The sequence below is a fragment of the Denticeps clupeoides genome, chromosome 17, assembly GCF_900700375.1.
Source record: "Denticeps clupeoides chromosome 17, fDenClu1.1, whole genome shotgun sequence".
Lineage (NCBI taxonomy): Eukaryota > Metazoa > Chordata > Actinopteri > Clupeiformes > Denticipitidae > Denticeps > Denticeps clupeoides.
The window spans coordinates 17,474,429-17,546,517 of record NC_041723.1 but is presented as its reverse complement, the minus strand read 5'-3'; positions in this window follow the sequence as shown (position 1 = coordinate 17,546,517).

The following is a 72,089-nucleotide window of genomic DNA, read 5'->3' as shown; positions in this document are numbered from 1 at the left end:
AAATTCTCTGCTACATGGAATGATTGAGAACCAAATTGTTCTTCCAGCACAGGCTTCCAGACTTGACCACTTTATGAAAAATGTCACCAGAAATGGTCCCTTCACTGTATTCAGCAGGGATACCAAGTGTTATTATTATGTAGTATATGATTCTTATTATTGTCTGCTGATCTAATATTGAGCATAATTATTATTAAACCTACACATATATATGATGGACCCTCATATATGCAATCATGCTTTTTTGGCCATGATCAGAGTCACAGCTGGTCTAAGGTATAATCAAACAAAGCATGCCCACAAGAGTGCCTGACATGTCAAGACATCTTAGAAAAAACAAAAAACTAAATAATACAAAATATTGAATAATATAAATAATAATGTAATATCCTCTCTCTCTCTCACAGACACACACACACAAAGGTTTTAAACTATTCTCTTGGTTGGCACACTAAAAGTAGTGGTTTAATCAATTCCTGCTACTGGCTGCTGCCTCTGTCAGGTACATGTGCAAATGTTTTTGTGCAGATACCGGATGTAAAGTCAAGGACATTTCATCATGTTCCAAAAGAGGATTCATCTCTCTGCTGCACAGAAAATAAAAAATTACTCCAGAGAAAGGGAAACGAATACATTTACAGTGCAGGGGTCATGGTTTGTTTGCAGAGTGAATGAGCAAACACTGATTAAGGATTCTGAAACCAAATATACATACATGAAGTTTCATATGCAAACCTTAAAAGTTGATTTTCCACACAAGAGTAAACAGCAAGAGTTGATCTTCCACATGGATGCTACTGTAACACCACAGTAATGGTGGTGGAATGACGCAACACATTTTTGAATTTCAAATTATGATTGATGTTTTGTGTTCGTTGCAGATGATTTGATATGAACCGCCTCAGAGCATTTCAATTATACAGTCATAATCAAGCCACATTCCTTCTTATATCCTGTTCAAAACGATTTACTTTGTGTGTGCAATGTGAAGCACAGGATGTTTGTTTATAATCACAGAGCATGTTGGCAAAGGGTCTAGCAATATGGCCTTTTGTGAGTTTGTGACACTTGTGTGTGCAGAACAAGTTGTACAAGTTTTCTTTTTTTTTTTCAAACTGAAGGAATACTGTAAAAATGCTACCTTCATAGTGAAGGCATGAGGCATTTTAAAAATTTTATTTATAAAACGTCAACTGAAAACAGGCATGGACGCCTAAAACGCAAACTAAAGGAAATGTTTAAGGCTTGTCTCATAGTTAACAAAACTGTACATGAAATTGTGTACATGTACAACAGATGCACAACAAGGGAGTGGAGGAGCATGGAAGCTTAAATGATGACAGTAATCAGGAAATTTGGAACACAAGGGCTAGTAATTAGAGCAGACACACATATTATATTACAACGTTACATTGGCAGTTTTAAACTCAATGTGTCACACGCAAGGTTTTTTATGTCTTTTATGTACTGAAATGGGAGCAATGTGATATTTAGTAAAACATTTGAGTTTATATTTCAAGACCACTGCAATTTGCCTCGGCATGCTGTCAATCAACTTCTGGACCAAATGACTGATTGCAACCCATTCCTTCATAATCAGTGCTTGGAGTTAATCAAAATATGCGGGTTTTTGTTTGTCCAGCCGTCTATTGGAAAAGGCATTGTTCTTCACCAAATTGTTCTTGGATGGTTGGGAGAATTTGCTGTCGGAGGATGTTCTGGTACCATTCTTTATTCATGGCTGTGTTCTTAGACAATGTTGTGAGTGAGGCCACTCCCTTGGATGAGAAGCAGCCCCACACATGAATGGTCTCAGGATGCTTTACTGTTTAAAAACGGCAGTCATAGAAACTAAAAAATGCCATGATGAGGTCATCAATTCATTATTGATGAGGTGACAAACAAAAGTATGAATAAAATTTTTAAAAAAAATTCACATCCGCCCTAAATCATGGTGTGTTCAAAGAAAGAAAATCTGGATAATTTGTTCTGGAAGTGTCTATTGCAGGATTTCCGACTTAGCATTTCTTCTAACATTCTGGCATTTCATTCATTAAATTCAGCTTCAGTTCCCCCCGAAACTAATCTGTTTAATCTGCCAAGATATGCTAAATAACGAGGCTATGAAACCATATAAATTATGCTTATTGTCACGTGACGCTAGTCGCATGACAGGTGAGAATGCAGATCTGGGTGATGCTCTCGGTATTTAATCAGCGTGGACCAGCTGCTCGGTGCTCAGTCATTGTTGCTCCTACGCAAACACCTCCCAAGTAAGATTTTTCCTTGCTCTCCTGCATCTCAGGCAACTTTTTTGTACTTCTTCATATTATGCAAGTGTCAACAACAGAAGGTGTCGCACCGTCAGATGTTTCACGCTTGTAGAAACTCAGCCACCTCTTAGCACCGTACTGCAATTGGGTTAATCGTTTTTCCCGAAACATGCTCTCTCTTTTTGCCTCATTCCTCTGGTGTGATTCAAATGAGGGTATGGATCTGGGCAAGGTGCCTGCAGTTTTCATGCAACACCTTACAGAAGCACTGCACCATTCCGATTCCTACTTCCCTCCAAACTCCCATCACATGGAAAAGCAATGGGTAAGAGACCTGTTCGTCAATCCATAGGTAAGTGAGCTGCCACCTCTGATCCGAGACAAACTTTATGAGCTCTGCTAGGTTACAGTCGAGATTTGGCCGACTGTCTCTGTCCAAGTTTTGGCTGTCATACTGTGAGGAACATCCCAAGCTGACATGGCAGTTAAAACAATCTTGCCTTTACACTCCGTGTATCTATGTGAGAACTCTTTTTTCACTTGACAGCCACAAAAGCAAAGTACAGAAACAGGCTCAACTCAGAAAACACGTTCCAAGGGGCTGGTCAGCTTGCTTATGTGTTTATGACCAGTTAGTGGCGAGAAAGCAAGCACCCTCATCATATTAGAATGTTGATTGAAAAGCTTTGGTTCTATTAGACCTGTAATTTAATTGATGTTAAAAATCTGTTTGCACATTCAGCACAATTTGACACTATTGAAAACTATATAAAAAAATGTCCCAGGAAGAGATCTGGTAGCCGTGACTCAGAGTAATCCCTGGTTAAGGATAGTCAGAGAGTGATAATTAATACCCACAACACACAAAACAAAGTAAAAATGACATAATGAGGACAGGACACATACATACTTTCTATGTAATCAAGAGAGCACAAGACAAAAAAACCCACTAAACTCTGGTCAGGAATCCATTGGACTGGAGCACCAGGAATTATCCAAGTATCCACTACTTGTGTATATTTGACGATTTGGACTTTATTTTCTTCAGAATACTTGTAAACAGTTCATTTGCAAGTATAGTTCAGCGCCTCTATTATGATATCCTTTTTGTTGGAATGTCAAGGACATTTTAAACTAATAAGCACATAATGAACAGAGTGAACATTTTTCAACAGATAATGTTACAGCAGCTAATGTAATAAACAAGCTATTATGCTGCATGTTAACAAAAATAAAAATAAATGTTTTGATTGATAATATGTTGTCATATTAACTGGTATTTAATACATAATGAAAGTGACAGCTACATAGTCAACCAGCCATATCATGTCACCCCAGCCTAGGTTTCAAGATTGCATCATTCTGGTGTCATCATTAAAAATGTGCTATCTCATAAAGCATAAAGCACATTAAATGCTTATTCACTTTTAATAATTAAAACATTAGTAAGGTGATATGTTTATGATGTAGGTCTGATGGCAGTGCATTCTGAGAAATGACTGGCGGAATCACAGTCATTTAACACTGAGATGGAAAAAATGACATATTGAGTGCTTTTCTTGTCTGGTGCTAGGCACAGTGCAAGGCACATTTTTCTCAGTTTAAACTATTTTAAATCACATCACATGGCTTATTTTTAATGCATTCTTCATCCAATGAACACAAAATGTGGGAGGAAGAGTGTAAAAGTTACACCTTTCCCCTCAGCTCAGGGACAATCTCTGCCAGAATCTAGGTATGGAAGTGAATAAAAGAAAAAATCATAAGAATCATTAACATGAAATGAACAGCTGCATTTTGGCAAAGATAAATACTTGTCTCAATGAAAAAAACAAAGAACTAAACTGTTCTTCCCAGCTATAAATCACTTTAAACTGCAAAAATGCAACGTGAAAAATCGAACATGTGAAAAAAGATGGTTTCATTTTGACTGCAATATTTACATTTACATTTACGGCATTTGGCAGATGCCCTTATCCAGAGCGACTTACAACGTGCTTAAGTCCATCGATGAAGAGATCAATTCCGGTTCACTAGGACCCCAACTATGAATAAATCTATTTGATTCTATATTTGTGCATTGTTGATTACTTCTCTACAAGTTTTTTTTGTTTCAACAACTTGAATTTTGGACTTTTTGGGGGAGGGTGGACCCTCAAAGAAATATTGTAAGTAATGTCTCCAATTACTCAAGGTAAAATAGTTTATTTATTTATTGCCTGTTTTTTATATTTGTTGTTCATTTTTGTTTTTTACTGACAATGTAAAGACATTCTGATAACAGATTATGTATTAGTATCATTTGCTTGAATATGATCATTTTTAGTAAAAGGTTTGAAAATGTGGTGGTAGGAGTTTTGATTTTCCACATTATCTTTTATGAGGTGAGTGAAGGTCACTGCTGCTGAACATGGCATGCCAAATGGGCAGAAAAGGGTTTTCATTGTTATTTATTTCAGCATATTTAATATCTTGTGATTGCAAGGTTAGTGGCTGACAGTAGAGCTCTTTTAGTGCATTTTATTTCACCTGTTATTTCACCTTGGTCCTGCACCAATACTAAAGTATTAAAACTTTCTGTCTTTTTTTTCTCTCTCTGGCAGCGTTGTCTCCCTCCAGTCTCAGCTGTGGAACCAAGCGAATGTCCCATTCCTCCTTCGGCCATTCAGATGTGGCTGCTAGTCTTTTTTAAAGTGGTGAAGTAATGTTCAATGTCGTCCATGGCTCGTTGCATCTCTATGAATGCCTGGAACATCTGAGCGGTTCACCTTGCGCCGTTTGACCGCAGGGACCTGCTGCATCCATTGCAGTTTCCTCTGCAGTGTTTTCACCTCACTTCTTTCTCGTCACCATTTCCTTGCCTCCTCCTCTTTGCCCGACTCCTTATCCCACTTCTGACACCAATCCTTTAATCACCCCCAGTGATGGTACTACCCATATTCCCAATCGACTCCAAACCAAAACACTTGGACGTGACACCCAAACAGTAACAAGCAGCCAAGATGTAATCATGGCGGCAGAAGGCCACTTGCAAACTCTGAATGTCACGCCGCGACATCAGCCTTGTTTAAACACACAGCTTTCTTTCACTGTATGTGATGTGACCGAATGTTTTATTCAGTGAGCAGGGTTCACCTCCATGCTAATATGGACATTTATTACAAGCGATGGACATGAGTGATATATTAAGGGAGACCTCCTGATCCAACTGAAATCACTGCTGATTTGTTGCATTTACAATCACATAACACATGGTTGTCAGAGTGATAGTCACTACAGGCCACACTGTCATACGTGCAAATCACCAAATAATTATGCAAATACAACAAGCACTCCAGTTTATTGCAGTATCACAGGTGTCTGTGATGTTGCACATTTTAAAAAAACAACCGCCCTGACTAAGGCCCTTTTGGTGGCCGGTTAGCTCTAGGAAGAATCCTTACGAATGATGGAGGCCACTGTGCTCATTGGGACCTTCAAAGCAGCAGAAATTGTTATCTAACCTTCCCCAAATTTGTGCCTTGAAACAATTCTGTCTCGGAGGTCTACAGACAATTCATCTGACTTAGTTTTCTTTTCTGACATGAACTATAAACTGTGGGACCTAAAATAGACAGGTGTGTGCCTTTCCAAATCATGTCCGTTTTTTCTGAAGCTGGACTCCAATTCAGCTACAGAAACATATTGTCACGCAAGGAAGGAAGAGCGCGTGTAGCAGGAGACGAAACCCAATTGTGGTAAATAATGCAAAGAGGCGAGTGAATCTCCGTCGCTTTGTTCTGCGAATGCGAGCCAGCCCAAGCTGCAACAACCACAGGTGTTGGCATTCACATAAGAAAGGCCAGAAAAAAGACACTGACCAGGACAGGGAAAGATGACAAGGTGAGGATCGATCTTACTTGGTTTGGACTAGGAGAAACAGGAGGCACCTGACCTCAATTTTAAGCTTCATGGCGAAGGCTGTGAATACTTATGCTCATGTGATTTTTTTTTTCATTTTTAATCAATTTAAAAACCTCAAGTAAACTTTTTTCATGTTGTTATTATGGGGTGTTCTGTGTAGGATTCTGTGGAAATAAATTTAATCAATTTTAGAATAAGGTTGTAATGTGGAAAATGTGGGAAAATTCATGCGCTGTGAATACTGTAACTGCCTACACTGTAGATGCCTTTTGAGATCACCTGTGGTGGTAGTAGCCTAGTGGGTAACACTCTCGCCTATGAACCAGAAGACCCAAGTTCAAATCCCCCTTTCTACCATTGTGTCCCAGAGCAATACACTTAACCCTAAGTTGCTGCAGAGGGACTGTCCCTGTAACTACATTACATTTACATTTAAATTTACAGCTTTAAATCAGAAGCCCTTATCCAGAGCGACTTACAATCAGTTGTTGCAGGTACAGTAACTACTGATTGTTAGTCGCTTTGGATAAAAGCATCTGATAAATGATTTGTAATTTTTAAATGTAATTTGATGACAATGATAATATTTCTATATACTGTTACACAATTAAAAATGTACATATTAAAATAATAATAATAATATTATAACAGTAATAATGTTTTCAAATTCATGTTTAATGTATAAGCTGCATGGGGACCCTATTGTATTTTGATTTTACATTTAAAATTTAATTGACATTCTAGCTGTACCATAGGGTGTGGTCAAATTTGTAGTTACTTAATAAGCTGATAATTCATAGTAATTAGCCATTGAAAGGGTTGCTACTGATACAGGTAAAATGTTTTTTTTTTTTTTATTAGTAGTTCTGCATTTCGTTGGTGAAAAAATTAAGTCCATGCTAAACGCTCTTTTCTGTTTCCTTGGCAACCGTAATAATTTCCATATGTCTTGAGAGAGATGAATCATGGTTTAGAGGGAGCAAGGTAACTCAGGACTGACCCCTTCTCTGCTTTTTTTAACATGGATGATTTTGATAGGCACGAAAACTGTGCTAACCCCTGTGTAATCACTATTATATTGCGGGTTGGGAGCTGTGGGAACAATCCTGCCAAACTGCCTCAGGCTAGCTGGAGGGATTTCTGGCTGACTGAAGCTTAGGCTTAGGGACCTCAGAAGTCAGTTCCCAGTCCATATCAGTAAGTGTTCACCTCTATGCTGCTCCTGGTTTTACTGAATAGTGGCTACATTCTTTTACTTATTTCTCTGGGAGTTTGAACTAGGGCTTTGATCATTGAATGAATACAGATATTAGTGGAGATGATAATTGATTTATTTGACAGTCTGCCTAAGAAAGTTATAAAAAAGTAATTGCACCTGCTGTGTCAAAATATGATATAGATTGCAAGTACATTAAATTGCAAGTACAAATGTGTGTTGTCTAGGCAGAAATATGATAATTTCCAAGCATTAAATGTAAGCATAGGTCTGTAATACTTATATAATTACATATAGACCTGTAAATCTGACATCTTCAGAACTTATTTAATACGTTTTGCATTGAAGGCTATAGTATAACCACAGACATGCCCAGAGAGTGCAAAAGTAAATAAGTGAAGAGGTAGTAATGTGTTACACTGTGACACTGGGATGCCACCGGCCCAACACCGGAAGTAAGCCGGTTCAGCCTACATCTTTTCCTAAATGTGTTTATGGTAGAGGTGAAGCAGGCATTCTGGAGCTGTTATTTTCTGTTACAGTACTAATTGATACCATCACTCTCATTGTTCAGGGCACTGACACCAAACTGTGCACCTTATTCCTTTTGGACACTGACTGGTATGACATAATTCTTGGTTGCCTTTGGTTGCGCTCACATAACCCGCTCAATCGAATGGACCACAAATATAGTAAAATACTAGCCCATGAGTTGTGGGCATCACTGTACTCCCCTTGTTGTTGTAAGATGGGAAGTCCCAAGTCTAAGACATTCTGCAGTTTTGTCTTGCGTAGAGGTTCATCACCTCCGTGTTCTCCATATCCCGGGTGGAGGCAGTGCGAGCTTGGCCTCAACTCACATTTACCAAGGCACTCCAACAGTTCCTGGGATTTAGCCCACTGCATGAGAGGTTTATCCATCACTACAGAACACATCGCCGCTCCCAAAAATGGGATCAGGCCTAAGACGTTTTGGACACGTCATTGATCCGGGACTTCCATAGGTCCCATCCGCACAGTCATCCCTCTCGTCCTGTCCCCGAGGGCCCACCCCACCGGCCACTGGCACAAGAGCCCTGTCCCAGAGGGCAAGCCCTGTGACAACGAGCACCACACCTGCTTTGACACAATATGGGTACTAGGAGAGCAATGATCACACACCACGCCCACTCCCCTGGCTCCTGGCTCACCATTTAATCTGATGTCCATTTAGACATCACACTGCCATCAGTCTGCATCTGGTCTTTATCTGAGAATAGACAGCTCTCTGCTTGGTGCTTTTCATTTTCCTGGCACAATCTTCTGTGAAGAGTTTATGGGAATCGTCCCGTTGTTTGTTTTGTCTATGTTTGCTAAAAAAATATAAGATTGTTCCGCACCTGGGGCCTCCTGCTTCACCTCTGCTCCTGGTGGCATCAGAGATCTATAACATTTCTAATAAGAATGTTAACATCTAACAGAGGCAACAGCATTTTGCCTTTGTTATGCTGCAGGCTCGGTGCCAGATGCTAATGTTTGTTAATGATGCATTAGGTGTGGGCTAGGGCTGAGAGTAGGGGAAGATTATTCTCTCCTGCAGAGCAACAAGATGAGCTAACGCTCCAGCTATTGCTTCCAGTCCCAGGCCCCCAGATAAAAGTGTAGTGGCATCTTAATACAGGGATCCCACTCAAGGCATAATCCTTGCAAACAGCTGGCTGGCTACTGGCTTCAGCTGGCTAGCTTCAGAAACATTGTTCTTCAGGGACCTGAGGCAGAGAGAGATGAATGTAAGCTGAGAATGATTTTTTTTTCTGATTTATTAGATAATAAACTATATAATAAAATCTTTGTAAACTTTGAAACATGAATACTGATGCACCACTGATGTTTTAAGATTTATCTGTGCAATTTGGGTTGATTGACCATTTTTTTTTATCGATTATTTTCATTGTCTATTTGCTTTGAGCAGCTTGTTGATGCCTTACCCTTATTTCCTTTTGCTGCTTCTAACATAGCGAGATCATTCTAACAGCAATTCCCAGGCATTTTCAGGATTTTTATCCTTTTTGTTCAAATGAATATATGGAGATTATAATCCTCAATATTCATAAAAAAATTTGAATCAAATGATGGTGTCACAGATCCATATGAATACAGGGTATCACATTGGGGTCAACAATGAGGCCCAAACAGCCCAACAACAGAGTCCAATTTACCGCTGAAGGGCGGCCATCGGAGATTGTGTATTATTATTATTATTATTAATAAATGTTGAACTGAAGCACAGGCCACATCAATAACAAGATGAAAATTAACCTATTTACCATAAAAAAAAACAAAAAAAAAACATACAATGCTTGTACATTTTCACTTCAAAATCCCTTTCCTGGAATAAAGGAAAGAAAAAATATATAAATTATCCATGAAAAAAAAACTAGCACTGCTTAACCCAGAGCGTGGGTTAAAAAAAAAGTAAAGTGATTTAAAATAAAATGGCTTAGTACTGTTGCCTGGATGGGTCCTGTAGGTTTCCAGGAACAGTCACTCTTCTTGCAGTCCTTCCCCAAATGGCGCAGGTCACAGGTCACCTTCACCTGGTTACTAGGAGGGCAATCATCACAGACAATCATCACATATTCTAATAACTGCATTCGATAAAGGTGCAAGTTATTAGATCCATAATTCTTGGCCCGATCATTTTCGTCAGGCTCAGGTTGATTCGATTCGAGCTTGGTAAATAATTGGACAGCAAACTTTTAGGGGGTATAGTGATTGTAAATTTATTTGAGGTGAATTCCTCAATTCCGCCCGAACCGAAGCTTGGTTATTTAGAAAAGTTATTTATAGTGGTAAATCAAGTTATATTTTATATATGACCCCTTCTCATTTTAAAGTGTAGCCATATGCGCCGCAGCCTCTTTTTGGATTTTTCGGTGTACCAAATGATCAAAGCAGCACGTTTTGCTTTTTTTGTAGCATCACTACAGTCAGGTCACATACAGTGTGCGGACATAAATCGTGATTTACCCTATGACAGGAAACGACCAAGAAAATCGCACAGTGTATGCGCTTGTAAGTTGTTATTGTCGGGTGGGGCCAAATTATGTTGGGTCAGGACCAACATTTTTTTTCTTTTTGTCCCGCTTGTGAACACCAAAGTGGCTTTCCACTTCACCGACAAGCATATATATATATACTTTTCCACTCAGTTTCCATGTTGTCTTTTTTTCAGGTTTACATTGGAGGCTTAAATATTTATGAGGTTGTTTGCGTTTAACCATGTATGGTTAAAGGGGGGTGCGTGTACAGGGTGGAATATGCGGAAAATCCATGTGCAAACAACCCAATGTAGAGTGTGATTTATAAAGTGTATATTGCGTGCACAAAAATCTGACATTTTCTTTGCCATAAGTCTGATTAAATGTTTACTAGGAAGAAGTAGTAAGCTTTGGCTTTTCATTTATTTATTGGTTTTATTTATTTTATAAACAACAGATAAAGACATAACCATAACTATAATGAGCAAATATCATCTCTTTTTTCGAAAGAAAAAGTGTAAAAGGAAACAAAAACTAAAAAAAAAGAAGGTTGCCACAATCTCCACCTTGTTTATGATTTTCAGCAAGCTGTACTCTTATCTTTAAACTCTCATTTTAAAGAGTAGGATTAATGAGAGCCCCACCCTTTCTTCCTCTCACTGGCAATCCACTGTGCCCATCATTCCTTTCCCACTTTTGTAACTTTAATCCACTGACAGTGTTAGTGGAGATGAAAAAAGGTTATTCTGCAGCCTTGCAGGAGTGTTTAGAGTATATAAAAAAAAAGCTGCCTGAAGACAAGCACGCTAATCTTGGCATTAAAACGTTTTGGCTGCAGTGCATGAGATAACCATGGATTTGAAAAAATAAATTTGATAAACATGCAAGCCATGAGTTTGGGTTGTTGATGGAGTTAGGGCTGGGTTTGTGTTTGTGTATTTAAGATAATAAATATCTTTTTTTTTTTTACCAGTATTATTTAAGCAGCTGGGAACCTTATGAAATACTGCATTTTTGCTCGGAGTGGCCCTTGAATTGTAAAGAAGTGGTGGCCTAGCAGGTAAGGATGTGGACTCGTAATCGGAAGATTGTAGGCTTGAATCCTGAACCACCAAGGCGCCACTGAGGTCCCCTTGATGAAGGTTCCGTCCATACACACTGCTTCCCAGCATCTTACATGGCTGCCTACTGCTCACAAAGTGATGGGTTAAATGCAGAAGACTTATATCATTGTGTGTGCCATGTGCTGTGTATCACAATGACAATCACTTTTATATGATATTCAAACATTAATTAGTTAGTTATGCCTTTACTGTCATTGCACTATAGCAGGATGTTACAAATACAATGGAATTGTAGTGGCTACTTAATAGTGCAAACAAATGAGTACAGACTATGGCAGACCAGACCATAGACAGTGCAGACGGTAGTCAGTGCCATACAGATGGCAAGTACAGACAATATACACAGTATACATAATAAAACCCAGTATATCTGGTAAACACTAGACACGAAGCTATGAACAACAATCACGTGTAGTACAATGAATCATTGTACATAATGAGATTGAATATATTTACAGTCGCTGATAATTTAACTGTACTTTCTGTATTTGAAGATTTGTATGTTAATATGACACAAAACTAGCAGTTTCTGCATGGTTTCATTATTTTATTACATATATTTTCATCAAATTACATCATATCAAAGTGTACCTTCACATAGCCTTTTTAAAACCTTCATAAACAAAAGCAGATATGTCAGATTTGCTTGTCATAATATTCATTTAAATGAAGATTACAGCTCACAAATGTCACTATGTCACGACTACGGACTTACGGGGGAAGGAAGCGCAGAGGTCTGACATCCTGGGAACGGGGTTTTATTAACAAATAAACAATAAATACAAATAAACAGCAGCGCGGTGGCCGAAAACAATTTAACTACAATCAAAAAACACAAACTAACCCGTAGGCGTGTGGCGATTGCCAGAACTCAAAACACATGAAACCTCGGCCTGGCTCCCCGGCGTGGTCAGGCGTGGCGGCCCCGGACCCTCGGCCTGGCTCCCCGGCGTGGTCAGGCGTGGCGGCCCCGGACCCTCGGCCTGGCTCCCCGGCGTGGTCAGGCGTGGCGGCCCCGGACCCTCGGCCTGGCTCCCCGGCGTGGTCCCGCTTGGCGGCCCCGGACCCTCGGCCTGGCTCCCCGGCGTGGTCCCGCATGGCGGCCCCGGACCCTCGTACCTGCACACAATAATCAGGGCCGATCCATCTGGGTACGTGTGGGCCCTGTCTCCACACGTCTCCTCTGACACATCTTGTGTCACCCCCTGCACCGCGCAGGGAGATTGTCCCAGAACCTCCGGCGACTGTTCCAGGCACCCCAGGCTGGTGCCTTCTGGGACTATGCAGCCCCTCTCGCTGCCCGGCCCTGGTGCCAAGGGGGGGGCATTGCCAGACCATCCGGCTAGCCCCTTCTGCGTCCATTGGGACAAGCAGGCCCTCTTCATGCCTGTCCCAGCTGGGTCCTCATGCCTACCCGGGGGCTCTATGGCGCTCCCCTTGGAGGACCCGGTCCCTCGGGCTGGCTCCCCGGCGTGCCCTCCCGCCCTCCTCACTGGCTACCGGAGGACCCAGCTCAATCGCTTCCCCACCTACCCTCCCCTCATGAGGAGTCCCCAACCCGAACTGCACCCCCCCAAAAAATTCTTTGGGGGAGCACCCCCCCCGGCTGGACTTAGGGGTACCTTGGGGCTTGTCCACCTCACCTTGGACCAGCACATTCGGGTCAGGAACCTCCTCCCTGGGGTTCGGCTCCGCGGCTGGGTCGTCATCTGGTGGACACAAAGAGGGGAAGTGGGGGCGACATACGGACACATATGCCACGCACACACACACACAGACAGAGACAGACAGAAGAGGGGGGTCGTCTGGCTCCTTCTCTGGGCTCTCCGGGACCTCCTCAGGGGGCACAGCCAGGATCTCGGGAGGTGCGACCTTTTCGTCGCCCGCCAGTGCTTGGTCTTCTTGCCCCGGATCCTGACTGGCGCTGGACGTGGTGGAGGGGCAGAGTTCGATCCCTGGCTCAGGCTCTGGCCGATCAAACTCCGCCCTCAGTCTCTGCTGGAAGTCCTGAAAACTCCTGTCGGTCTCTCCCTGCTGCCAGAGGGCTGTGCTCCAGCCCCATGCTGATCCAGTCAGACACGTGAGGATGGTAGTGATCTCGTCTGTGTCTGCTGCCCTACTGAAGGGTCCCGGGACAATTGGGCTGTCCCACACGGGGCTGGGCACGTCGCTGGAGATGGTGGTAGGTGTGTGGTGTGGAGGGGGGTGGACGTCTTCTCCAGCAGGTGTGGACGCTGGTGCTGCGCTGCCATTTTGCTGGGGAACGTCCGGGCAGAGGGAAGGCGGGTCGGCGACTGGAGCAGGAATGGAGGATTCCCTGCGAGGCAGTCCCGGCAGCGCAGTTGCTGGCTGGCGACCTCCCGTCGCCCTCTTCCACCAGCTTTCCTCACACTGCTGGGAGGGACGTGGGTCTCCACGGACCTCGTGACGATCCTGGATGGGCGCGATGGGCGGAGCCATCCCGGCACCGACTGCCCAAACGGCGTCATCCTGGTCGTCGTCCGTGTCCACCTCGTACCCCCGGAAGTCACATGGGTCATCACGGACGCCGCGATGATCTCGGACGCGCACGCTGGGCGGAGCCATCCCGGCATCGGCCGCCCACCGAAAATCCACGTCATCATCGCTTTCGTCATCCGTGTCCTCCCACCGGTGACTCCAAGGGTCGTCCACCCTGCGGACATCCTGGACCCATGGCGCGATAAGCTCCCATGGGCAGTACTCTGGCCATTCGGGCTGGAGGCTGCCCACCTCCTCGCTGGAGGGACGCCGCCGTTGTTGCCGCTTCTCACCCCCCTGGAAGTGACGTGGGTCCCCACGGACCTTGCGACGATCGCAGACTGGCACGATGGGCGGAGCCCAACTCTCGTCTCCCGTGCTCTCGTCGTCGTCCGTGTCGTCCCAGTCCACAGGGAGCCTTGCCGGCAGAGCGCAGAGTTCTTGGCTCGACATGGCGAAGATCGTGGGGGTCGCATCTTCTGCGCTCGCTGCCCAAGTCACTTCCTCGCTGCTGCCGACGCCAACGTCCTCGCTCCGCCCACTTACCCGCCGACGTTGTCGCTTCCGGGTTTCGCGGAGTTTCCCGGGGGTGACGTCATCACGCGGCGCCGCGTACCACGGCTTCTCGGGGAGGAAACGCTCCACGAGAACGGGCGGCGCGTCTCTCCCCTGGCGTCCGCGTTCGCCGCTCCGGGCTGCGTCCTTCGCGGCGTTTCTTCTCCTCTGCTTTCCACCTCTGCGCTTTTGGGGAGGTCTCTGGCATTCTGTCACGACTACGGACTTACGAGGGAAGGAAGCGCAGAGGTCTGACATACCGGGAAGGGGATTTATTAGAACAAACAATAAAGAAATACAAATAAGCAGCGGCGCGGTGGCCGAAAACAATTTAACTACAATCAAGAACATAAACTTGCCCGCAGGCGTGTGGCGATTGCCAGAACTCAAAACACAATAAACTAAACCAGGTCAAGTTCGTGCAGAGAGTTCACGAAAATGCCAGAGACCCAGAAGGGGTGGAAACTTCCGGCATTTATGGGGCGTCAGGATTGGAGTCAGGTGTGGAGCCCAGCTGCAGGCAATCCTGACACACTACCATATCTCAGGGTCTTGAAATAAATATCATAATTGTGATGCACTTGTGGACAATAATGCATCAATGCAGTGCAGAACATAAGTGATTATATATAATCATGTATGTACATAATTATGTTACCTGGTGGTTTTCTGCTGGTGGCATAAAAAGTCTACTCTAGTCAAAATGAACGCATCCGATCCACTGGAATTCGATTGATACTGTTTGTCGGGATTTCATTAGAAATTGACTCAGAAAACAGTGTTTATTTGATGCCATATGAACGCACAGTCGACCAAACGCTGGTGCTGAATGCCCATGTGGACGCTTTGATTTGCTCCAATGAGCAAATGCACAACATAATAATATTTAAATAATGAGAATCAAAACAAATGACACGAGGGCCAATGGCTGTAAAAGAATGAAGAAGAATAACAGGATACACTGATTATAGGTAAATGGGAAACACATGGGGGTGTTGGGGGTAGACAAGGTTGCACATGTTAGGCCAGGTGCACCTGAGCGTCACAGAGGCATTAATAATCCTAATTGAATCGTGAGACCAGTGAAGGTTCATGCCTCTAACCATTACATCCTTTTCCAAAAGTGTATATTCTAGGTGTTTTCCAAATACACATTTTCAAAATAAGTGTAGGCAAATCAGTCACATCAACATACAGTACACTTCGATCAACCAATGTTCAAAAGAGTTACAGTAAAGGCCAAAAGTTTGGACACACCTTCTCATTCAATTTTCATGACCATTTACCTTGGTAGATTCTCACTGAAGGCATCAAAACTATGAATGAACACATGTGGAGTTATGTGACCAAACCTTTGGCCTGTATAGTATATAAAAACAGGTTTAATGTGTTCATATTGATCTATATTTAAAATAGCAATTATGGGGTGGTAGTAGCCTAGTGGGTAACACACTCGTCTGTGAACCAGAAGACCCAGGTTCAAATACCACTTACTACCATTGTGTCCCTGAGCAAGACACTTAACCCTATGTTGCTCCAGGAGGGACTGTCCTTGTAACTACTGACTGTAAGTCGCTCTGGATAAGGGCGTCTGATAAATACTGTAAATGTAAATTACAACAATAATTATTATTATTTTATTTTTTTATAGTAATGGTTATCTCTTTCTACAAACACTTTCCATACCCTGAGTCCATGTGACAGACTTTGCTCCCAAAGGCTCACACATAGCCATGATAAATTGGTTTATTGCTGTGCAAATATTAATCACACTGTCACCACTGCTGAGCAGAGAAGCAGTTTTGAACTGCCATAGCTGCAGAGCCTCATTTATCAAACCCCAGAGCGTTTGGTGTAAACCCTCCCTCATAGTGTCTCCTAAACACAAACTTCTCTCTCCCTGCCCACTGCTCACAACGCTTTGCTACCCTGTGCCGCGTAGTGTGACGATACAGTTTGCCCACAGTCACTGGAGATCCCAGGAGGTCTGACTTTGTCTATTTTATGATTGTCTGCACAGAAAGCATACATCTTGAGGTGATATTTAATGTATAGCTCATGCTCAAAAATCATCATGACCTTGATGAATGCCAAGGCCAAACCACAATTATGGGAACCACAGGATTCCATGGGAAGATGCACAAATCCCCTTAAATATACCCAAAAATTAAGCTCTGGGTAGTCTCGGGGATTTTCTAATGCATGATAAAGACTAAAGACAAAAAGGATTTGACTTAAATAAAGAACATAAACTAACCCGCAGGCGTGTGGCGATTGCCAGAACTCAAAACATAAACACATACACTAACGGAGGTCAAGTTCATGATCGAGTTCACAAAAATACCGGAGACTCCGAAGGGGCGGAAGTCTCTGGCATTTATATGGCGTCAGGATTGGCCACCGGTGTTGAGCCCAGCTGCAGTCAATCCTGACACCACTCCAACTTGATGTTACCTGGCAGAAATAGGCATGGCACAATAGAGGTTAAAAGGATGAGCAGTTTCTAATTTATTAACACCAGTAAATTCTTATTGCAGTTACATGTGAATATTGTATGTAAAAAGGTACCAATGTTACAGAGAAAACCAAAATGAAAAGAAAGAGTGAAGGGAGAGAGAGAGAGAGAGAAGCCATGAGAAAAATAGGTAAAATAGGAAAGACTCAGTTACTGATGGGAAAATTTCCCTCAGCTTCCGATAGAAAAGAAAAGGAAAGTCCCCAACCACAAGTGAACAATCCTTTATACATTTTGCCCACAGGAAGTTGTCACCGACCAATCAGAATGTGTAGTTTCTGTCTTGTCCTGCCCCCGAGGTCTCCTGTCTGGGGCAGACAAAGGCACGGCGGGGTATCACAAGAACCTGTGGCAGGCATTTCACACCTCTTGCCATTTGACGAAGATATGGAAACCGGAGGTGTTGAACCTCCATGCAAAACAAAAGCACAGAAACGTCATGATCCTGCGACGTCCCAACTTACACATCCCATCATTAATCATATGTAGATCTTTATAATTCAGTAAATAATTATAGAATTCAGAGAAAAAAAAAACAATGTTGCATGTGAATAAAATACCTTTAGGTATTTAAGTACATATTAGGTTGGTTTGCTGTGCTCAAGCATTCACTACTCAGCTACATAGTCATGATCATGAGCTGTCTGTGAAATGGACAAATGGAATAGCAAGATTACCAACACAATGTAATATTCTGATGCTAAACGTCAGCTGTACAGCTAATAACAGACAACTCTTTCCATTTTACACCTTAGATAAGAATCATGTGTGGAACTGATTTCTCAGTCACATGCAAAATATTGGGCTTTTATTCTGCACACCAATCTACAAGTTGACTGCAAAACAACTATTTATTAAAATAATAAGTCGTCTTATAAAATGTGACGTAAAAGTGAAGTGATTGTCATTGTGACACACAGCAGCACAGCACATGGTGCCCACAATGTGTCTTCTGCTTTTAACCATCACTCTTGGTGAGCAGTGGGCAGCCATGAAGCTCCCGGGGACCAGTGTGTGGGGACGGTGCTTTGCTCAGTGGCACCTCAGTGCCATCTTGGCAGTTTGGGATTTGAACCCACAATCTTCTAATTACGGGTCCTCTTCCTTACCCGCTAGGCCACTACTGAAATCACCATTGTAAATAATGATAGTCATGTCCTCGTCTAGCCTACGGACATTGACAGATGACTGTTGTGACATGGCTTTATTTTACAAAGAGGTGATTTAACAAACAAGACTAGGACCAAAACACAGGACACAATCCACAAATAAAAACACGCGCTATAGTTCTCTGCTCCAAACCGTCACACACACTGACTCCTAGACATTCAAACCCCTGTTGTACTCGGAAAAACTGGAAATGGGCACCTTAGAACTGACAGAGACAAACACCACATACATAGAAATGCAACAGAAATTATAATGACTATTATTATTATTATTAATAATATTATTATTAATGTAGTTTTTGTTATTGGCTCTGCAGTATGTCGGTGCCTGTGATGCCATGGTGCCCTTTTCCACCAGGTGTATTAATTGCCTGTAGGTGCTTAATTATTGTTGTGTTAATTAGGACTGGTATTCATGCTTGCCTTCCCCTCACTGCCCTGTTGTTTGTTACCTTGTCAGACCTAATGTATGCCAGTGTTTTTCTGTTTGCGTTGTCAGCCTACGAGAATTACTTTGAGCCCTTTTTTATCTGTCAGTATGACATTCCAAAAATACAATACAATTTGATTAGCTAAGAGTCCTCTCCTTCATGAGGCATGCATTGTTTGAGAGATATAAAGTTTTAAGAATGTGAATGACTTCAGAGTAAATTATTTCAAATAACTTGTGCACAGTTCATGGTACTTTAGGGGCGCCGTACACTAACCTTTGTTAAGTCTGTAGATCAGTAAGCATGCACTGTCTTACAAATGTTAATTTAACATTCTCTGGAAAAAAATTATTTAAGAGTGTCAGTGTACATTTGAGAGCCAATTGTCCATTGTCTTCAATTCAAAGCAAGGGAATCATTACATAGCCATATTCATAACTTACCACAGGACTCAGTCCCTGGTAAAAGCGACTGAACATGAACATCTCTCTGGTACATCAAAAATAGTTTCCCTTGACAAAGCCTAAGAAAAGGGTTATAAGATTGTTGAGAACATCATTTTCCATCAGTCCTTTTAAATAAGAGACATATGGAAAATATAATTGAAAAGATAACATGGATTTGATTTAACTAGTAAAGACACTTTACAGCAATGCTTTTTTCTCTAGAGTTGATCTGAGTAATGTTGGTTATAACCCTAGTCTGTTTTCAGTCTTGGTCTCGCCTTAGTTTGTCTTCGTCTCGGTCTTGCTCTTGGTACCCTCAAGCTTCAGCATTGTCTTGATCTCGGCTTAAGTGGTCTTAACACAGACTGCCAGTTTCTGAACAAGTACTCATGGGCTGACCAAGTCTTCCTATGTCAATCATCATGTCCATGGATTCCCCTGAAGACATTTGTGTGGTGCAAATTTGAAATTCATTGCGAATAAGGTACAGCTAATGAGAAATTCCCAGTAGGGTAAATTTTTACATTGCCACAGTGTATTAAATACAAAACATGTTCTTGAGGAATCCAAGACTAACTTCGGCCCACTAACTTATTGAGAGCTGCTTACTTTTAGTGGCATGCTTGCGGATATTTTCAGCAGAGAAATGCAACGTGGCGATAAGGATTGTTGAGGTTGCAAAAATTATTAACACTCAGCAGAGGAGGTTTGCACTAAGCAGGGCAAAAGGATTGCCTGTTCGCCTGTGTAATTTCTACTTTTGAATGCAGAGTCTTTTTTTTTTTTTTTTGCACAAATCCCTTTCTCAGTCTTGCTTTCTCAAGATGATTCTTAGCACAATGCAAAGAGCATCAGATGCAAAAGTTATGTTGCTTAAACTAATGGAAGTGCTTAAGCCGTAAAGGACACAGAATAATAAAAACAAAACATAACAAAACCAAGCACACAATGGAAGTAAACTCGTTTACTTCATTGTCTGCTTGACTTTATTATTCCTGTTCTGCTTTCCCTGACCTGGCACCATGTGAAAATCATTCATAAACAACAAATAACTTGTTCGCAGTTCATGGTACTTTATGGGCTCTGTACACTAACCTATGTTGAGTATGTAAATCAGTAAGCTAAAATAGTTGCTAATGAGTGTAAATATATCCATTTGTAAGACAGCATGCACTGTCTTACAAATGTTAATATAACATTCTCTAGATTAAAATGTTTTCTAAGAGTGTCAGTGAACATTTGAGAGCCAATTGTCCAGATTTTGTGTGACATACAAACAGCATACAGCCCTACATGAGACCTAGACTCTGAAGAATCTGGTTGCTCAATAGAGAACTCAGCATTCCTTTGCACCAAAAAAAAAAAGAAGATTAAATTAATTCATAACACCCATAAAAACCAGGTAACAGCAGGTTTGATGAGTTCATTTACATTATGTCAAAGCTAAAATATTAGGTGTGACTGATTTTTTTTTATTAAGTTTAGGCAGTGTTTACTTTTTTCAGTGTGGCTTCCTAATAATATTCAGAATCAGTGTCAATATATATGTAAGTGTTTATATGTATATGTAACTGTAACTGGAAGAAGAGTGAATAGCTACTCTCTTTCGTGATATTTAATTATTAATGCTGCCCAGAACACAATCATGCAAGCAGAATTTAAAACGGTAAAAGCCTGACATTTGACATCTCTCAAGCAATCACTATGGAGATCAAGAAAAAATGTAAATCTGTGCCTACACTGAAAAAAGTGAATACTGGCTAAACTTAAAAAAATGAAGTAATCTGTCACAGCTAATATTTTAGCATTGACGTAATGTAAACAGACCAATTTTACATTAGCCTTTTTGAAAATGGTACTCACTGTTACTAACACCTTACACATGCTTTCCTAGATAACCTGGTTTATTTACATTACGTCAATGCTAAAATATTAGTTGTGACAGATTTGTTAATGATTTTTTACATTTATCCAGTGTTTTAATGGTGTAAGTCATAGGGGCCAAAGTTGCACCATGATATGATATGTATCTAGATATTATCAATTAAACCACCCTAAATTTTATTTGTCCCGTGTGAGAAGAGTGTCTTCTGCAAGGATCTGTGAATCGATGATGTTGAATCAAAATCAGAAAACTATTAATCCTGAAGGAAATTGCTTAATTGCTTGTTGAGCAAGAATACAAGAATTACATAGGTGCTCATATTTCTCAGTATTTTGAACTCTAATCTAATACTATCTGTCTTAATCTCTTAAAAAATCCAGGAATATGCACCACAACAGCAGTCATAAGACAGAAAAGCTGTTGAACCAAGAATTTTGTTAATAAACCCTACCAGACATTTGTTGTAGAACTAAATTGCTATCAGCATAACTGGACTATGAATCATTTGTCTCTGTCATGGTGCAATTTTTATAACTGAGCCTTTTTGGGTGATTTTAAACAACAATTTAGAAGAATTGCTCTGAATGGCGTCATGTTTTTATCCATTCATCTGTTAAGCATGAAAAGTGTAATCAACAGCACAATGTGCATTAAAGGATTAATTTAATGTTAATTAAGAAAAAAATTATCTTTCTTGTCCTTGGCTTCATATTTTTCACCACATGGCTATGTCTGCATAGATTGTTCCACTACCTTGTGGTTGAATTTTAAATAAAAATTGAATGTAAATTAAGTACCAGTGCACCTATATACCCAGCAGCCAATCAGAATCAAGTGTTAACTTAGAGAATGGTATTACAGGAGTGCTAAAATAGTTAGCTAATGAGTGTAAATATATTCATTTTTGATTATTTAACTAAGCAATAGAGTTAAATAATTGGGAGTACATAGCTTACATCCATTCATAAATCGTGCTGATAATCCATCTGCATGTTTGGTTTTGTCAAGGGCGCTCCCACTGTCCTCTGGACCAGATCAGCATGTACAAGTTACTGATTCAGCCCCACCCCCTCATCATAATCTACACCTGAGCCAAAACTGTTATAAGGACTCTACATGCTCATATTCCTTGTCTGATCTTGTCCCACTGACTGCATAATAAATGCTGCCGCTGATCTGTGATCATCCATGTCTTTCTGTTACGGTTATCCTTGTCTTTCATCTTGTCAGAATTCTTGTCTTGTTTTATGTTGCTTGTCATTTTCTAGTATTTAGTTTTAGTCATCTCTGTTTTTCTTACCCCTGTCTCCTTGTGTTTACCCTGCCCTGCTGTGCCAAAATCTCCCATGCTCCCTCCTTCTGTATCTGTTAATCGTTGTTTATGTAAGCCTCTTTTCCCCTCTGCATATTTCCCAGATTCCACTTTCTCAAAGTACTAACCCTGCATGTTGCAAACCCTCCAGGTTTTGTGTTACTCTTAGCCCCAGTTCCTGTGTTTCGTTTTCTTTTGTTTATTACATTTGGTTCTTTAATGTGTCACTAGTTGTAGTTACCCATTTAACAAACTGTTACATCTATATCCCTGCCATGGCAACGTCTCCGGTGTCAATCAGGAGGTTCTGAAGATTCTGTACTACACAGACAGAGCCACACTATGCAGGTTAATCTTAGTGACTAACCAATGACATTAGGAAAGGCAATTGCCATTTCATTGTCATGATCAGCTTTTTAATGTTTTTTTTAACATCTTGTTTTGCTATCTTGAATTGTGTTGTAAGATGGGAAATGTCAAGCTGCGACACCCCCCACCCCCAACCAAGAGGCATGAAAAGCCAGCAAATGGCTTGAGGTGTCATGACGAGAAAGACAAGACATCAAAGGACAAATCCTGATTGGTCTGTGGGATCATTTTGGGAGTCAAATGTATAAAAAAATTCTCTTGTGGGCTGAGGCTCTATTCTCTCTTCCCCCTCCACCGGGAAATGGGGGGTTTCTCTCCTTGCTTTTTTCTCTCTCTTCCTCTATCACTTTCTCCTTTATTTTATATTGGAATTTTTCTGTAACGTTGGTACTTTTTTTTTTTTTACATATAATATTTAAATGTAACTACAATAGTAATCTACTGGTGCAAAGAAATTAAAAACTGTTCATTCTTGTAACCTCTATTGTGCCATGCCTTTTTCATGCCAAGTAACATCAGATGAGTCTTTTTTACAGTATCTATGTTCATGTCATGATGTTCATTCAGCCCACCGATTCCCTTTTTCCACTTTTGTACTGCAGCCATTCCATAAAGGTAACATTTGCATGCACCAAGTAATTTTTTCTGTATTCACTTACATTGTGGTGAACTGTCTGTTTCAGTTTTTAGTTCCATGCTTGACCTTCATTACTCAGTTTTACTGACCCCAGCCAGTAATTTCTTGCAACTGTGAAAACACTTGTTCAAAAAGATTAATGAAGACATGAAAGCATCCACAATGTGGAAAGGAGAGATTCAGAACGTCTTTCCCCTGACTTGATACCTCAAACTTATGCTGCCAACCCCTTGCTTCATCCCTGGCTATTCTAATGCTTATTTCTGCACGATCTTCCGCTGAGGAGTTAGCCCCGCACTCCAGCATGCTCTCTCGCCAGACCCTGTTCTCACTCAGCTGCTGTGTCTTTCTGGTGTTCCAAACATGTTTCCCCCTCCTCCAGTGTACTCTACACATCCTGTACCATCCGCATGTGTGCTTCCAGACCCTCTCTGTGACAGATTATCTTATTTAATTTAAGCAAGTAAGACTGATTCAGCTAAAAGATCCCAAACGTCAGCATATTCTTTGCAGAATGTGATTTCAAATAGATAAAAATAGTTGCAGCTTTTACTAACCTACATTCCTGTTATAATGAGATTCCACTTTGAGTTCACATCCAACTGCTGTTCACATGCTGTAGGTGCTGATAATTGTAAACCCATTCAATGGTACAACTGGGAATAATTGGCTCATTAATGGTCAGGGCAGTGACCTTCAGAACAACGCATACTGGCCATTTAATTCCTTTTACAGTCCATCATTTTCAATTGTGTGAGTGATTTCTGTGAGAGTGTCCGTCACGAAATTATAATGTTCTTGTCTGTCAAGGCCTTTGAGCATCAAAAATGATATGAAATTATAATCTGACATGAGTATGGTCTGCCATGGGGCAGGGTGGACATGACCTTCAAATAGAACCATCCCGATCTAAAAATTCTGAATAAGCTCAAAACATCAGACTGACAAAGCTGAAGTGCACAAGAAAAGGGGAAGTGTTAAATCTGTCCTGCCGGGGTGTCCAGCATGGGAAGTCAAAAAGGCCATGCTGGGTCCAGCACAGGGGCTCAATCCACCAAATCCAAGAACACAGAATGCTGTAGTCCGAAAAGCAGAATGAGTCATACACCAAAAAGCAGTTCAGGAATTGCCACTAGCATATCTCCATGAGGATCACATTTTATCACACATCTGTGACCAGCAGACATTCAGGCTGGCACTCAAGATCAAGAACTCTGCCTTTGAGTGGCTCCCCTCCAAACGCTGACTCCGATGCCCAGGCTGCAGGACACGGAGGAGGAAGGTCACCTTTGTTCCTAAAGCTGTCCTTCTACTGCACTTTGGATCAAAACAACTTATCACCTCACACATTTTTAAATGATTTATTGTTGTTCATATTGAAATACAAGGAAAACTTTGGGTATCATATGTTGTGTCTATTGTAACAAGTGTTATACAGTATAGGCCAAAAGTTTGGACACACCTTCTCATTCAATGTGTTTTCTTAACAAATATTCTTAACAATGTACTTAACAAAAAAAGGTGAAATAACTGAAAAAATGTTTTATATTCTAGTTTCTTCAAATTTCTGATTACTGCTTTGCACACTCTTGGCATTCTCTCAATGAGCTTCAAGAGGTCGTCACCTGAAATGGCTTTCCAACAGTCTTGAAGGTGTTCCCTGAGGTGCCTAGCACTTGTTGGCCCCTTTGCCTTCACTCTGCGGTCCGGCTCATCCCAAACCATCTCGATTGGGTTCAGGTCCGATGACTGTGGAGGCCAGGTCTCCACTTCTTGTTAAGCACATAACTCCACATGTGTTCATTCATAGTCTTGAAAATACAGAACACACATTGAATGAGAAGGTGTGTCCAAACTTTTGGCCTGTGCTGTACGTGAGCTGCTCCACTCTGCCTTCTAAATTGCCCAGGGATAAATAAGGTTCTTTAAAATTGAAATGGAAAACAGTCCCATATGCAATATCACCAAAAAATTATCCTAATATAATGAATAATGTAATTAAAATCCATTTTGATGTTACTACCCTCCTCCTTACAACAAGCATAATTTCTTACATCCATACTTGCACAATGATTTTGTATGAATATATCCAGGTGCATGATCAATGTAGTAGTAAAATGGTATTAGTACTTGCCTGTGAACCAGAAGACTACAAAGACACAGGTTCAAATGCCACCTGATCAAGACCCTTGTAATGCCTATTTTTTTCTTTCATAAATAGGAAAGAAGGACGCACAAGTAAATGACATGGTGAATAAGTGAGGGGTTTTAATAAACAAAATACAGACATCTTGCAGGGAAGAAAAATTTGAATAATTTTTCTGGTGTTTTATTGTCAGTCATGCAATCTACAAATACACAACAATTTTGTATTTGGTGGTTGCCTAGCGGTTAAGGAAGCGGAACCCGTAATCAGAAGGTTGCCGGTTCTAATCCCGAGCCACCAAGGTGCCACTGAACAAAGCACCATCCCCACACACTGCTCCCTGGGCACCTGTCATGGCTGCCCACTGCTTAATAAGGGTGATGGGTTAAAAACAGAGGATCCATTTCATTGTATGCTGTGCTGCAGTGTATCACAATGACAATCACTTCATTTTCTTTCCAAAATAATATGTTTAATGTGGCAGTTATGCAATAGCCATCTACACCTGTATTGAAACAGAATAAATATATATAGCATGATAAAAGAACAGGTATACAAATTGCCAATGCTGTGAGGTGATGTATGAGTAGTGATACCATACAAAATCAATGGAAACAGAGTTAAAACCAAGAAAACAATACAATATAAAAAGTAAAATAAGAGCCAGTTGTCGAGTGTAATGTTTGAGGTTTGGAGTAGTCAGTGACCGTTTGTTGGATTATTAGTCCACATTCAGACCTCTGGAGTTGGAGGTTCTGAATTATTTAGGAGTCTGAGTGCTTGTGTGAAAATACTATTGTGGTTTCTAGCAATGGCGGTTGTGATGCATCTAAATAGTTTTTTTTTTCTCCCAGACAACAGGGGAGACCAGTCTATTGGAGAAGTGGTTGGGATCCACAACAACACAGTTTCAACAGCAGGTGCAGTGTTATTTGCGCAGTTAACATACAGTACTCTTTATTGCCACAATCATATAGACAAAATACATTTTGCTGGGGAATTCAGCAATGATTCATTCTAATTCTCCCAAATCCCTATATTCTTTTAGAGTGCAATTTTCCATGTATTCTTCTCACCTACTTATGTTTAATCCCTCCGATTTCTGTAAATGTTGGTACAAGGTTTAGAAAATTTCCACTAGAGCTGCAGGCACTTGCATGCTCTAGTCTTGAACTAATGGATAAATGTTTGACACTTCAAACCAACCTTTCAGTTTACACTGTTTTGCAAGTGTTTAAAGTGAGTACATAAAAAAACCTTGCCGTTAGTATTGTCATTGGAGGCAACAGTTATAATTTGTGAAAACAGTGAGACAACATTAAAAGAATAATTGCTGAAAATATGACTTCAACAATGTGGGCAAAATGAATATGGTAAAACAAAAAGCACTAGAGAACACATCTACAACCTAATAAAATCAAAGAGTGCTTCAAAAGTTTAAGGAAACAAATAGCAATTTCAACTTTCATTTTTGCACTTTTAGGTGATGAAAACTACAAAATACATGTCATATTTGAAATAAACTGGCGTCATTTCGATTTTTCTGCTGTGCATAAACAGTACCTCCTCGTATGAATACAAAATGCAAGGCTGCTGCAGGAGGGTACACAGAAGGCTGTATTCATTCTGCTTTAGAACACTCATAGTGTGATTTACTAACAATTACAGGTAACAGAGAACATATAATTCCTCTTCTCTTATTCCCATTTGACAAAACCTATAATTTCTCCCATTTGCTCTCTTTTTAAAGTTATCAGCATTGAGTGCAATCTTTACTCTTGAAATAATTTCGGATTTGTGGTGATTTTACCATATTAACAGATCAAAACAATCTTGCCAAGCATGACCTTATGCCAAATTCTTGCTTTTTATTCTTCATGGCTTCACCATGTTAATTGCTTCCGTCACATTTCAGAAAAGTTACATCATTATTTTTATTTTTGTGCTGTTAAAGTTGACAGCTCATCTCAAAGCAGTATGGCAATGACTCCCCCCAGCCTAATTTCTGCATCACAATTTTGTAGCAGATGCTGCAGCTGATCCCCTCCTCAATGTATTTTTTTACTCAGGACTCAAATTGTAGAACTATTGAAAGACTCAAAGTTTTCTTGACATTTGAAAAAAAAAAAAAGTTATGGCCAATGTCTGCAGTTACCGCTCCTCTCTGAATGTTTGTTGGAGGGAAGCAAAGTGCCAATGAGAAATGGTGTGAGAATGAGACCAGCTGAGCCATTTTATAATTATTAGCGTTGTCATATTGCAATGCCTGGTGCATGTTCAAAGTGCCCTTGCCCAATCACTGCACTGCCTGCTAATGCACTGCTTGTTAGTGTCATTATATTGGTCACATATTTAACATGACGTCTCATACAACCAAACCAACATCTATGTCTTTCTCATAATACAAAACTATTTTGTTTTTAGGCCTTCAGGGTAACACTGATTATTTTTGTATTGTGAAACAGAATAGTCATGTATCCTTTTAATAGAAAGTAATTTATATATTTTTTATTTTTGGACCTTTTGTAAAGACATCAGTTATCCTCCAAAGACTAATAGATTTTGGACCTTGGGACACAGTGGATGGAGCAGAGCTCATCCCTGGTTCCATCAGATTAACAGTGCAACTCCAAAGGTGCCCATCTGTCAGTGTGTTACGAGCGCCCCAGGTTTCGGCACAGTGAACTGAGAATGTCTATAATACAAAAGAACCCGATTGCAGTAATGCGCAAAAGAGCTGGAGAGATATTGCTCTTTAAATCTACGAATCACTGGCACTGTCTTCTCACTTCCATGGCTGTACTGTCACGTGAAACAGTTATTGTGATCTTTCCAGAAAAAATGCTAATTGTTATAATGACTCTACTATGACACCAGTAACTGCTGGCCCTGTCAAAGAAAGGAATGTAATACGGTCAATTTAAACCTGCATTTCATGACATATGAAGGATTCTTGACACTGGGACCATCTTGATGACCTGGCAGCCAAAATACAATCTAGGCATTCATATGTGCTGACTCTAATTGAAAAAGGGATTTACTTCTTGACATTTCTTGTGCAAACCTGAGGATAAGCAGCGAGAAATGAGAGATGCACAGATGGTATTAATGCTGGATTTTGGATAAAACCCAATTTCCCCATGACAAAAAAAAAAAAAAAAAACATGATGTGAGATGTCAGGAGAAGAGGAGAAAAACACACAACTGTTTGAGCATTTCTTTTGGTTTGTTTGAATTTCCAGCTCAATTATAACAGATAGGAAATGGGCTCAGTGTTGAGCTTTTGAACCAGGTTTATGTGGGTGGTACAGTAACTGACCATTAGAGCCTCCAGATGCATTCTCACTAAGGATCTCAGCTGAGAAGCGACTGAAGTCAATACTCCCAGATAGAGGTCATTCAGATCCCAAGATAAGAAAAGTTTATTTGACTGCCTCTGTACTGAATAGCAGACCAATACATCCTGTGTATTGAATCCTACCAGAAAAGGGTTAATTCCAGATTAAGGGCTCAGCGCCAGAATTAAGAATTTTTGTGGCTATGCATCATTTTGCTTGATTAAATTGACCTAATTGTCTTAAACATCTCAACGTACCTGTCAGGATTGAATGCAGCTGGGCTCATCACCTGTGCCCAATCCTGACAGTGCATAAAAGCTGGAGATTTCTGCCCGTTCGGAAGCGACGGCGTTTTCGTGGACGTTAGTGCACTGTTGTGAATGTGTGTATTTTCAGTTATGGCAATCGCCACACGCCTGCGGGTTTGTTTGTGTTCTCCCCTTTATTCTCCGTTTATAGGCCACTGTGCCGTTGTTTATTTGTGTTTATTGTTTATTTATAATAAACCCCCCTTCCCAGCATGTCCCACCTCTGCACTTCCTTCCCCCTTCAGCTCGCCAGCGTGACATTACCAAAAACTTTATAAGTGTTCTACCCTGAAAGGAATAAACCCCATTCAACCATTTATCTGCCTGTTGAGTGCGGCACATTATGACATCAGTGTGCCACCATAATAAAATGAATTTAACACTTCATTCAGGCATTTTGCAGATGTTTCATTCATGTTTTGGACATCAGGTTTATCTCAAATGGTGGTAAAGTTAAAATGCTAAAATACTTTGTCTCCATGAAGATGAGGAAAATTAATAAAAAAAAGAAGAAACATTTTATAAGAATTAGTTTGTATATATGTAAACCTGTTGGATGAAGAATGACCAATGGGCATGAAGTTTTATAACAGGGTCTTTCTTTCAAGATATTGAGGTCCCAGGAAGAGCTCTGACACAAGGCTGATTGGGAAAAGAAAGTGAATGACTGGACAAGGGTAAGGTCTCTCAAACCAACATAACAAACCAATATCAATAACAGAGAGAAGGGAGAGTAACGCATGTTATCCTAAGGAAGAAACATTAATTTGCAGCATGCTTCTGAATAAAATGCATCAATGGCAATCTAAACTCTATGTGTACAAACTATAACCAGATAAATGTTTACTTTGTTTCAAGGCTGGTTTTCACATGCACAGTTAAAATGAACATATTAGCAATGAATTTAAAAGAGAGCTGTGCTAATGAATGCACTCATGAGAAATGCAATCTCTGTTGCCTACATTAAATCAGTTTATCTTCCCCTGTGAATCTGTTCATTTTGAAAGCAAGGATCTCTTACTGTAACGTATTCATTTATTACACATGCAAAAAGAAGCAATCCTAAACAAGGCAGTATTTTGAATAGGTGGTTTCCAATGGAAAACAATGACAGCATGTCTGTTCAGCTCAGCCAGACAGTTGTGCAGCAATTTGTGTGAAAACTCCACAGAAGTAAAGTAGAATATGTCTAATAATGAAATTATTTTGCATTTGTAGCTATTTGACATCAAAGCACCCACAAACAATGGCCATTCAAGTTGGTGCATGTGGATTCCCTTGGGTACCTTTGTCTTGATTGCATACTGTGGCAATCTGGTGTCAATGCTGGAATGAGGCACTAAACTGGATCTGGAAGCCCGTCAAAGATACTTGTGCTCATGGTGGGGCAGTGGTGGTCTAGCGGGAAAGAAAACGGACATGTTATCAGAAGGTTGCCGGTATGAATCATGAACAACCTAGGTGCCCCTCTGTACCACAGAGCAAAACACCGTCCCCACACACTGACTTTCATGGATTCCCACTGCTCACCAAGGGTGAGAGGTTAAAAGCAGAGGACACATTTTGTTGTGTGCACCGTGTGCTGTGCTGTGTTTCACAATGACAATCACTTCACTTTCACTTTTCACCTTCTCATCATTCTTTTTTTCTGCGATTGGTTTTTAATTAAAAAATCTGTCTTACATGTAATTTTGCCGCTTGGACTGCAATGGACAGAGGCCTTTGTAAATCTGTCTGTACAGATGTTGCTTAGTGTGCTGCTGACAGGCCGCATTTATTTACATAAAAGGTGCTGACTCAGCAGGTTTTGCAGAAGAGCCCAGTGGCGAACCCTCTGAAAGCCTGAGTGTGCAAGATATACACCACCATCGCATAACTACACAGAAAATATATATATATATATTAGAGGTGGGCATAGATTAATTTTCTTAATATAGATTAATCTCACTGTAATCTTGGAATTAATCTAGATTCATTTTAAAAATAAATTTTCCCTGAAGCAAACCCGGCGGCTTCATAGCTGCATCCATGTTTCCATGACTCATGAGTTACGAATCTGAGGTCTCCATTGAACCGAATCCTTCGAGTCCTAACTACACCATGTCTAAATTGTAAACTCCAATATATTGTCTTACATGAGTTCGGTTGTAGAGGAAATTAGCCGCCAGGAGCGCTAACCCGCTCTCTGATCCGGGTGCGTACTGACTCAAGTGACTCAAGTGACTCACGCACCCGGATCAGAGAGCGGGTTAGCGCTCCACTCAAGTGATTCAAGTGACTCACACACCCGGATCAGTTTAGTGAGTGACTCAGAGGGAGCCGAATCCTAAAAAGGATCCGAGTATTACAGCTCTAGTAATTTCACAGTTCGAAGACTCGTTCTCACCCCCTACAGTGCAGGTAAACATCCGCTAGGTATACATCCGCGCTAGGTTTACAAAATAAAAAATAAAGGTCTTTAGGAAATAAGAAACTAAAAGACACAAGAAAGAAGAAATATACTCATAAATCCAGTGTAACCATTTAACTCCGGCACAATAGCTTGCGTAGTATAGACCCAGCTCCCAACCCAACTTTGTGAATAGATTAACAGCGATATTTTTTTATCGCCCGATAAGAGTCTCACGTTAACGCAGCACGGCGCTGTTTGGAAATGACATAACCAAAATAATCTGCCACTATACAAATCTATTACAGCTGTTTGGGGATTATAATATAATAATTATACAACAAAAGTATTTTACAATTCTGTGATATTCTACAGAATATTTTACAATTCTGTGCTGGGTGGTAGGAGCCTAGTGGGTAACACACTCGCCTCGGAACCAGAAGACCCAGGTTCAAACCCCACTTACTACCATTGTGTCCCTGAGCAAGACACTTAACCCTAAGTTGCTCTAGGGGGGACTGTCCCTGTAACTACTGATTGTAAATCGCTCTGGATAAGGGGCGTCTGATAAATGCTGTAAATGTAAATGTAATAAAATATTAATAAAAGTACATCCCTCAAATTATTGTAAATATTTTTTTAAAATCTGTCCTTTTGACAATACTGAAGATACAATGTAACAGTAATCCATGTAAAGCTTGACCATGCCAACAGCATGATGCTGCCACCACCATGCTTTATGCTGTAGGGATGGTATTGTCCTGGTTTTCCTCCAAACGTGATGCCTGGCATTCACACCAAAAAGAAATGTGTTCCTCCAGGTGCCTTTTGCAATGTGTGCCTGTTACTAAGGAGTGGTTTACTAAGAAGATGGTTGTCCTTCTAGGAGGTTCTAACAGAGTCTAAAGAGGACCTCTGGAGTTCTGATAGAGTGAACATTAGTCACCACTTTGACAAATGCCCTTCTCCCCCAATCGCTCAGTTTTGGGGGGTTTTGAACTTTTTTTCACTTACTTTTCCACTCCACTTTAATCAAATTGCCAAAACCTCAAGTAAACTTTTTTTCATGTTTTCATTATGGGGTGCTGTGTGTAGAAATCAGAGCAAAAAAAAATAATCAATTTTTGAATAAGGCTGTAACATTAACTTTAATAAACTTAATCCACTGTGTGTAAAAATGAGAATCAAGTGCCTTAATTAAAGGGAGTACCAATTTTTCAATGCACTGCGATGAAGCTCTTGGGTGTGTAGATTCCTTCACTGAGTCTTTCCTCAGTACAAATGCTGCTTGGTTTTCTTGGCTGTGGACCTGGTGTTCAGAGTCCAGGGAAGGTTATCCTCTAGGTGAAGACCAAGTACCTTTTTGTTCTTGATAATCTCCGCACAAGATGCGTCCATGTTCAGTGGAGAGTAGCCCCTTCATTCTCTTCTGAAGTCAACAATCATCTCTTTCGATTTGTCCTCATTGAGAAAAATATTGTTGACCTTGTAATAGTCTGTCAGTAATTTCACCTTATCTGTGTATACTGACACTTCGTTCATGCTGATGAGACCCACCATTGTGTCATCGGCAAACTTGATGATATGGTTGGAGCTGTGCATTGCTGCACGACTTGTGGTGATGGTTATCATCAGTGCATTTGCTGATGTAGCTGTTCACTGACATCGTGTACTCCTCCAAGTTGATGGTGTAGTTACTGTTAGGCCCTCTGAAGTTGAATGTAGTCCAGTTTATTGTCCAGAGAGACGGCCAGCTAGTACAAACACTTAGCATAGCATAGACCTTAGGACATTGAGGGATTATCGTTCAAATGTAGACATGGACATCTTTTTCTTCGTGCAGAAAGAAAAAAAATCAAATCTACTGTACTCTGGTTTATTTATATTATGTCAATGCTAAAAAGTTTTTTTAGTTTAGTCAGTGTTTTTACAGTGTATCCCACTGTACAGTCCATATCTTGTTCTTTGGGCCATAGTTTTTATTGGTTTTCATCTTGTTTTCAGTGTAAAGAGAACAATACACAGGTTTTCTCATTTATCGTAGTGCCACGGTAGGTCTGTTCAAAATTAGGGAAAAGAGGGTAGAACAAAAACGAGCGCGCAGGCGTGTGGCGATTGCCAGATCTCAAAGTCCACGAAAATGTTGGCGCTCCCGAAGGGGCAGAAATCCCCAGCTTTTAACCGCTGTCCGGATTGGGCACAGGTGATCAGACCAGGTGCAGTCAATCCTGACAAGCTCCTCCGCTTGCCTGTTTAGTGTTGTTTTTCCGTGTCTGTGCGAGTTGCATTTCCAGCTCAGCTCCAGTTACAGAAGTGTGAGAGGATGCAAGTGGGTAGATGCACAACAGTGATTGTACATTGGCCCTTACTGCGCAGGCTGTTTCAAAATAAGTTGCAAAACGGAAATCCTGTGGTCCTTAGGCGCGTATCATTATCCAGTTATTCAAAACGCCACGGAAATGGGGTGACGCAACTCCTAGGAATGGACAAGATGCCGCCTCCCGTTGTTCAATTGAATGCCATGATCTGGACTCAATGACCCAGCTCCTACTCACCTCAATCCTCCAAGTAGATCATTCCTTTCCTTGCCTGTTTTTCCTGTCCTGTCTCCCTACCTTCCCGTTCCTATGTCTCCCTTTTGTGGCAGTTTCAGCTTCGGCTGACTTCAAGCTTGTGGAAATTTACCTGCCTCCTTGCCAGGGGTGTCAAAAGTATTCAGTCATTACTGAATTCAGTCAGATACTAAGGTTTATTCAGACTTATTCAGACAAAAGTAGAAGTATCAATTCAAGCTTTTTAATTAAGTAAAAGTATAAAAGTACTGGTTTTAAAAGTAGTAAAGCATAAAACCAAAAGTAATGTAAGGGGGTAAAACGCCATTTAGGACAAAAGCTTAGGGGCCACAGTGCACTATAATGCACTAACCCCCCTCCCAATTTCTTTGAAGGGTTATATCATGACTAATTTTTATTATTAAAAATTTTTTAAAACCTGTTTTAGTCACACATGTCCATTTAAGTACAATGCAAATATATTAAAGAACCTTATTTGTGTACTACTCATCATTAACATGTATTTCATGGAGTGGAAGATACAATACTTAAAGCCATCTAGTCATTATCTGAAGTCAAATTTCAGAGGCATGTTAGCAACAACCTTTATTTGGATTTAATCAAAGCTGCAGGAATCGGTCAGAACAACGTATGTAACAAAATTACTGTACACAGGGCAGGCTTGAATTGATTACAGATGCCCAAATGCACAATTAATGATTAATCTAACTCCTGATGTGGTATGCTCAATTCTATAGCTAAATGGCACACAAACAAATTTGATGAAAAAAAAAAAAAAAAGGTACGCATCTAACTGCTGGGTTGTTTCAAGCGGGCCGGCTTTCTTCAAGGAGGGAAAAAAAAAAAAAAAAAGTCCTCTTCCTCAGATGACTGGAAGCCCTCACTGATGTGCTTCTTGACATGACAGTCCAAGTGGCTTCTGATTTAGTCAAGGCCTGTGGAATAGAAAACAAAAGTAAATGAAACAAAAAAGTGACAGTGTATTTAACCCTCTGTATTTAACCCTTGGTGAGCAGTGGGCTGCCATGACAGGCACCCGGCCAGCAGTGTGTGGGGACGGTGCTACTTGATCAGTGGCACCTTGGCAGTTTGGAATTCAAACTAGCAACCTGCCGATTACGGGTTTGCTTCCTTAACCTGAAACTTTTATTTTAGAATACACGTACTAAGAATAAGTTAAGAAGTGAGACTTTTACCAAGTTTGATGTTGACCCTTCAACTGAAGGAACTGATGCAATGAAATCACATCCATAGTAAATATGTTGGCTGCAAATCTTGTCATAATGCATACTTCTACAACATTTGAGGTATAAAACTGTGACAATTTATTTGTTAATGACATCACTAACCGAAAGGCAGAAAAACAAACACTTACTGAGGTATATCTAGTTCACTGCAGACAGCTGCAATGGCTGCTTCACCTTTTTCTTTTGTTATTCACACTATTCTTTCTACAGCTGAGAAGTATGAAATTCCACCTTGTAACAACAGGCCTTACGAGTTGGAGTTTGCAGTGGTCATCTATTACTTCAGATGCACTGGTTGGTCTTAAACTTTTGTTCCAAAGGCTAAAGCATTTGGCAAATGTGGACCTTGACAAGCGCTTGTACAGTGGGTTGACCTCTGCTTTTGAAGCATCAACTGTGGACACTAAATTGAGGAGTTGGCAGGCACAGCGATGGTGCTTGGGAAGCTGGTATTCGAAGTATGATCCATTGTCAGTTGTAGTGCGAATGATCTTCTCTCTGATATTGAATTCTGTGTGAATGTCATTTAAGTCACACGCCAGGGCAGAAAATGTGTGTGTCCCTTTAAGTCACTTGCATGTCAGGGCAGCACAAGATCTGTGCGTGGTCTGGGGGTTAAACCGGTGCACAGTGACACCAATGAAACTGCAACGGTGTGCCGTCCAGCAGTCTTTTTCTATGAACTCAGTCTCACTAAGGGCAGCTTTCACTTTATTTTCATTTCAACAGAGGCCTTTGTGACTTTGTTCACAACAGTATTATGTGTCATGACATTGTATTTGGTTGAAGATGTTGCGCAAGATCAACGAAGCACGGTTGCTGAACAATGTTTGGTGGGTGCAAGCCTTGGACAATGAATTTGAGGACTGCTGTATCCACACTTGCCTAGGACAACCTTTGAGATTCCCACAGCTTGGCTTGTTTGATGAGTGGGGTTAATGAACATTCAGTGGATGACTATTTTGAGGGCTGCTGAAGTACGGTAGGTGTACCTCTGTAGACGAGTGGAGTGTTTCTTCTGTGGAGAAAATTAATGCACAGATTAAGATTCATATTATTTTTCTCAAATTACAAGCTCATACTATCTAGGACTTTTGCTGTATTAAATGTCATGCTTGAAGTTCAAGAATGAAGGTCCGACATCAAATTAGGGAGCAGTTTTACTCGTCTATGCAATTATGTTGCCTAACCTTAGAATGTGTTTAATTTTACAGTTTTTTTTGTGTGATTTATAAGCTAATCCTGGAAAGCTATAGGTCAAAAAAGTTTTGAGCTCTACAGATGGTTGAATTAGTCAAGAAAAAAAAAAAAAAAAGGAAAAATAATATAACCTCAGATAACATTTGGCTAAGAATTTCAATGTTAAATCATAGCCTATTGCTAGCAAGCAAACCATGGCATGTCTTTACATGTACCCAGGCATAGCAAACATTGCTACATCACAACATTACTACAATATTCTGTCAATGAGCAACTGATAAGCTCGTGGTACTTCGATACGCACAGCTAGCAGTGCATTCGGAAAGATTTGTTTTTGCATCCAACGATTTCAAAAAATTCTTCAAGGCACGGCCAGGGATGTAGAAGAGTTGGCTGGTCTTCCTGGATACCAAACTGCTCGCTGGTGCCTGGCTGAGACATTTCGGGAGCTGGGAGTTGGGAGTCACGCCACGTTTGTTGCATCCTTGATGGAGTGTGACGCAATTCTGATGGCACGATTTACCCGGGTTTTTTGTTTTAAATAGGAGTAACGAGGCATTAAAAAAAAAGTAAGGAGTAGAAAGTACATATAATTGCGTGAAAATGTAAGGAGTAGAAGTAAGGTCATTTGAAAAATAATTACTCCAGTAAAGTATAGATAACCAAAATTTCTACTTAAGTAAGGTAACGAAGTATTTATACTTTGTTACTTGACACTTCTGCTTCTTGCGCCTCTCTCTGCAATTCGGTTATCATTTCCCCGTACGGCCCTGTCTCGTTTCCCGTTCATGACACTCAAGGTATAAAGAATAGTATAAATGTGCACGCCACTTATCCATTGTCTGAATTGGCCTTAAAATTCCTTCACTGTCCATTTTTATATATGTATTGTCTCTAGCTGCATGCACACGTCAGGGCTCACTGAAGAGCCCCAATTTTTTGTAGAAAACACAATTCTTAAATGATGGTGGTACAATGGTAATGTACTTATAAACTATTTTGCATTGAAGAAGCTTTTCATAATAGCTGGAGTATGTAGCGTGTCTATATAAATCCCTTATTTATAAGACACTGAACCAAAGTGGGAAGGTTCTGGGGATGTACCAAACATTGTACGTTTCCATGACTGTGGGACTCGTTCTTCCGGGGAATCTATATTTATTTCAGCACTCCTCAAACAAGAGATGCTGTGTGCTCCATTAAATGCCCTTCTAATCCTTGTATATTATGGGAGCTTCCAGTGATCCTGGCTCATTAGTGGTCAGAAATCCACTTAATTGGATAATGGTGAATAATTGTTTTAATTAGCTTGGCCCAAAGCTCTGTTCAAGCCACTGAAAACTATCACACAATATATCTGTCTTTGTTTTGCTTGGTTTTTGTTTTTGTCTTCCACAGGTTAAAAAATGACTCACATGCTAATGAATTGGATTAGAAATCACCCATCGGTCCAACTACGATTTTATTTTCATCTCCAGGCATAGTTTCAAGAATGATGAGGTTGATTTCAAGTGTTGTATGAATGTTACATATAATGCAGAATAATGCTTTACATTACTTATTCAATTTCCATAAACGCTTAGTTGTACTCAGGGTCGCAGCTGCTGGAGGTCATCAAGGAACAGATTTTAGTCTGCATGCCTTTAGATGACAGGAGAGTCCAGTGGAAACCATTGCCAATACAGGGAGAGCACGCCAACCCTGCACACACAAGGTCTGAGGCAGGATTCATTAACCCTGACTAGAGTGCTTTACACCCCTTCGCTTTTAACCCGCACATGCACATGTTTTACTGACAAACGTTTGTTAATACAGAATTAACAAAGGTATTAATTTTTGTTGTTGAAGAACCTTTGGCAGCAATCACAGCCTCAAGTCATCTTGGAAAGGAAGTGCTTGTACACTGTACAAAGTGAACACTTATTTTGAGATTTGGTTGCGGTCATCTTAAATAGTTGCTCAGTTCCTGTTGTGGAAAACCATCTCCATAGCAGGATGCGTACACCTCCATGCTTCACATTAGGGACTTGTCTTTTACTAATAATGTGATTAGTAATAACTAATTGTTACTATTAATTAGTGTTTTACTAATAATGTGATTAAAGGGCATTCCCTAGAAGGTTTGTTGGGCTTGTCAAAGCCCATTGAGACTAGGGCTGCAACTAACGATTATTTTAATAATCGATCAATCTGTCGATTATTTTTTTGATTAATCGTAGAATCGAAGAAAAAAAAAACAAACAAGATAAGCATTCTATTGCAACCCTTTATTCAAAAACAGAACCAAAATCTTTAGAAAGTGCACAAACATGTTGCTCCTTGAGCTGTTATAATAATAATTGTGGACTAACACAAAAAACATACACATGTATGCTTTACATCTGCCAAATAGACTTTTTTTCTAAATAAAGTGCCACCTGAGCTGCCAGAACGATAAATAATTTATAAAAAAAATAAAGAACAATACAAATCAGAAAATTTAACAGGATTTGTTTGAATGTCAGAACTTGTTCTCTACACTACACTGCAGATGCACACACTCGCAGACGCACACACTCACAAACTCTCACACTGACACACACACACACACACACACTGCAAAAAATGCTTTTCTAACTTAGTAGTTTTGTCCTGATTTCAGTCCAAATCTCAAAAAAATCTTAAATCAAGATAGTAGACACATGAAATAGCATAAGAAATTATGTCTTGTTTGATAAAACATCTCAAAATTAAGTGATTGTTTAAAACAAGCAAAATTATCTGCCAATGGGGTAAGAAAACTAATCTTAATGAGATATAATCTCAAACAGAAGTTTTAAGCATCACTTAATTTTCTCTTGTTTAGTAATGTCAGGATTGACTGCAGCTGTGCTAATCACCAGTGGCCAATCCTGACAGCGCATATAACCCCTAGATTTCCACCCCTTTGAATGGGACGACATTTTCGTGGACTCGCTGCACGAACTTGACCTGTGTATGTTTCACGAGTATTTTGAGTTCTGGCAATCGCCACACGCCTGCGGGCAAGTTTATGTTCTTTATTTAAGTTAAATCGCGCCAGTCTTTATTTGTGTTTATTGTTTATTTAATAAATAAAATCCCATTCCCAGCATGTCCTGCTTCTGCATGCGCTTCCTTCCCCCGTAAGTCCGCAGTCGTGACAAGTAATCTTGATTTAAGATTTTGGATAAAAGCGTCTGCTAAATAAAGTAAAGTAAAGATTTTTTAGATATTTGGACTGGAAACGAGACAAAATTACTAGGTAAGAAAAGCTTTTTTGCAGTGTAGCAATACATAACAGATTGAAAAATTAATGGTCCAAAAAAGGCTAGTGAATAAAAACATGTCTAGTCTTTTAATGCAAAGTAACTATAGCACCCCTGCTTTTCTACTGTTATTAACACGCTAACGCTAACTTGTCATGCCTGTCAAGCTGGATGACTGGTAAACATTTACAGCATTTATCAGACACACTTATCCAGAGCGACTTACAATCAGTAGTTACAGGGACAGTCCCCCTGGAGCAACTTAGGGTTAAGTGTCCTGCTCAGGGACACAATAGGCGAGTTGTCCACGCGGAGACGCAGAGAACAGTCCGAACGCTGTTTCATCCCCCCTCCACACCTGTAGGTGGCGCTGTAAGTCCCCGTCTAGTTCTCCTCCGCGGTGAGTTAAAAACCAGCCCCAGGGACATTACGTTCCTCACTTCACAGCGGAACTAAAGTAGGATTCTGTAGTGACTTACCCTGCTGCTGAACTCCCTTCCTCCAAACATCAAACACTCGTTTCAGGTGCAGGATCATTGCCGTGGTGCTCCCGTGCCGTGCCATGTCGCTTTTGCATATTTTCGCGCAGATTTCTCTGCCTCCGCCATGTGTCTGTCCTCTACCTCCGCTTTTTTTTTTTTTTTTTTGCTCCGCGCTGTCTAAGAGGCGCCAAACTCTGCTAACATCTGTGCACGAGAGAGACCGAGTGTGTTCACTCCGCTCCGCGCTCAAATAAAGTTTTTTTTTTTTAAATAATCAAACTTCTCCGCATCGCGCGACATAACAAATCGATTAGGAAATTCGTTGCCAACTCTTTTAGTAATAGATTTTTATCGATTCGTTGTTGCAGCCCTAATTGAGACATACTGTATGTGATTATGGGCTATATAAGAAATGTTGTTGTTGTTTGTTTATATAGAGCAAGAATGATCCTAACAGTATAGGGACTTTAGGTTCAACAGATAAAACTTTCAGGCTTTAAATACTGAGTTTTAACACTCCTTAAATAAAACATTAATGGACAGAGGGGCAATGAATAAATCATAGAAGTCACCCCCTTCATTACTATGTGCATGTCACGTGACTTCAGTCAAGTGGCAGTGAGAACGCGGAACTCTGGAAATCCGTCATTGTTGCTTTCAAGCACGCTGCTCGGCTCTCCGACGCTCATCAGAGCCAAGTGAGCTCTATCCTTGTCTGTTTCTCCTCCAATCCCTTGTTCCTGAACCGTATTGCCTAGCCTTTTGTGTTGGTGTGCGGGCGTGCAGCTCAAGCTGACCTGTGCTCAGCAATTAAAACGATGGTTACTCACCCGCCTCGTTGCGCCTTCTCCCCAATTGGGTTTCTTGTCACCTCCAAAATCTGCTCCTTTTTTCTGTCTCCCTGATCACCGTGACAGTGCATGCAATGCGTGTGCGTGTACAGCTTTAACGCTGACTTATGACTCAGTATGTTGCATAGAGTTAATGTTACGCTGTTGCATGCTCCGCTGTGTGTTGTCTCAGAAGACTACATTTTTTGCTTAGCTGCTCAAATTATGCCAAAAACATTATCCAAAGCAATTCTGATTCCATTAATCAATTAATTTATTTTGCAATTCCAGGAAAGCAGAATCCTGAATACGTAAAAAGGTGGTTACATTTACGACATTTATCAGATGCCCTTATCCAGAGCGATTTACAATCACTACTTATAGTAGAAACAGTCCCTATGGAGACAGGCATTAAAGCCTGAAACAGAAGGAGCATGCAGCAGTAACACACTTTGTAAAGTGTGGGAACTCCCCTGTCTGTCACGTCTGCAGGCTGACGGGGGAAGGAAGCGCAGAGGCGGGACGTTCTGGGAATGGGATTTTATTAGCAACACAAATCAAAACGGACAAAAACAGAAAAAAGGGGACAACTTAAACGAACCCGCAGGCGTGTGGCGATTTCCAGAACTGAAAAACACTACACATACGTTGTAATGTCACAGCTGGTAATGGGTGGAACCACAGCGCCTTATAATAGCGCCCTCCAGATTGGGCCAAGGTGTGTCCCCAGGTGCCCCCAATACTGACACTGTCAAGCCTAAAGAGCAGCAGCTCTGAGTGATCAGGACCCAATAATCATCTTAACCTGGGTATCACAGGCACAGACCCTGTGAATACTAAATTGTAATTGGGTAATTGATACTTGGGATTAAGGAGTTATATATAGATATATATATAGAACAAAAACTGTCTCTCCGCCTGCAAAGCAGACAAGGAAGAGGCCTGTAAAGACACTGCGGCCATCTTGATTCCTTGCCCGCTCTTCATTGTGGTTTATCCTTTCTTGCTGCTCTCCTTTTTTCCTGGATTGCTTACTGCCTCATGCTAATCTTTCGTTGCCTGAGTACTCTTTTGGATTCAGCCTTGGCTGCTGTCTGTTTTGCAATAATTCCGACCACCACCAGCCTTCTTACGCCGCCTCTACTCAACCCAGGCTCGGATTAAGGCACAACAAAACTTTATTTACACTTAAAGCTCGCACTAACACACAGCAATCACCTTGTGGAAAACATGCGAGGAAACGTCGAAGAAAAGGAAATCTCTCATGGGGTTCACTCCACATACACCACCTGAAAAAAATACCTAAACACAGACCGTTAAACACACACTGACAGGACCCCAGAGGCTCAGTGCCTCCGACCATGACCTTTCTAAAACAAACCAACACTTGAGCGGCTGCGCACTAACGTGGTTCCCTTTGCTCAGATGCAGTTTAGGGTTCGATACCGGAACCTGGAGCACTAATGCAGATACACATAAATAATGAGGATTTCAGGTGCGGGGAATAAAGGGGTCATGACCTGCATTCAAGGCGCGGAAGTGTGGCAGTACCATATCAATCTATTCATGTACACAACAATTTACAGAATCAGACACTGCATTGTACAATTTAAATGTACCAGCTTGATGTGAAAATAAATTAAATTATGAGGTTATATATTTTCAACATAAACCAGAAAATAATCACTGTCTTTGATGATCTTTGGATCTTTGTGGGCTTAAGCTATTAGAATCTATCAGAAGAAATGCATACAAATTAAATTGAAATGAGGGATAATAACAATAATATTAGTGTTCATTATCCATAAATGAAAAAGTAATGGTGATGTCTGTCACTATTTTACCACAGTTTTCCTAGGATAGGACCAGACAAACACTAAGTGGAGGCACATCTAAGACAACACGTTTTTTTACCAGGAGGCCCCTGACCCAGAGGACCACAAAGATCAGGGGAGCAGCTCCTCAAGAGCCCCCTCATCCAGCCAGTATATCAACCCATTTTTTCTTTTTGGGAGGGGACAGTATTGGTTAGGATCTCCAGACCTGGGTGGAGGTTAAAAGGGGCTGCAGGGTTAGATGGGTGAGGAGGTGGATGAGTTCCTTGACCCACTTCCCGTCAAAAAGGCCCAACGGAGTGATCAAACCCGAACGACGCCAAGACTGGAAACACAGGGGTTCAGAGCTTGCTGCCATCAGCCCCCTGCCTCCTGAGACTGTTGGGCACCCTGGAGTTGGACAGCAAAAGAAGAGGGCAGCCAAGGATCAACACAAAACTGCCTCTGAATTCCTGGGCCTCTCTGTCACATGAAAGTGATGCGTTAATTTGATTTTGCTCTCCTTACTTTTCCCATATATCCTATACTGAGCCAGCCCACGATTTCCATTTAAAATGTCATGCCTGTGTAGCTAATGGAACAATGGATGCCAAGGGTAATGAAAATGAAAAAAAATGTTTATTGGGATCACAGGGAAATAATTAATAAACAAGCCACCACACCATGCGCTGAAGCTTTATTGTGTCACTCCTATGGACCACTGTCCATTAAATAACAAAGTCCTGCGGAGAATGTCCTACTTGAATTCCCAGTGCAACAGCTCAGGAAACTCCTCATGGCTATGCACGCTCCTATATGACCCACACACACAGCACTGAAACAAACCAGTATGGAGAGATACAGGGGAAATCTTGGGATTAGTGTTGGAGAATAGCGGTGTAGATCTCCAAATCACACAGGCTTAAAAAGGGGAGCAGATGAAACAAAAAAATTACAAAACTGTGTTTAAATAGACATGAAGAGTTACAAGCAGGTTGTGTTTGCATGTTTGAATAAAAAATAAATGCTTTAGAGCACAGAAATATATAAATCCATACATGCCATGTGCAGCCCTTGTCTGTGCACAGCCATGATTGTGAGAGTTTATGGATTCTGTTTTACTTCCTGTATTATTTTGGCCCTCATGCCTCTTAAAGAATATTAATTTTTACGAAAACTATAGTATTGTGGGTGCATAAAGAGTTTAATAAGTTGAATATGTCAAGGAATTGTAATCATCAAAGCCTGAACGCCCTTTTGCTTAATTTAGGATGGAATTGTGCAAAACTCTACTGAACTATACTAAACTCTACTGTAATGTATTTACCACAGAGTAACTTAAGCTTCAGTTCAATCTGATCTGAATCTGTCTTCAAAGCACAGCCATGATCCGGGTCCTCCTCCCTCAAACTGAGAGGCTGTCTGTCTCTGCATGGGATCCCCAGCCTTCAACCATCTCTCTTCTGGTCTCCAGCCATGAACCCGCCTTAATACTGGAGGTGGACCAGAAGTGACCCGCTGCTTAGAGATAAAAGGACCAGGTCCATTCCTCACCGTCTTCACAGTACTCACAGGAAGCCAGTGCAGGTTTCATACCAGTGCAGGTATAATCCTAGACAACATTTGGATCTGCTGAAGAGGTCACAATGCTTCTGATTCATCTGGTATTTGCCTGGCTGGGTAATGCTGTAAATGTAAAAGAACCAAACACTTTGATACTGTGATTCTATGGTCCTTCAAAAATGCGTCATGATGCTTAGCAGTCAAAGTTTAACACATTTGTTGCTATTAATGACAGGCAGTAATAACTTAATTTTTTTTCCAGATGGGGCTACAGAGTGTGACTGGGTAAATACCCTACCCTGTCAGTCCTCGCCCTGCATCCAGTAACCGTGACCCTTGAATAACAGGACTAAGAAGTTAAGAATAGTGAGCAATGAGTTTTTCCAGTAGCCTAAAAAAGCTAAGTACCTAGAAAAACCCTGACAGTTTGAATCTTTCAAATGCTCCAGCCTATATTCACCTGTGACAAGTCGAAGCCAAGATACTTCTTCCCTGTGACATGTTTATCAATTCTCTCTGTTCTCTTCACTGAAAAGACACCTATGCTGCAGAACCTATAGCTGGATCTGCCAAAAAAAGTACTTTTATTATGCAGTGCGATTCAAAAGATTATGGTAGTTTAGACGTTCTCATAGACAATTATTTTGAATAGAAAATATTGTTAAATTAACAAGAGACACAAAATAGTTACTGATAATGGGCCTCTATATTTTGTTAAGATATTCCAGCTACCATGTAAAGTTTAGATGTTTGAGTAATTCTACAGTGTATATCAAATGTCTACACAGCTCCGTTAAACTACCAGGTTTTAATGAGACCACACTAAAATTTTAATGTGACCTATAAACTGTACAATAAGATGGTTGTACAAGTGTATACAACCTTGAAGCACAGAGCAGATTCTCTTTAAATGGTATAATCACCCGGTGACCTACATGTCACATATCCACATCACAGGCAGCATTTCGACCAAAAGTACAAAACAAGAAAACCCCCATAAACGCAATGCACCTAAACAAGAAAACAGCAAGAACTGTATGTTCATGAAAACCCTTGCTAGGTGATGCAGCTAAATCATGTTTTAAAGCAGATATTCTGCAGATTACAATGGTACAATGGCGTCACTCTGATCAAAACCATATGAAAATGCCTTAGCGCTAAAAAATGAGAGCAATTCTGTTTACATTCAGACCGGTGTTTCACTCAGAAATGAAATGCATCTGACCAGAATTAGACCCTGAAATTGCTTGAGATAAACAGTGCTAATGCTGTATATTCAGTTATTTTTGCAATGGTGGTCTAATAAAACTGGCCTGAATATTCACAATATCACAATAGTGATATTACTGACAGATTCACATAACAATAGCAATTTAACCCAGTCACCAACAACAACCTTGTCAACTTATGATAACGTGATTTAACAAATCAAGAAAATGCTCAGATCAAACAGAATATTTCCTCGCAGGATGTCTAGCTGTTTTATTCCTTGTTTTATTCACCTCAGCTCAACAGGGTAGTAAAAACAACAAATTTAATCAAAATTTGAAGACTATTCCAGTAACAGAGATCCAACAGTGAGTAGTGAAAAGAGAACTGAACCAATCAGTATGTCAATGCTGTGAAATTATGTTTTTTTGTACATGTTTTTTGTCTGTAAGAAAAACCAGTTCAGGCCAGGCCCTGCAGGATTAGCATAAAAACGTGCCTGTCTCCCCAGATCATGGTTTTAACAGCTCTGCATTCTAACTCAAACACTTGCATTGTGTAACTATTGATCCTCGTGCTGTGCCATATTAAATAACCAACACTGGATATGCTGCAGTGGTATGTGCACTAATCAAGGGCACATTTTTAGACAGTTGAAGGGCTGAAATGCTATAATGCTGTCACATCGACGCCCTCAGGGAGTCCTTGGTTCAGTCTTATGTACCGATTCATTTTCTTCTGTAGATCTTTTAAAATACTAAATTATTTGTGTTTTAGCACTGGAGTCTAGAAGCCAAGGCTATAAATACTTGATACGGGCGAGGGGAAGTGGAAGTGTCCTTGTTTCATAATTTGTTTTGTTACCTGTTGTCAGGCTGCTCTCTTTGTTATCTACCCAATCCTATGAGGCCAACATTCCTCCCACTGAGATTACATGTTCGACTCTCCTGAGAAAGTCAGGTCGTTAGGGCTGCATGGCAAGGCCATCAGCCCTGCTCAATAACAGCCTCTCCTGTCTGTTCCACTGCTGGATCATGTCCAGTTACCACCTAGACTCCCCCTGGACCGACCCACCTTTTCTACCCTTCCTCCCTCCGTCCCTTATTACTTTGTTCTGATAGGCCACCCATCATGAAAGGGCAGCAGAGCCTTGCCAAGCCTGGGAATAAATTATGAATTTCTTTCTAGCGTTTATGAAGTGGCTGGGCAACTTCTACAATGGCATTGCGCAATTGTGCGAGAATACGATGCCATTCTCTGAATGATGAGCTCTATGGAGCCATAATTGGAATCTGTTTAATTCTGACATAGAGAATGTGTCATGATAGAAAATGGCAGTGTTCAATAGAAGGTAAAATAGAGCTGATGTGGTAGGGGAGTAATGCCACAGAGATTTATGGGAAGGTAATAGACTTTGGCTCCCCGTGATCAGGATGCACTGTCTGGATTAAATGTGCAGACCTATTAGCAAAGTGCTCCTGCAAGAATGATCCTCCACTGCACTTTTACACGAATAGGCTTGTGAATGCCAATCTAATTCCAATTCATTCTGGGAATTGCCTCCCAGTGAACACAATTATATTCAGACCAATTAACAATAAAACAGATTAAAAATGGGGAAAAAAAATCTTGGAACCAGATTAATAACATTCGTTTCCATTATTTCCTAGTTTACTTCACATCGCATTTGATAAACTCCCTTTTAATGAGAAATGTGTAATGATCAATAATAACATCTTGATGACACAGATTAATAATTGTTTCCTGATTAGAGGGGGATTTTGAGACCAGGAGTTTAACTTCTTTCTTTAGCTATTTAGAAATATATCTGTCCGTATGTGCTTTTTTTTTTTTTTTTTAGACGATTTGGGGCTGCACTGGAGAGGCTGCACTGGCCCGAAAAAGGTAATAAATAATAGGTAAAAGTAATCTAAGAAAAGTTTACAATTACAATAATTATTATGTGATTATGTCTGCACCTGATTATGGAGTCCTAATCAATCCAAGCTGAAACCAGTTAGGCTGGATTGATCAGGACTCCACATAAGCAGTCTGTTGGCACCCAGGCAGCGTGGCTGCATTAAGGTGGACAAGACCAGTACCTTTTGTGTTTTACTCCTGTCCTTGGGCACGCCTTTGGGTTGATTTATAAGTTTCATTTTGTGTTTCCTTTTTCTGGCCCCCGTGCCTGTTTTGTTTATTTAATAAAACCCCTTTTGCAAAATGTCCTGCTCCTGCTCTAATTTCCCCTGCCCTCAGTCATGATCCCTGCTTAAACAAAGCCTATTAAAGTTCCTATGACATGATTTATTTATTTTTTATTTCTGCTTTTATATAGGTCTTAGTGGTCCTGTCACGTTGGACTGGACATGGCGAGGATGGAGGATGCATACGCACGATGTCACAGGACTGGGGTTTAATACATAAGGCACACAAGGGAAACATCAGCAAACAATAACCTGAAGGCAAACAGACACGAACAGGATAGCTATATACAATTATATAATTATAAACAGGTGAACACGATCAGGGAACATTACACGGACCCCAGTAACCCCTGCCAGACCGGATCATGACAGGTCCCCTAATACTCTATCTGAAGTCTCTTTCCAAAATTCAGCCTTGGTGCAGGTATTACAGCCACTTTGAGCCAGTCCCACAATGAGATTTCCCCAGGACTCTTCAATTTTTATGAAAAGGAGAGAAGCGGGACAAGGAGGAGAGCCAGCTCCTTGGGCATTCATGAGCATTCATGGAAAGTATGCCATCAACACCATTCACCAACCACAACGTTTTGTGCAGACAGGATGTTGTGTCGCTGTTTGTTGGCATTTAACCTCGCATGAGAAAAAAACAAAAAAACATTTTGTGCAATTTTTTTACATCCAGTCACAGAGCAATTTTCAAGCCATGACTGTTGGTGGAGTTACTTTTTTAGGGAAGGGATGGGAAATTCTCTGGGCAAATAAAGAGAACTGTCACTCTCAAAATTAATGCAAATGAGCTGAGCTGGGAGGGGTCTCTCGAAGCTCTTGTGCCTTCGAGCAGGGAAAGGGCCTGCATGTCTTTCGCTCCGATGGAGGCAGAGTCGTGCAGTGGCAGGGGCTGCATGGGCCTTGAAGGTTCAGTCCTGTGGTACTCTGTTTGTGGGCGTTCCGGGACAGCCTCACTGCACGACGCAGCGAGGAGTGCTGCCGACGTCAGAAGGGAGGTCCAATGGCAGGGTTTGTATGCTCCCAGACACTGTAACCCTGCGGTATAGTAAACGATCCCAGGAGGGTCCAGGACCACCTCCCTAGGGTATCAGGAGCTGCACTGCCCAGAAGGTTCGGCCCTGGCTTTTGTGTAGAGGTACCCTGAGGGCCGGTGCTAAATAATGGCACCCCCCACCATGGTTAAGGGGCTGAAAAACAGGTGCCCATGCACCTGATTATGGAGTCCTGATCTATACAGCTGACACATGAGGTTTAATGGAGCAGGATCCAAGAAACCCAAGAAGCAGCTCCCAGACGTGGTGGCTACATTGACGTGGACACCCTTAACTTACCTCTTGTATTTGTTTTGAGTTCCTGTCTTTACTCTACTTTACTTAGCAGACGCTTTTATCCAAAGTGACTTACAAGAGGAAGACACCAGCAATTCTCGTTCGATTTTCTATAGATTTGAGTTTACAAAACTAAGAGCCTTAAGAGCCCCGAACATGCTCGGTAATTGTGCTAGACAAGGAAAAAAAATTTTTATTTTGTGCAATGTGTGTGTGTAAGTGTTAGATTAATCTGAAATACTTTTCTTTAATGACACATGCCTCTGGGTTGTTTTAAGTTTTCCCTTGTTTCACCTGTTTTTGGCCCTCATGCCCTGTTCTTTTGTGTTTTCATTAAAAATCCCATTAATGCCCTGTCCGGCTTCTGTGCTTCCTTCTCCTTTGCACCTTTGGGTGTGACAATTCGATTGGTATGGTATGGTATGGAAAACAGGACAAGGACATTTCTCCTACTAAACTTGATAATGTACAATGAGTTTTGTCCTAAGCAAAACTGTCAATCAGTCAGATCAGGATCCCAAATTGCGCTGGTATATATAATTACAGAAAATAATGATTGAGCACCAATCATCTCAACACAGTCAGTGAAAAATGCTTTGAACAATCATAATAAAAAATGATGTGTCCCTGAGCAGTGATAATGGTTCAAATCATATATGGATTTTTCAATAAATCACAATAAAACAGTCATTGCATGTTCTGTTTAACAGTAATAAACCTTTGAATAGTCTTTGTAACCTTAGGTAACTGTGCATAATGCTGACCTCAGCACTGAAGACAGAGTTCATGACCATGTCAGTGAAAGAAAAATACATAAAAAAATGTTATGCTCCAAATTAAATATACACATACTCTTTTAATTTTCTTAAAGCTTATGAATGGACACAAACAGAATTTTTTTTTCTGTCAAAATGAGCCCCGCAGCACCTTCACTTTCTCTGTCAACTGAAAAAGGTGCTGTCCTCTAGAAATGCCAGCATTTAGGATAAATGGAATCATGTTTTCTCTAGTGTTAAAAATATTTTAAATCAATGCATCTGCCTGCCCCAATGTTTTTGCTCATAATATTTTAAGACTTTGCTGGCTTAGTTTGATCTTCATAATGAAGGTTAAAACCTTAATAGCAAATGTCAATGCGGTTAGTTAGAATTAATTATGTGTTTGTGCAGGAAGAAACAGTTACATTAGAATTTACAAGAGAAACTGTAACAATTTTATTTATAAATGGTTGGAATGTATGTCCACAGCACAGCACATGGTGGACATAACAAAATGTGCACTCTGCATTCAACCAATCATCTTTAGTGAGCAGCCATAAAAGGCTAGGGAGCAGTGTGTGGGAATGGTGTTTTGCTCAGTGGCAACTTGGCAGTTCAAATCTTCCAAATACGGATCCACTTCTGCTAGGTCATCCACTGCCCCATGACTGTTAAAATGTACTCTATATATTTTTAATTGTGTATTCAGCATGCTGTTCATCATATATTGTCACGCCGGAGTCTTGTTTGGGAAAAATGACGGATGGCAGGGTGACAAGGGGAAAACCGTTTATTTACAACAAAAATACATCAGGGAAAAGAGGTCAAAAGTCCAAAGAACAAAACCACGGCGCCTTGCGCTGACCCGAGGGAAGGGGCGGAGTCCCACTCGACCCTCGGGCTGGTGTGGCGCTCGTCGGCGGGGTCCTCCTCACGAGCGCTCCTGCACAAATGGCCAGGCAGGTTCGTGAGACTCCGCAGGGGTCTGGGGCGTTCATACACACAACCACACTTGACAGACACAAAGGGGCTCAGACTCCGGTAGTCGCGTTGGAGAATCGCTCTGTAGACTCTGGATCACACGGGTCTTTTATAATGAGGCGGATTAGACTAAACCAGCCGCACCTGACGCTCGTTAGCCCGTGAGGATCACTAGCCGTGCCAAAGGAGCCTGGAGAGGGAATGTGTTGAACCCACGACCCAGGACTGTGATAAGGGACACGCCCCGTGCACACTAGGGAATTGGGACTTACCCGGGCACCCGCAGCTACACGACATGACACGCAGACACGGACACACAGTCTAATACTCTGGGGAGGGTGAGCGTGTTGGGGGGGCGGAGCCGGCACGGACGTGACAGTACCCCCCTCTCCAGGCACGCTTCCGACCCGGAAGCGACGCCCTCACACTGATCCTGGGCGTGGGCGCGAGGACTGTGATGAACCGGGAGGTCGGCCCCTCGGCCGCGGGGCTGGGCGGCCGGGCCGGGCTCGATGGAATTCTTCCACCAATCCCGGATCCAGCACATCCCCGGCCGGTACCCAACTCCGCTCCTCCGGACCATAACCTTCCCAGTCCACCAAGTACTGCAAGACCCCTCCCCGCCTCCGAGAATTTAGGAGCCTCCGGACCTTGTAGGCAGGGGCACCATCCACCTCTACTGCCGCTGGGGGAGTCACGTCCGCGTCGTCCGAGTGCAAGGGTCCCCTCGTGACTGGCCTAAGTAGGGAAACATGGAACACAGGATGAATGCGAAGATCTGAGGGGAGTTTCAGTTTAAATGTTACTGGGTTTACTTGGGACACAACAAGGAAGGGGCCGATAAATCGCGAGGTGAGTTTGGTGCAGGGGAGTTTGAGGCGCAGGTCCCTCGTGGAGAGCCAGACCCGGTCACCTTCTCTGATAACAGGCGCAGTCCGCCGCCGACGGTCAGCTTGGACTTTGAAGCGATGAACCGCTGACCGCAAGGCAGTATGTGCTCCTTCCCAGACCTGCTCAGCCCGCCGAAACCACTCATCCACTCGAGCCACCCCAGACTGTTCCCCATCCCAGGGACACAGAGGAGGCTGGCGCCCAAGCAGGCACTAGAAAGGAGTCAGGCCCGTGGCAGAGTGATGCAGGGAGTTCTGGGCGTATTCTGCCCACACGAGGTACTCTGCCCAATCGTGTTGGTTGTACTGGAAGTACGCCCTTAAAAACCTGCTTAACTCCTGCACAATCCTCTCTGCATGTCCGTTGGACTGTGGGTGATACCCCGAGGTGAGGCTCACCACAACCCCCAGCCTCCTAAAGAATGCCTTCCACACCCGGGAGGTGAATTGGGGGCCTCGGTCAGAGAGGATGTCCTCCTGGATGCCATAGACCTGAAAGAGATGTTGGAAAAGGGCCTCGGCCACCTGGAGGGCAGAAGGGAGGGATCGAAATGGTATAAATTTACACCCCTTCGAGAATCGATCCACGACCACCAGAACCGTAGTGTAGCCTTTCGAAACCGGCAGATCAGTCACGAAATCCACTGCTATGTGGGACCACGGTCTTTCCGGTATGGGAAGAGGCACTAATTTCCCGGCGGGTAGGCTACGTGGACTCTTTGTGGTGGCACAAACAGTACAGGAGGAGACACTGGTCTGCACATCTTTCTGTAACGAGGGCCACCAATACTTCCTGGCCACCACTTCTCCCGTTCTGCGAATGCCCGGATGGCCAGTAGCTGGTGTCGTATGGGCCCATTCTATCACCCTCCCATGAAAGCGCTCCGGTACATATGTTCGCTCTGGAGGACATCCAGGAGGAGCCGGGTGATTCCGGGTCTCCTGAATGATCTCCTCGTCAAGGTCCCACATGACCGGGGCAACAATCATGGAAGGGGGCAGAATGGGGGCAGGTTCTTTAGGGACCTCGTCTGCAGAATACTGCCGGGAGAGTGCGTCCGCTCTCCCGTTTAGCTTCCCGGGCCGGTAGGTAATTTTAAATGAGAAACGGGAGAAAAACAAAGTCCACCGAGCCTGACGAGAGTTCATGCGTCTCGCCTGCCGAATGTATTCCAGGTTCCGGTGATCAGTAATAACTTCGAAGGGATGTTGTGCTCCCTCAAGCAGGTGGCGCCACTCCCCCAACGCTGCCCGTACGGCCAACAGTTCCCGGTTTCCCACATCATAGTTAATTTCGGCCTCCGTCAATCTTCGCGAATAGAAGGCGCACGGGTGAAGCTTCCCGGGGTTACCATGATACTGTGACAGTACCACCCCCAATCCCACCTCCGAGGCATCCACCTCCACGACGAACGGCTTCGTCGGGTCGGGAATTTGTAGAACCGGTGCTGTGACGAACCGCTCCTTCAGGGCGCAGAACGGCTCTTTTGCAGCACCGGTCCACTGTAGCGTCTTTGGATGCCCCCGGAGGAGGGATGTGAGCGACGCTGCCACAGTACTGTAATTTCTGATGAATCGACGATAGTAATTGGCAAACCCCAGAAAGCGCTGCAGCCCTTTGATAGACGTGGGCTCCGACCACTCAGTCACCGCCGTTACCTTAGGTTCCTCCATAGCGATTCCCGCTGAGCTTATGTGATACCCCAGAAATGTCACCTCCTTCATGAAGAAGGAGCACTTCTCAGCCTTCACATACAACTGATGCATAAACAAGCGGGAGAGGACCGCCCTCACATGCTGGAGGTGTTCCTTCCGGGTTTTGGAGAACACCAAGATGTCATCAATATACACTACTACAAACCTATCCAGCATGTCTCGGAGGACGTCGTTCACGAACCCCTGGAAAACGGCCGGAGCATTCGCAAGTCTGTAGGGCATCACCCTATACTCGTAATGCCCCGACGTGGTGCTGAAAGCAGTTTTCCATTCGTCTCCCGCTCGAACACGCACCAGATTGTAGGCACTCCGGAGGTCGAGCTTCGTGAAGAAGGTCGCCCCCCGGAGCCGCTCGATGGTAACGGGGATCAGTGGAAGAGGGTAAGAATACATCCTCGTGATCTCATTAAGCCCCCGGTAGTCAATGCATGGGCGCAGACCCCCGTCCTTCTTCTTCACAAAAAAGAAACTGGTGGAGGCGGGAGAGCGTGAACGCCTAATATAACCCTGACGCAGGGCCTCGGCAACATATTCCTCCATTGCCCGCTGCTCAGGTTCAGACAATGAGTAAATACGGGACCGAGGAGGGGTTTTCCCTGGCAGGAGGTCGATCGCGCAATCCCACGGACGGTGCGGCGGTAGACACATCGCCTTATCAACAGAGAAGGCCTTGTGCAAATCCTGAAATTCGGGGGGAATGGCGTGCGCTTCCTGTGCTCGCGGGCTTTCGACCGTCGTCGCGTGCACAGGTGTGGGTGGAACAAAACACCGGGACGTACATGTAGGGGACCATGACAAAATGGTGTGAGTGTTCCAGTTTATGTGAGGGTTGTGTGTACGTAACCAGGGCAGACCTAATATTAGTTGGTGGGGGGACTGGGGTAGAACCATAAATGACATTTTCTCTAAATGAAACGGGGGAATGGAAACAAAAAGGGGGTCAGTTGCTATAGATAAGAGTTCGTCCCCTAACGGTCGCCCGTCCAGGGCTTGTACCGAAAGAGGGGACTGCAGAAACAGGGGCCTCCTCTCCTCCCGCTCCACACTGACCGTGGCGACCTGCATCGCCTCCGGGGATGGTGAACGCCTGTCACCCCTCGTCGCTCCGACCCGGAGCCTGACTGTGCCCTCCTCCCGGACCACTGCAGCCCTTGGAGCACGCTGGGGGGAGCGCCTTGGGCGCCTCTCACGAAGGTGGGCATCCAGGTTGATGGCGAGGTCTATAACTTCATCCAGGCCCCGCCCAGCGTCCCGACACGCCATCTCTAGTTGGATCTTGGGCGCCAGGCCGGCCCAGAACATGGTCAGCAGTGCGTCCTCCCCCCAACCACTCTCTGCTGCCAGGACCCGGAATCGGAGAGCATATTCTCTCGTGGTAGACCTGCCCTGCTGGATGGTGTGGAGGCGCTGTCCCACGGACCGCCCCTGCTCCGACTGATCAAACACCAGCTTAAAGTGGTGTATAAAATTTGCATAAGTCCTCACCTCTTCGCCCCCCTTTCTCCAGAGGGCCCTGCCCCAATCCAGAGCCGGTCCGGATAGTCTTTGCAGCATGGTACTAATCTTTTGTTGGTCCGTGAGCAAGGTGACGTCCACAAAGTATAAATCACACCCCAGTAAAAAGTTCTTACACTCTGCGGGGTCACCGGAGTATCGCTCTGGAAGACTAGCGACCCGGCGAAGGGGGGGCTCTGGAACCCGAGGGCCTTCTCCTGGAAGGTGGGGGGTGGGAGCTAAGGGGGGGGCCGCTCCGCTGGGGGGCTGGGCCAGCAGCTGCTGCACTGCTGTGGTGAGCGCTGCGATCTGATCCCGCTGTGCCACCACTTCTGCCAGGGAGTGGGTTAGCCTACCCAACTGGTGGTGATGTGCGGCCACCACTTCCTCCAGGGTGGTGGGGGGGTGATCCGGGGGCAGGGGCACTGATGAGCCATCCATCATGAGAGAAAGAGAGCGATTCTTCTGTCATGCCGGAGTCTTGTTTGGGAAAAATGACGGATGGCAGGGTGACAAGGGGAAAACAGTTTATTTACAACAAAAATACGTCAGGGAAAAGAGGTCAAAAGTCCAAAGAACAAAACCACGACGCCTTGCGCTGAACCGAGGGAAGGGGCGGAGTCCCACTCGACCCTCGGGCTGGTGCGGCGCTCGTCGGCGGGGTCCTCCTCACGAGCGCTCCTGCACAAACGGCCAGGCAGGTTCGTGAGACTCCGAAGGGGTCTGGGGCGTTCGTACACACAACCACACTTGACAGACACAAAGGGGCTCAGACTCCAGTAGTCGCGTTGGAGAATCGCTCTGTAGACTCTGGATCACACGGGTCTTTTATAATGAGGCGGATTAGACTAAACCAGCCGCACCTGACGCTCGTTAGCCCGTGAGGATCACTAGCCGTGCCGAAGGAGCCTGGAGAGGGAATGTGTTGAGGAACCCATGACCCAGGACTGTGATAAGGGACACGCCCCGTGCACACTAGGGAATTGGGACTTACCCGGGCACCCGCAGCTACACGACATGACACGCAGACACGGACACACAGTCTAATACTCTGGGGAGGGTGAGCGTGTTGGGGGAGGGTGAGCGTGTTGGGGGGGGGCGGAGCCGGCACGGACGTGACATATATTTTTATCTTGAACATCAGAAGACTTGTGTATGACCAAGACGTGTATGACCAAGCTTAAAAATTTGGATTTTGCAGCTTTCTCGTTTAGAAGCAGCTCTTATTATGCTAGTGAATGTGTTCAGCAGCATTGTTGTGTGACAGCAAGAGGTTTATCAGAATGACGATGAATGGAGCTGATGTGAAAAGCTCAAGGGAGCTGAAGTGCCTCTCACAGAAAATAACAGGGTCAGGATAAATTAGAGTGAATATCTGGATCTCTTCTCCTGACACAATATGTACGTTCAGTGCTTTTCCACATGCTGTGCTCTGAGTCAGGGACATTGCATGATTTGAGAGCTCTTCAGATTTATTTCCATGTTTCCATAATGGAAAAGGCACAAGGTAGAGAGCACGAAACACAGTCACTTTAGATATATGTTCTCACACATTTTCTATTATTCCCTACTTGTCAAAAATAATATTTCCATGTCCCACTTTGAATGGGTGATGTCGTGTGTTACCAAATGGAATAATACATCTGTCACTTTATATTGTCTGTAAAAGAAAGTTTTAAAATATCAAACTTTTCTAGCATAGCTAGAAACACCATCAAAACAATTGTATGCTTGGCACAAGAGTTTCAGAAGAATGCATTGGTCAAGAGTCTCAAATGTAGTGCTGAGATCAAGTAATCTCTCTTGTGACAACGCTGTCAGAAACCGCCATATACTGACTGGTGAATGTATCTTTAATATCTGACTTATGAAGCAAAAATGATATTGCATTCATTTAAATGAAGTTGAATGGACAGCCCACCCGTCTATCTTCTATCTGGTTCTCTGAAAACAAGAGTGAGGTATCCAGTATAGCGATTCACGTCTGGCTACGCAAGTTGGAAATAACTAAAGATAATTTTATAGAGATGCTTGAACTGGCTAAAACGATGTTGGATAAAGTAACCTGCTCTGGCCCATTACCGCAGTTTCGGCGTAGCAACGAGACCTGTAGCAGGCTCCTCGACATAAATCGCTGGTTGTCGGAGTGGTGTCCAAAAAATAAAGTGGGCTTTATTAATAACTGGCCAACATTTAGGGGGAAGCCTGGTCTTTTTGGGCGAGATGGCATCCACCCCAACTGGGCGGGCGCCACTCAGTTGTCTAAAAATTTGGCTCATAGTCTTAGAACCAAGAAACAAAACTGACTCGCCAGAGCCGAGACCAGGCAGCAGACAGACTGGCTAAACCGAGTGTCTGCCATTTGCATAGAGTCGCCACCCAGCGTGTACAATATTGACACTGTGTCTTTACCTCGCTCTATTAAAACAAGAGATTCTACAAGAAACTTTAATAACAAAACTCATAAATATGCTGACACTGTGTCTTTTCCACGGGCTGGACGGGGTGTCTGTTTCAGCAACTTACTACCCGTTACTATCACTCCTTCTGAACCTACCACCAGCACCCCCGACATAAGAATAGGATTATTAAATGTTAGATCCCTTACACCTAAAAGATTGTACATACCAATATAACTCATGTAGTCTCACAAAATAAAAATCCTAAATTCATTCCATTGATTATTATTTATAGACCCCTTATTCTGAGTTTCTCAGTGAATTTACAGATTTTGTCTCCAACTTAGTTGTATCTGTGGATAAAGCCCTAATTGTCGGTGACTTTTAACATCCACTGTGATAAATTAGAAGACTCACTAAGAACAGCATTCCTGTCTTTATTAGACTCAGTTGGAGTTAACCAACATATAACAGGACCTACTCATGAAGGTGGTCACACGCTCGATCTTGTATTGACCTTCGGTTTAAATATAGAAGATATAGTTACTCTTCCGCAATCTGAAATGATCTCAGATCATTTCCTCATCACTTTTAAAATATGTCTCAGACACAACAAACTCAATCCCCCTCGTTATAGAAACAAACGGACAAGTACATCAAGTACGGCAAAGAGGTTTATTAATACCTTACCAGATTTATCAACGCTAATAAACTCACCGTCAGACCCCGGTGAACTGGACCAAGCGACCAAATGTCTAGAATTAACACTGCGTAGTACGTTAGATATAGTCAGTCCCCTCAAAAAGGAAGATAGTAAGAGATAAAAACTTAATTCCTTGGTATAATGATCACACGCACTCGCTTAAGAAGACAGTCCGGAAATTAGAACGCAAGTGGCGTCAAAGTAAATTAAACGTATTCCGAATAGCTTGGAAGGAGAGCCTACTTAACTATAAGAAGGCTCTTAGCACGGCTAGATCAACGTATCTCTCCTCGTTAATAGACAAAAACAAAAATAATCCCGGATTCCTCTTTAAAACTATAGCCAAACTAACCAGGAATAAGACAGAAACGGATACGACCACTCAATATTATCATAGTAGCGATGAATTTATGAATTTCTTTAATACTAAATATGTCGCGAATAGAGAGAAGATTAAAAGCACAACAAATAGCTCCGCCGATATTTCCATGGAAAATAATCTTCTAATAGACGACCACCGATTAGAACGATTCAACCTTATTAAAGAGCATGAATTAATTAAATGAATCTCGTCGTGAAATCAATGTACTTGCGCTTTGGATCCGATTCCAACAAGGTTCCTTAAGCAAATAGCACCCGATATTATAAATTCTACCCTCAAAATTGTTAACTCGTCGCTTAGCACCGGCCACGTACCAAGTTCGTTCAAGGTAGCAGTCATTAGACCCCTGATTAAAAATCCGGATCTTGATTGAAGTCAGCTTTCAAATTATAGACCGATATCCAACCTTCTGTTTATATCAAAAATCTTGGAATAAGTCGTAGCCCAGCAGCTGAGCGCATACCTAGACTGTAACAATATCCATGAAGTATATCAATCGGGATTTAGACCTCATCATAGCACTGAGACAGCGCTGGTTAAAGTGGTTAATGACCTGCTGTTGGCCTCTGATCAGGGACGCATCTCGCTGCTTGTCCTGCTTGATCTGAGTGCAGCGTTTGACACTATCGATCACGCTATTCTCCTTACCAGGTTAGAGAATGTTATTGGGATTAAGGGAACAGCCCTTGAATGGTTCAGATCATATTTGATAAACCGATATCAGTTTGTTGACATCAATGGTGTTTCGTCTTCACATAGTAAAGTAGAGTTTGGTGTTCCACAAGGTTCTGTCCTAGGTCCGTTACTTTTTTCCCTATACATGTTACTTTTAGGTGACGTCATCCGCAAACACGGTATTAGCTTTCATTGCTACGCTGACGACACACAGCTGTATCTGTCAGCAATGCCAGATCAGAGGCAGCAGCTGAACAAAATAGAGAATTTTCTGAAGGACATGAGACAGTGGATGCTCACAAACTTTCTCCTGTTAAACCCTGACAAGACAGAAGCGCTTGTACTTGGGCCTCAAGCAGCCAGGCATAAACTGGCTGACTACACAATAACCCTGGATAGCCTTTCTATCTCACCGAGTATTGAAGTGAAGGATCTAGGTGTCATCATTGATGCAGCTCTCTCATTCAATTCGCACATAGACAATGTCACTAGGATAGCATTCTTTCACCTTAGAAATATTGCGAAAATAAGAAATATCATTTCAATGCATGATGCAGAAAAGTTGGTCCATGCATTTATTACCTCAAGGTTAGATTACTGCAATGCATTACTGTCTGGATGCTCTAGTAGGAGCATGAGTAAACTCCAGCTAGTACAGAATGCTGCAGCCAGAGTTCTAACTAGAACAAGGAAATTTGACCACATCACACCAGTCTTAAAATCACTGCACTGGTTACCCATCAAATTTAGGATTGACTACAAAATCCTACTTTTGACCTATAAAGCTCTAAATGGTCTCGCCCCGCAATACCTGAGTGAACTTTTGGTTCTATACGAACCGCCACGCCCCCTTCGATCAATGGGTGCGGGGTCACTACTGGTACCAAAAGTACAGAAGGTCACAGATGGTAGCAGATCTTTCTCCTATAGAGCTCCGCAGTTGTGGAACGGCTTGCCTGTCAGTGTCCGGGACTCAGACACAGTCTCAGTGTTTAAATCCAATCTCAAAACCTATCTGTTTTCTCTGGCTTTTTTTTTAAATCCTAGACCCTAATTTCACTTCACTTTGACGCAGTGTCAATTATAAAGTCCAGTTTATCACAGAGTCCCCCTGTTAGACACAGACAAAGTTAAATTCACCCTAGTTAGGCTGTCCTAGTTAGGGTACCGGGCCACTGTAGCACCAATATACCACTATAACCACATATTTCAGTATCGTCGTACAGTGCAACCGTCTGCTGCTGCTTCTGTTTGTTTTTCTCCGAGACACGGAATCAAGCACCCAGACTACTGGCAGACCCCAGTGAAGAGACCAGCAAAAAAATCCTGGTTCCTGACAACTGCTAAACAAGGACATACCATGAAACAAACCATAGGGTCACCACAGCCACCACCACCGTTACAACTACAGCTTCAGGGATCTTCAAATGGACCAGTAACATCATTGTGGACACATAATCTAGACCATGACACTGACTACATCCTTGAATCCTCCAACCCTACAACTGTAGGACTTATTATTATATCATCCCCAAACCTGCACTGACACCATTTGCAGGCTCACTCTTTCTTTTTTTTGTGTGTGGAGTTTTTCCTTGTTTGCAGAAGGGTCAAGTGTGGGGGTGTCAACTGAAGGGTCTGTCAAAGCCCATTGATACATACTGTATGTGATTTTGGGCTATATAAGAAATAAATGTTGTTGTTGTTGTATCCCACTATACTCCAGCACTTTCACTTTCACTTCAATCACTTCAGGACTCGATCCCCCCAGAATCCTTGCACCAACTTTTTTAACTTCTTACTCTTGCACAATTTTTTTTTTTTTTTGGTACTATGACTTCACTCATTTGTACACCTTCACCCTACCTGTTACACATATTTTATGTTTTATGTGAAAGACATAAAAGTGTAATATTTGGTTATATTCGCAATATTTGCATATTGGTTCATTGTATACTTACAAAATTTGCAATACTGTGGTCTGTACCGTGTATGTGTCAGGATTGACGGCACCTGGACACATCACCTGTGCCCAATCAGGACAGCTTTTAAAAGCCTGTGGCTCAGCCCCTCTGGAGTGATGGAATTTTCGTGAGCTCTTAGTGGACCCGTCATCCATTTAAGTTGTGTTAAGAAGTTCTTTGAGTTCTGGCAACCGCCACACGCCTGCGGGTTAGTTTATGTTGATCCCTTTTATTTCCCTTTTCGGCCATTGTGCCTTGTTTATTTGTGTTCTTTTATTGTTTCTTAATAAAATCCCTTTCCCAGTGTCAGGATTGACGGCAGCTGTGCTCAACACCGGTGGCCAATCCTGACGGCGCATAAATGCCGGATATTTCCGCCCCTTCCAGATCTCTGGCATTTTCGTGAACTTCATTTGGCAACAGCGTGTATGTTTGTAATTTGAGTTCTGGCAATTGCCACACGCCTACGGCATGTCAGACCTCTGCGCTTCCTTCCCCCGTAAGTCCGTAGTCATGACACCCAGCATGTGCCGCCTCTGCGCTTCCTTCCCCTGTCAGCTTGCCGTCGTGACCGTATGACTATGTATGTGACAAATAAAATTTGAATTTGCTATACACCCTCGGCATGACTGACCATCAAATCTTGCTCATTTGCTGAGGCCAGAGCAAGGAACGAGGGTGTCTTAAGAGACTGATGTTTTATACTCACTGTGCTGACCAACAGGTACACAAAACCATGATGGCCAGAGCCACGGGTGTGGTGAAGCCATGATGGCCAGAGCCCGTTTAGCTCTTTAAACTTGTGAAAGGCCCCCCAGCACATGAGGGTGTTGTCTGTAGTCACTGCCACACACAACGCCCAGAGGTGCGCTGGTGATAAAATTTGCCATCTTTTACTGTCAGTGGATAACTGTTGCAGTCTTTGGCATTGGCAGTCTGTTGAGGCCATGATGATGCCACTGCAGAACAGAGAGATGAAAGTATTCATCGCTCAGACAGTTTAGCGCTGTCTGTCTTTTCGTTGTCTACATGTTTTGTTCTCTTTAAATAATATTCTTGCGCTGCCTGTGTCTCATGTTTGTTCTTTATGTAGCCCGGTTTGCACTTGCATGTGCACTTGGTCAGTATGTCTCTTCTGTAACCAGAAAAACGTTTTGAGAGAAGAGTCAGGGTCAGTGTGCGCCAAACAAGATAGCCACTGGATATTTGTACGTGACAGAAACTCTCAACCACTTCAAGATTATGCGGTAATGCACTCTGAGTCCATGACAGGGTAGAAGGTTTCTCAGAAACAAGCACTGAAGGAAGTACATATCAAAATGGATGATTATTCTGCACTGGATATTCGAGGTGTCGTAATAATAAAGCAGGAAGATCTCCCCATGCTTTAATCACAGGTTCTTTTTAATTCAGCAAGAGATATAATGATATGAAACAAAGGTGCAACTAACATGCTTCAGCTACCTGGGTTCAAGGGGTCATGCATGGGCTGGAGATTAAATATAGATCTTGATGCTGATTCTGTTTTTAAGTATTAGGAATGAGTTAACAAATGTCTGTTCACTCAATTAGTTGTGAATACTCACTTCAAACTAAAAATGCCATGCCCTGGCAATCAGTATATTCTGGTATTCCAAATAAATTAACATGAGTGGAGACAATTCTCTCACCTCTACCACACAATCTCACTTCCTGGCAGCAACTCCTCCGAGTGCCAATTATCACTGCTACATCAAGTGCATGCTTTTGGTATCTGATATTGCTGCAATTAGCAGCTAATTGACTATTTCCAACCCCTGATACCTTAATGCCACATTGCATGCTTCATCTAAATTATTTTCTCCACTAATGTCCCAAAGGGAAACTCCCACAAATATGTAAAATGCCGGTCCTAAAATACATGTCAAAGCCTTTGCATGGCTAAGATCTTTTTGAGTGTTTTCAGTACAGTAAAAGGTTTTTATGTAAACTGCTGTAAATGCAGGACAGGGTGGAAAAAGTCTGCATGTATACTCATAAATAGAGGTGAAGATTATTAAGGCAGTAATGGAAAGACAATCCAGTTTCTACCTCAATTTAAATTCTATTCTTTAAATTCTACATCACTTTATCCTCAATTTAAAGGGAAAGTGATTGTTTTTGTCCGTTTGAAACTGCAGCACTGCACACAGTGAAATGCAGAGGAGACATTTTGTTGTGTCACCTTGAGCTGTGCTGCAGCGTTTCACAAATCACAAATAACTTTCGCTTTTACCCTTAGCCATGAAAGGTGCCCAAGGAGCAGAGTGTGGGGTCGGTACTCCTACATCAAGGAGATCTCATTGGTACCTTGGCAGTTCACAATTTAAATCTGCATCCTTTCAGTTATGAGCCCACTTCCTTAAGCACTAGGCCACCACAGCCCAATTAAGGTCAGATATTACCTTAGCACATGGGCAGCGTGGATGAAAACCTTACTGCTAGACCATATGGGAAGTTACACACATCACCATCCCAGTTAAGCAATTTTCGTTCTTTTACACTGTCCCTCCTGCACTTTATGAAGATCCTGCTAAAATTGTTTTGTCATTTTTAAACACCACAGCATAGCAGACAGAGCACACAGTCAAATGATTGTGTTGCATTTAACACACACGGGGAATAGAGCATTAGGACGGTATCTTGATCAAGGATATCATAACTATGTTGGTAGGCACAACCTTAACAATCTGGCTACTATTTAAACACCGCCTCAGACAAATGCTCTTTCAGACCTTCTGGGAGGACAATAAACGTCTCTTGGAAGTCAATGTAAACACTGGGGAAAGGTCCCAGGATGTTGAGTTTTGAAAAAAATCAGAAGCGTGTCATAACCAAATACATGACTTTTAATTAATAAGATCAATTCAATATAAAGTTACTTCTTCACAGTCATTGTCTTCATTCAGAGCTGTTTGTATTCAATTTTGTTCAGACCCTCTATGATTTGTGAGTTTGAGTCCTGACTTCCATCTTTTTTTGTAAAGTTTGCATGCTCTCTACATGTTGGAGTAGGTTTTATCTGCAGGTTCTCTTGAGTCCTCAAGCCATCCAAAGGCATGAACCCTAGTTTAATTTGCAGCTAAAAAAATTAACATTATTTAATTAACGCTAAAACAAAATCACAACAGAGACAAGTGGCCCAAACCACTGCCCTGAGCAGAGCCTTGCTTGAATAGTTGTCCTTGTTGCCTGAAACAAATTTGTTTAATTTCAGTTTACTTGAAAAATAAAGTGATCTTAGTTCATCAGTTTCACAAAAAAAACACAGCTTTGTTTTTTTTTCTATTTCCGATTGTCTGCAATTTTTATGTGCATTAAAATGAGTAATGTATTAAAACAAGAAACTTAACCCTGCCCTGGTATAGCCCCAGTGCCCACTGTCCTGGGATGTGTTCTAGCAACCATGATCCTGATTTAGATAAAAGGTTTTGGATAATAAATGCTTGAGTTAGTGAACTTGGATAGAATTAATTGTCTAGTTCTTGTGTTAATGTGCCTCTCAACTAAGAAACATCAGAACAGATGCTGTGTCCCATAAACACACACTTAGATCATTTTACATTAATAAATAAAAAGTAAAACTCATGGAGGCATATGTCATTTCAAAGTGATATTATTCTCAGAGCAGAAGTTGGATGAGACAGGGCTTCACTTCCAGTTAGGACATACCACAAAGCGAATCCATGCAGAGTGGACAGGTATCTCTGTTAATTCCATGCAACAAAACAAAGCTGTCTGCAAATCAGACAGAATGTCACTTGACATTTATATTCAAGGATTCTTTTCTCATACACATTTAGGTGAAAACTGAAAATCCCACAAATTCACCACAGTGTTTTTTTTAATATTGATAGCAGAATATTAGTCATAATTGTATGTTGGTTGGATGTATATGATTAGTTCATGAATTTGCCCTACCTACAACCACAGTGCGAGATTAATGATCAGTAAAACTTAATCTAAATGATTGTTCCCTGTCTTTTAATTATTACATTTAAATTTTACAATTTATTATTTTGTCTGTGCTCTGTCATTTTTGAAATATATTTGCCCAACATAAGAAGCTGGGAGGAAATACTGCCAAAAGTATTGCACCTCTTCTGCCAAATTGTGTGCTTCTGTAAATTGATGACTTTACAGAAATGCTCAAATGCAATCTGTTCAGTCAAAACAGATAAGTACCCTGCTGGGTGAAAGCAGGTACTGATGTCCCCTTAAAATCTGAAGAAAGAGGGCATGCAGAGAACATGAAAAAATTGTAACATGTTATTTACTGTTAACTTGCACTGTATTAGTATACTCACTAATTTAATATTTTAGAGAAACAAATGGTGGGTAACACAATGATGGCATTCATTGCTCATAATTTACTGTGAAATAGTAATAAATCCTTACTAATTTATGGTTCTTGATCATAGAAGCTAAATCTAAAGTTTCAACAAGTTCCATCCATGATTCAATTAATCATATTGTTTGAAAGCAACAACATTCATAAAGCAATTTCTCACTGAAATGTAGAATTATTAATATTTAAAAAATACCACTACAATTCCTATAATTGAATCAAAGTGCTAGGTAATTATTAAGGGCAGTAGTAGTTGTACTAGTAACCAAACCTCTAGGGATGTATGTGACAGCATATTTCTTGGTGCCGACCACAAGCCTGGGTAAATGGAGAGGTTTGAGTTAGGAAGGGTATTAAATTTTGCCTTGTCTTTTTTATGCATGCACAGAAGAATATATAATGTTGTTCTACATAGAAACATGTAGACACATAAAACCATGTATCATAAAAACAGCATTTTGGCATTTTAAACATGATTTTCAAAACTCATGTATCCAACAATAGGAGCAGTGAATAAGGAGCAGCACTAGTTGTGGAAACTAAAAGGAATATACATCACACACATACACACACACACACACACACACTTAACCAATACCTGATTCTACTTTCATCAGGACGCAAATCAACAAACTCCGAAAAGTTCCTTTTGGCAAGAGCTTAATGTCAGCTGTCATAGCGCTCTTTCAATTACAAGCCTCATTAATTTCCATAGTGTGTTGCTGTTTTCCATTTGTATTTGTCATGGTGTGAATGTCTGTGTCTGTGTACCTGTGCTGTTCCATGAATACTTCCCCTTTCATTTTGATAAATCCGGTTGCTTTAAAATCTTGAAACCAGCATAATTTACATGGCCGCACCCCAACACTATTCAACATGAAGTAATGGAAGTTATCCAATGCTATTTTGTGCAGAACTGCACAGACCAAAGTGAAGTTACAAATTTTTTGTGTGCAGATTTCCACATCCGCATGGCTACATTTGATGACTGTAATTTCTCTTATTTAAGTCAGTCTCTTTCATTGTTTAACCTACAATTTTTCCTGAAGTAAACACTGACTTCATTTTCCCTTTGATACGTACATTTTCTTTAATAAAATAACTACATGACGTACTTATGAATGAAAAGTAAGGACATAAAGTCTGTTTAAAAATAATGGTAGACATGGGCATGTCTATAATAATCTCACAATTAGATAAAAAACATTAATTAATCAAGAATAACCCATGGCAAATATCACCTGAAATCTTGGCTGCTTAACAATTTAAAACTAACTATGATGTAATTTATTCTCTGTCACAGAGAATAAATTAGGTTTTAAAACTATTAGGTTTTAATGTTTGATTTTGAGCACCATGAACCTCTCACTTAACATTCAAAAAATTACATGCAGGAATATGTTTTAGTACTGCGGTTATTTTCCAGCACAAAGCACAGTAAACCAATTTTCCCTGAGGTGACAAAACATTTAAGCCAAAAAGTTTGACTGCCACACTCGTCACATTCTAACCCACACTTGTAATACACTGACATCAGTGCAATAAAGTTGAGAGAGGATTTAATAAAAAAAAAAAAACAGCAGTGAATGGCTGTTTGGCTGCATGATAAGGTACAGCTCCAGGGAAAGTGCGCTGTTGCCTTGAGCAGTCTAGTAATGTAATATTAGATCCCCTTTGTCCTTTCACCCTTTAATTTATAGTTCAGCAAACTTACAAATCGTTGACAGATTTGTAATTTTTCATGGGAAAGAAAACAGACTGCAGCACGACACAGACTGCATTTCGGTTCCCATGAACCATCCACATATGCAGCCTACTTTTGCCAGTTCAGTAGCTGAGACATGAGAGATTTCCAATTTATATTTCAAGATGTGGTCAAATTCCATCACGCCAAAAATACGGCTGTGAGTTACCTTGGGCCAAGAGCACAATAAACGGAGCTGTTACCATATATTCGAGCATATATGAGCTGCATGCAACACTCTGTAATACAATGTGTGTCACTGTTGTGGGAAATTGAAGGAGGTGGTTGGTGGAATGCTGACGGTCAAAACCATTTCTGATTGAGTCATGGAATTTAAAGTCAGTATATAGAGACTTCAGTAAATAGCATTCACTTTGTGGAATGTCATTCTGTCTAATATACATGTGGTAGATGCCTTTTTTCCAGAGGGTATTACAATGTGCTTTCATGTTACCATCTGTAACACAGCTAAGGTCTGTTTCCAGTAAGGACACATCCATGTAATGGTAACAGTTATCATTGATGTATAGTTCTGGCCCTAACCAGGTTGCAGTGTTTTTTTGATTATAATAAAGAATATGTTAAAAACAAGTTGACGTTGTTTAATTATAGTAAAGGACTGTGGGAAGTTTTAAAAGTTTTCCGGTGGCTAGGGAAGGCTATAGATGTAAGATGTAAAATGATATATAAATTAATGATTGTGTAATCCAAATGCTTTAAAAATGTATATTAAATGTTTTAAGGATTAATGTATTATGTCAATTATTATGAACAGTTTAAATGTTTGTGTAAAGATAATTGATTTATTGTTTGTCTGATAAATGGGTGGGTCCCGGTCTATAAAGAATGTAAAGTGATTGTCATTGTGAAAAACTGCAGCACAGCACATGGTGACACAATGAAACGTGTCCTCTATTTTTAAACCATCACCCTCAGTGAGCAGTGGGTAGCCGTGAAAGGCGATCAGTGTGTGAGGACGGTGCTTTGTTCAATGGCACCTCAGCGGTTCGGGATTCAAATGGCAACCTTCTGATATCCTGTGCATTTCCACCACTGCCCTGGGATGAGATGAAGAAGAGAATTGAGAAGAGAACAGAGGATAGTTTTAATGACTATTTGTAGAGGTTGACTTACGTTTTATTATTTATTTAATAAAATGTCAGTCTGCCTTTGAACTGCAACCACTTTGTGTCTCAAACCCTGCCACCACCACTGCTCAGCTGTCCTGCACTGGGGGATCTTCATGGCCTCCCTTATATATCAGTAAAGTAATTATCTTCAAGCTCAAGTTCATTTTTTTTTTCTTTCTTTAAGTATTTTAAATTTAAAAGAATGTCTAAAAATAGCTATTCAGTTTATTGTAACTACACTAGCAGTTGCATTTATTGCAATGCAAGGGGGTGCCACCTAAAATTGACTAGGGCCCCAAATTTGTTAGGGCTGGCCCTGGTGATGTCCACAGCATAATAACAAAATAATATTGGACTTTGATATTCTTTGCCTAAATTCAAGTACAAGTAAAAGTACCTAAAAAGTATGTACAACTCTACTTGAGTAACAGTAAACAAATACTTTAAATGTACTTAAAACATTTCAAAGTAATTTGATCCATTACAGAACTAGTTGTTTTATTCAACTTGTGGGCAGTATAATGTACAAACTATGTTCAAATCACCCCATAAAACATTTTAAATGTCCCTTTTGTTTTGCTTTTTTATATGTGTAATGGGTGGTGAGACCAATCCCTGAACAGCAGTCAAAAGTTTAAACTCTAGTTTGATTGGGGCAGTGGTGGTCTAGCACATAAGGAAACAAACTCGTAATCAGGTTGCCGGTTCGAATCCCAGCGTGAGACTAGAGGGCACTGAGCAAAGCACCGTCCCCACACACTGCTCCCTGGGTGCCTGTCATGGTTGCCCATGGGGCAGTGGTGGCCTAGTGGTTAAGGAAGCGGCCCCGTAATCAGAAGATTGCCGGTTTGAATCCCGATCCGCCAAGGTGCCACTGAGGTGCCTCTGAGCAAAGCACCGTCCCCACACACTGCTCCCCGGGCGCCTGTCATGGCTGCCCACTGCTCACCAAAAGGTGATGGTTAAATGCAGAGGACACATTTCATCATCATATTGTGAATCATGTTTCACAATGACAATCACTTTATTTTCACTTGTTTATAAAAGCACTACTGTGACTGATCCACTCCTGCAGACACAACATCAACCAAATTATATTCCAGTCATGACTGAATCAACAGTGCTAGTTTAAAGGTCCCATAACATGATTTTTCTTTAGTTTATAAAGGTTTTAGTGGTCCCAAAATGAATCTGACTTTTCGAACTTCAGCCTTGGTGCAACATTACAGCCACTTTGAGCAAGTCAAATGAGATTTCCCCAGGATGCGCCGTCTTTTGAAGTCTGTAGCTTTGTGACGAAGCATGTGCAGAAATGATGTCACCAACCATACTGTTTCGTTTTTCTAGAAAAAAAATTAATTAACCCACTGGCTCTTCAGAGTCTCGCAATTGTGCTCATTTTTACACCCAACCACCATGAAACTGAAAACTACACATAAGGTAGGGACAAATCCACATCAATGCAGCCGAATGTTCCTGCGGCCACTCTTCTGTATTTAACAAAAAAAGGTGAAGTGATTGTTGTTGTGATACACAGCAGAACAGCACATGGTGCACAGAGTGAAATGTGTCCTCTGCATTTAACCCATCAGCCTTAGTGGGCAGCCATGTATGTGCAGTATGTGGGGACGGTGCTTTGCTCAGTGCCCTCTAGTCTCACCTTGGGATTCGAACCGGCAACCTGATTACGAGTCCGTTTCCTTATGTGCTAGACGACCACTGCCCCAGCCAAACTAGAGTTTAAACTTTTGACTGCTGGTCAGGGATTGGTCTCAACACTCATTACACATATAAAAAAGCAAAATAAAAAATTTATGGGACATTTAATGGGACATGGCCCAACAAGGCCCAACAAGCTGCAGTGGAGAACTATCAGGCCCTATCCACCTAAACTTGTTTTTCTTTCTCTCTATGTTTGCATGTCTTCTGGTAATTTAAATTCCAGCAGTCCGGGACCAGGTTCTCCAATCAGATTGCTTAGTTGAAACATCTGTGGTATTTGTAATCCCATTAAAAGGTCTGTGGTCTTCACCCACCAACCCACCCACCTGTTTTAAAAACTGAGGGAATCAGCTGTTACCACCTTCCCATAAAGCCCTATGATGACATAAAAAATGGGTCCAAAAATGGAATGATCCAGGATTGTTTTTCGGGCCCATGACCCTCCCAATCTACCAGTTACTGGGTGCTGCAGAGAGCAGGAATACAAGGAGGAGGTAGTAGTTTAGTCAGTTAGATACTCGTCCATGAACCAAAGCCCCACTTATGTTTCTGAGCGTAACCCTGAGTTGCACCAGCTGTAAATACTTATTGGTACATCAGTAGCTCATGTAACTGATGTTACAGTTACGTTACAATAAAATGTATTTTGAAGAGGCAACAAAGTTTGGAGCATTAAAAGACCGGGTGGATCCAGAGTGACGGAAGGACACAAAAGGCAGAAGGTTGATGAAATGGAGGTGCCAGCTTCTGGGACTCGGTTCAAAGCCACAGATGGTGGATAGAGAGGGTTATGGCAATGATGATGGTCAAGAGACCCCATGTTGGACGAGGCAATGGCTGCGGACAAGATGATGGACAAAGGGGTCAATTGACCACTGGTAACCATCCGCCTTTGCATGGACATCCACCACAAGTACATTTGTTTTTGATCACCACCATAACCACCTCACCCCTCCTCTTAGGAGGCAATTGCTGTAGACATGTAACATGTACATTTCATGCAATGATGTGTTGCTCATATGTAACCATATTAAAATAGTATACCAGTCAGGGAAGATGGGACTGTCATTCATCCATATTTTAATTTTATTTTCTCATCATAGTCTGACAATACTTCTAACTCTTAAGACATCCTTTCAAGGGCCTGGCTTCCTTGGAGTCAGACCCTTTTGATGCTTTTCCTCAATAATGGGACAACAAGTGGAAAATATCATGAGGTTTAACAATGAAGCATTCAGTTTGGGTGAATATTGCACAAGCCAATTCTACTCCAACAAAAGGGATAAAAAGTATCACACTCCATAAACACAAAAGCTTCTGTGGTTAAAGCTCTTTTGTACTCTGATTCAATTAACTTTGTGTATGGAACAATCCTCGAGTGACTAAAGCCACACTGAAGACAAAAAATCTGCACATGAATGCACAGATTAGAAGTTAAAGGGAAAAAAGTTATGTAAATCCTCCTTTTGGTTTGATCGCTCCTCCAGCCGGATGCATGCAGCATGCAGGTTAAAAAGGTAATGAGAATATTACAATAAATTCATTTGATTCCAATTTCAATTATGAGAACCATTCTGTTACAATGGTTTAAAGATGCAAAGTTGTTGAAATTGACACAGTGCTGACCATTGGACAATGTCCAATTTACAAACAGACATCATCTTATTGTTTTTGGGAATTGGTTTGGTGTTTCTCACACTGGTATAAATAGATGTAAAATTATTATTTTTTTTTTTGTAAATAGGAGACAATGTTAGCAGTAGCTTGCTGTGGCTCAGGGTCTTTTGTTATTGGTGGTGATGAGGAACAGAGATTTTTTTGGTCTTTGGTATAAATTTGCTATTCATGCAGGCTTACTTTGACTGCATTGGCATCTGTATCTTTGTGTCATGTTTCATCAAG